Source organism: Mustela putorius, unplaced genomic scaffold (genome assembly GCF_011764305.1).
Source record: "Mustela putorius furo isolate JIRA1106 unplaced genomic scaffold, ASM1176430v1.1 tig00000224_pilon_pilon_pilon, whole genome shotgun sequence".
Lineage (NCBI taxonomy): Eukaryota > Metazoa > Chordata > Mammalia > Carnivora > Mustelidae > Mustela > Mustela putorius.
The window spans coordinates 35776002-35848090 of NW_025421321.1; the positions used below are offsets into that span (position 1 = coordinate 35776002).

At 36.4% G+C, this 72089-nt stretch overlaps 1 protein-coding gene and 1 long non-coding RNA gene across 3 annotated transcripts; both read left to right on the forward strand.

The window, feature by feature from the left end:
• The first annotated feature begins 2240 nt into the window (after window positions 1-2240).
• ETAA1 (ETAA1 activator of ATR kinase) lies at window positions 2241-20396 on the forward strand. 2 transcript variants are annotated; one of them, XM_004742085.3, is made up of 6 exons: window positions 2241-2607; window positions 3826-3954; window positions 4213-4289; window positions 7355-7467; window positions 7727-9747; window positions 14773-20396. In XM_004742085.3, the coding sequence occupies exons 1-6, from the start codon at window positions 2385-2387 to the stop codon at window positions 14889-14891; spliced, it is 2682 nt and encodes an 893-aa protein (XP_004742142.1). In that variant the 5' UTR covers window positions 2241-2384; the 3' UTR covers window positions 14892-20396. The 2 variants fall into 2 exon arrangements, with proteins under 2 accessions (XP_004742142.1, XP_004742143.1); XM_004742086.2 differs by lacking the exon at window positions 2241-2607 and having other exon boundaries at window positions 3826-3949.
• A 7205-nt stretch (window positions 20397-27601) lies between these two features.
• On the forward strand, window positions 27602-46808 carry LOC101686982. The gene is made up of 4 exons (XR_198686.3): window positions 27602-27884; window positions 38717-38869; window positions 40969-41252; window positions 46683-46808. It is a non-coding gene; the product is annotated as an uncharacterized LOC101686982 (long non-coding RNA).
• The last annotated feature ends 25281 nt before the right edge of the window (window positions 46809-72089 follow it).

Consider the following 72089-nt stretch of genomic DNA (forward strand, 5'->3'; position numbering starts at 1 on the left):
CCCGTTTTTCATATACTTTATATATGGGCCGTAACTTGGCATCTGGTAAATATCTTCTTCCAATCTGTGCCTTGCCTTTCATTCTCTAATGTTGTCTTTGGATAGACCTAAGTTCTTCAGTGATCAATTTAATGTACTCAAGTATGTAATTATTTTCTTCATAGATAGTGACATTTTTGTTCAATTTAATAATCTTTGCTATCATTAAAACAATTTATAGACATCTCCTAGACATTAAGAAATCTCCTAGAATGTTAATTATTTTATCTCTTACAGTTAAGTGTATAATCAACTTGCACATCATTTGATTTGGGTTATGGTTTGAAATAGAGGTTGTTTCTTCTTTTTCCCACAATGTGAATATCAGTTCGAACAAGTACTGTTTGTTATCTAAAAGTCCTTTTCCCACTTCTTAGGAGTATCATTTTTGTCTTAAATCAAGTGTCCATTTATGTAAAGGTCTGTTTCTGAACCATCTAACTTGTTCCTTTCATGTTTGTCTATCCCTTCACCATTGCCACAGTGTCTTAATTTCCTTGATTTTAAATGTGGTACCCATCCAACTTCACTGGACCTTTGAAAGAGATCTTTGAAAGTTTCTTGGTTATTTTTGATACTTTGCATTTCCATATACATTTAAAATAAGCTTGTCATATTACATACACCCCCCACACACAGAAATCTGCACAAATACACCTACTGCAATTTTGAATGGATTTCCTTTGAGTCAATTTGGGAAGAACTAAGGTAAAAATATTAAGTCTTGCAACCATGAACATGGTGTATGGTGTAATCCTTTTCTTTTTTTTTTCAAGATTTTATTTATTCACTTGAGACAGAGATACAGAGAGAGAGATAGAGAGCGCAGGAGCAGGGGGAGAGGCAGGGGGAGGGGGAGAAGCAGGCTCCCCGCTGAGCTTGGAGCCCAAAGGCAGGCTGGACCCCAGGACCTAGAGTATCTGAGCAGAAGGCAGATGCCCAACCATTTGAGCCACCCAGGTGCCCGGGCTTAATCCTTTATTTTTCTTATGATTTTCTTATTAACATTTTTTGTAGCTTACATTATTGTGAGAATACAGCATACAATACACACACAAAATATGTGTTAATTAACTTTATGTTATTGGAAGACTTCTAGTCAACAACAATAGGCTATTACTAGTTAAGTTCATTGGGAGTTAAAAGTTACAGTAAATTTTTAACAGCATATGGGTCAGCACCCCTAACACTTGCCATGTTCAAGGGTCAACTGTATTTAAGTCTTTAATTTCTTTAAAAAATATTTCATATTCTCTGTAGAAATGTTGCAATTTTGGTTAAATTTATTTCTAGTTATTTGGTATCTTGCATGCTACTATAAATCATATTTATTTTTTAAAGAGATTTTATGTATTTACTTGAGAGAAACAGAGAGAGAGAGAGAGAGAGACGGTGACAGAGATAGCAGGAGAGAGGAAGAGAGGAAAAAGCAGGCTCCGCTCTGGGCGAGGAGCCCAATTTGGGGATTCCTGGATCATGTCCTGAGCCAAAGGCAGTCGCCCCAGAAATCGTATTTCTTTAAAAGTCTATGTTTGGGGCCGCCTGGGTGGCTTAGTTGGTTAAGAAGCTGCCTTAGGCTCAGGTCATGATCCCTGCGTCCTGGGATGGAGCCCCACATCAGGCTCCTTGCTTGGCAGGGAGCCTGCTTCTCCCTCTGCCACTAGCCTGCCTCTGTGTCTGCCTGTGCTTGCGCTCTATCTCTCTCTCTAACAAATAAGTAAAATCTTAAAAAAAAAAAAAAAGTCTGTTTGTTCCTAATACAGTAAGATATAACTGGTCTTTGAATATTTACTTCGTATCTGCAACTCCGTTAAAATAGCTTATAGACTTAATAACTTCTACACTTTTTAGATTTCTCTCTGCACACATCATCTATGAAAAAATAAATTTTTCCTTCCTAGCCTATACCTTTTATTTCTTCTTCAAAATACTAAATCCCGCAATTATTTTAATCGAAGTAATGTGTAACTCCAGCCGTAAATTCAGTAAAAAGATGCCAGGGGATTCAAGTCGCTTTCCACCTCACATACTCTCACTCAACTCCTATGACAGCTCACTTCCCCTTCCCATCACTTCCACTCCCATAGAGTCTGAGCGGAGCCCAGCGAGCTTGGAGGCAGGCTGCGGAAGCGCGCGCCGCTGGCTTCGTAACCGCTGCGTCCCGGGCACGGCGACAGCCCCGCCCCTTATCCAGACGCAACCAACCAGCGGCTGTCTCTTTCGAGCGCCCATCGGCCAAAATGGCGGCGGCCGTTGGCGCCGAGTCCGGCTTGTAGTTCCATTGCCTTACTCTCCGGTTGCAAAATGTGAAAGGCGAAGGGGCTGGTAGAGGGGGGCTGTAGGCGATGAGTCGGCGAAGGAAACATGGGGACAGCCCTGGCCTGAAGAACACGCCGCGCAAAGCGGCGGCGGCTGAGGAATGCAGCTCGATGGTCGAGCCAGGGAAGAGGCGGCTGAGGTCGGCCCGCGGCTCGAGGCCCCGCAGGGCCGGAGAGACGTCTCCCCGGCCCGTGCCGCAACAAGAGCAGCCTCCAGCAGCCGCTTGGTGCAGTAAAAGTACCCCCGAGGGTGAGACGTCGGCAGCGCGGCCTCTCCGGGCTTAAGCGCTGCATCCCCACAGCCCCGCTTGCAATGGGGAATCCTAGGGTGCGGGTGCGGGTGCGGGTGGGGGTGGAGTCTGAAGTGTTTTCTTTCTCTGGGCTTCGCCCCTCGCCCCTCGTGAGTCCGAGAGGAACATGACGCCACTACCCCCATGGTTTTAGGCTCCGAATTTGAGTTGTGCCACGTTCTGTTTGACCGTCTACTTGCTGCTGCCGCTGTAGGAATAGGCCCTGTGATTGACCTGTTTGAGGGAAGGAGGGCGGCGATTTCTAGACTGCTCCAGTCCCGAGTGGCCGAGCGAGGAAAACTATGGGACAGACTGGCTGCCTTCGGCTTATTTCCAGGAGAATTGCCCCATCTCGACGTTCTGCCCTGGCTTGCTCCAGTGAAGGGGTCATATAAAAAGCTCTAGCTATCTCTAGCGTCCTCAGAGTTTGGGTGATGTCTCACTTCATGATTTATAAACCGGAAGTTCCTGTATGATGTCCCTCCAAGTCGGAAACTAAGGGCCCCTGCGTATTTCATTCTGGTCAATTTTGGGTGTTGTTTGTTTGTTTGTTTTTCCCCAGAGATTTCTAATAAATCCCGGTAGGAACTGAAGTTTACACAAAAGCTCTTTGTAAAAGTGTGTTCTTAAAATACGACTGTTGTTACCTTATTTGTCTTTAGTTTACTCCCGTGAAGCAATTCTGGAATGAACAAAAACAAATGTTTGTAGAAATTTAAAAGTGATGCTGGACAAAACTTCACAGGAAATGGGTAGCTAAAGTTTTTGGAAGTAATGAGTCTAAGTTGGATAGAGTTCATGAAAGGGGGCTAAACAGACTTTTACTGAAGTTTCTTCTGGGAGCTTTTTGGTTTTTGAAATGTATCTTTAAATTACAGGTGGTTCCCAAAACCTCCAAATGCCAGTGGTAATGAATGGAGTGAATAGATTGTACAGTATTATACGTTCATAGAGCTACTGGGTTATATTAAAATACTTGTTATTTACAGTGTCAAATTTGTGAAGTATTACAAGGATTATTATGTGAAAAATTTCAGTTATTAAAGTAATATCTCTGGGAGAAGATTTTACAATTGGACTATAAAAAGTAATCTAAAGGATATGTGACTTTGGGGTATTAGGAAGTAAAGTAATGCTTTACAATGCAATAATTGTTTTTTTAATCTTATTTTATGTAGAAAGATATGAAACACCAAAGAGAGTCCTGAAAATGGATATATTGTCATCTGCCTTCAGTTCTCCTAATGATCCAGATGGACAGAATGATATCTTCTGGGATCAGAATTCTCCAATGACAAAACAGTTAGGTAATTTATTAATATTTTTATCTGGGTAAATATTTGCCAAATGATTAGGATTTAATTATAGCATTTCAGTAGGGTAATAACAGAACATTTATACAACAGATGTTTTTTGAGAATCTTATGTGATTGTTATGGTACGTATATGATGTCAGTGCTTGGTGATCTAAGCCATACTAATTAAAACTGTTTTCTAAGGAATGACTGCTATTTTTAAAATTAAGTTTTTTGTTTACCATTTATAGAAGTGTCTTTGTTCTTTAGGTAAAGGAAGAAAAAAACAGAGTTACACCACAGATAGTGATGAAATCTCACATATTGTTAATCGTATTGCTCCTCAGGTAAATATCACTAGTTTTATATTTCATTTTAAACCTATGAAAACTATACCAATAGGCCCATATATGAAAAATGTTTGTTTTTTACAATTAGGTTTTCTGAAAATAAAGCACCAAAGGTTACTTTTACCTTTTACACTACTGAAATGTATATTTTGAAGAAGGAATATAATGTATAATTGGCAATATATATTTTCTTAAGCATATATCCTATATTTTAATTTTTTTAGAGTAATAATTTTTACTGTTTTTAATGTTTAACAGTATACAGCATTATTTTTAAAGTTATTAAAATAATAGACAATAAAAATTCAAACTTTTTAATGTTTTTTGTGATTGGTATTTGTTTATTGTCTATAGCACACTTCTTCCCCATTGAAATTGCTCTTCTTAATACTTGTGGACTAATACAATCATTGAGAAGCATTCATAAAAGTAGAAAACATTGAAGTTAGTTCTCAGCCTGCCTCCTATATTGGGTGACCATAATCTAAACTCTCAGAAATTTAGTTCATTCAGTCATCAACTAGAATTACTTGTCTTGCTCTCTCCATTGGACTATTATGAAGATTAAAGGAGATAAAAATTCCTTGTAAACATAGAGCACTTTAAATGTAAGGTTATTTTAAAGTTCATTATGATAGTTAAATTACATGCTGTCATAGAACCATCTTCAAAAGTTTCTTTTTTCAGGTCCTGTACCACTTGAATGAAATAGAAATACAAGTTTAAGGCAGCCTCTATTCTGAACCTATTTACTGTCCTCTCTCCTTTTTTTTATTTAACAATATTTGAATTCAGAAAACATCTAGTTTTTGCTCAGTGTCCTCTCTGTAGGAAGTATGGGATTTTTCCTTGACATACCCTTGGATAGTGACTATATGTTCACCATAAACAATAGATGGCATAGTCCCAAACTGTGGTTACAAGGAATTACCATCATCCAGGTGGAGGAGACTGGAAATAAAGTTTTTCTTAGTGGCTATAAAATATCCAAAATTACAATTAGCACAGTCAAAACAACTCTGTTGCTACTAGCTCTGCATTCCATGTTTGGCATGTCATAGAAATTCATTTTACATATGGTTCATTAGTTAATAGCTTTTATAACATAATACTATTTACTTCATAAGTTAACAATAGGCCTTCATTAATTGTGGGTTTCACATGAAAAAAGCAATAATAAAATGTGTTTGGACTGGCCAGCTTAAGTAGTGATAAAAAGATAGTTGAGTAAATTACTGGACCCTTTACCTAAGTGGGCTGGAAGTAATAGCTCACATAAAGAAATGGCAACAATATGCAAGTGGTAACTTGTATATAAGGAAAAATACAGTAAAATTAGTTGCTTTTAAAGGGTACTCTTTTCAACTAAAGCATGTAGATCTTTGGTAGTGTAAGATTATCATGTTCTCAGAATGACCTATTCATGTTTTTTATTTTTAGGTGAGTAACCCCCTCAAGTAGTTATTTAAGTCACCTTGGTATTTTCAGAGATGGCTTTTTCTTTTTTTTCAAATTATGCACTTCAGTTTTCCCTGGACAGTCATTTAACTTTCTTGAGGGATACTTTTCATATAGTGTTTGTTAGTCATCATTTTTGTACAACTCTACTCAGAATATTCTGTAGGATTAAATGAAGTAATTTGTTTACATACCTTATATAGCACCTGGATTGTAGTTGGAAAACAGTAAATTATGCAAGTATTATTAAAGAGATTTTAAAAATATAACACAAATAGTATAAAAACATACATAGGGCCCTTGTATATATAAAATTGGATATATAAAGTTGGCATACCTTTATTGTCTAAAAATTGAATGAATTTTAAAATACTTGGTAAATGGACAAAGGGTCCATCATTAAATCATTAAGAATATTTTCCCTAATTCAGAGTTGTTGAAACAAGAGTGAAAATATATATTGAGTCTGAAAGTAAAATTATTGATTACTGGAGCTATTGTGAAGCTAAAAATCTATTGTGATTTTAGCTATTGTGAAGCTAAAATCTAGGTTCAACTGGACATCTAAGAAAACTTTGTTGATTAAGAATTTTAAAGTACCAAGTTGTAGGGATATTTTCATCTAAACCTAGTGAATAAATATAAACTGATAGCTTCTTCATGCCTAGCATTTTGCTTAATGCTGATCATAAGATCAGTCCATGCTTTCAAGTATCCTAACCTACTGATAAGATTACTTTTAGCTTGTGTGATAGTTATTTATGTTCATTCTAAGTACTCTGTTCATCCTAAGTACAAAAAGAGTAGAAAATGGTTAAACCATTTGATTTGTTGGTCTGTAACTAATGAATAAATTCATTTTCTAATTTTTTTGCATGATCAACTAACTGACTGAAAGGAGTAGCAAAAAGATCCAGGATTAAAATGGCCCTTTGTTTTACATTTTAGTGGTTAAATTTCTTTTCCTGCTTTCTCTACTTATTTTTGTTCTTATCCCTGCCTTTCTTAGCATCATTTCTAACTTTGCACTTGACTCTGTCCTGAGTTTAATTTAGAGTGTTTTCAATTCAGGTCAACATAGATTGTCCAACCTTAGATAAAGATTATAATAGGATAGGGAAAATTTGGAGAATCAGGTGATACAGAAAGATTTCCATATGTTTCTCTCTATTCTTAATAAGTCAGTTTTCTGTTGGGGCAAAAAAAGACTGCTTTTACTGTTGAATATGTATTAGTTAATTAAATTATTAAAATTAATTTTTTAGAAAGTAAAAATTTACTAATTCTGAATGTTTTCATTTCCTGAAACATATAAGGATCACTTCTTACAGCTTTTTATTGCCATCCTCCACCTTCTCATTTTTCGCGAATTTACTTAGTAACTGTCACCTTACCAGAATTTATTGCTTTAGGAAAATAATTTAGTGTAGATAAAGTTTTCTTTTCTTTCTTTCTCTCTTTCTTTCTTTCTTTTTGGTATATAACTCTTTTTTCCCCCTAAAGTTTTCTTTTCTTTTTCTTTCTTCCTTCTTTCCTTTCCTTCCTTCCTTCCTTTCTTTCTCTCTTTCTGGTATATGACTCTTTTTTTCCCCCTTCTTCTAAAGGATGAAAAACCAACAACAAACTCCATGCTAGGCATGTGGATTGGTGCAACTGCTATTCCTTGTACTCCTAGTGTAGCAAAAGGAAAATCAAGAGCAAAAATCAGCTGCACAAAGTAAGTTCAAACTTTTCATCTTTCCTGAGATTCAGTGGAGTAGATATTTTTAATAATAATCTGTTTTGGTTTTGTAAATAAATACATCAAAATGGCTATAAATTAATTTTTTTAGGTTTGACATGTAGAATTTTAGGCTCACGATAATTGTGTTAAAATTTTGAGTTTTAATATATTAAAATATGCTTAATAACAGTTGAAAATCTATAATGACTCCTAGATGTTTTCTTATTTATAATTTCTAAAATTTTTTTAATAGGTTAAAAACACAAAATCGAGAGGAAGAACTTATGAAATTAGCTAAGCAATTTGATAAAAATATGGAAGAGCTAGATGTGATTCAAGAGCAAAACAAAAGAAATCATGGTTTTATCCAGGCAATTTCAGAAGCAGAGACTTTAAGCAATTATAAAGATAATATGCAGATGCAGTTATTATATGATACAGTTCCTGAAATAGATAATTCTATAATAAAGAAGCCACTGAAAGAAAATATCAAAACACCTATAGAAAATGATCAGAATAACAGTCCGAAGCCATTTGACCAAAATGCTGAAGCAGCCTTTAATGCCATTTTTGATGGCTCTACTCAGAAGTGTAGTGGACAGTTCAGCCAAGATTTGTCGGATGCTTTTTTGAATCTGAGTAACACCACCTTTGGAAAGAAAAGCACTTTAAAAGAGGAGAAAATCATTACGAATGAAAGTCTGCCAGATAAAACCCCAGGATCACTTTTTTGTCAAGTAGACACTCCTGGAATCACAAAATCATGTGTGACTTCTTATACTGAGAAGCAAGAAGCTTTCCATAAACCCCTTGACACATTTACTACCAGCGATTTTGAGGATGATTGGGAAAACTTACTAAGTAATGAACCTTTCGCTATGCAAAATGTCAAAATGTGTGAACTTTTCCCTGCTCCTAAAACAGCCCAGATTGCTGATCAAAAGGGAATTTATAATTTTAACAATAAAAATGATAAAAATAAGTCCAGAATGAATACAAGTCTAGATACCAGGTTAAAGGATTCAAAAATTTTACAGGATCTCCCGTCAAAGACACAAAACAAGGAATTAATAGATTTTGGAAAATATGGGTTTTCACTAAATCCAAACGATAAACCAAACAAATTACCACCCACTGGAAATAAAATGAAATTTGAGAAATCTTTCAGTAAAACTGTTGTTCAAGACAAAATTCAAGACTGTGCAGTTGCGTCTAACCGGACAGAAGATAGGCACACTAAATTTACTTCTAATGTAAATACTTCTGAAAAGTCAACTTTGAACATGGGACATTGTAATGAACAAAAAAATAAGTCCACTTATAGTCAGTCTTTTAAAGCACCTGCTAATATAGATAATTTTGGCTCTGCAACTTTGGGCATTGAAAACAGTGTTTATAATCCAAATCAGACTAATGCATCAAAGTTAGGTTTGTTCTTTGATGACTGGAATGATCCGTCATTTGCCAATGAAATTGTCAAAGCATGTCATCAATTAGAGAATACCTGGGAAGGAGATGATGTAGATGATGATTTATTATACCAAGCATGTGATGATATTGAAAGACTAACTCAGCAACAAGACATTAGAAAGGACAGCAAGATATTAGAAAGTAAACTTGAGATCAATAATAGTTCCAAACATGGAGCCAAAAACATGTTTACTACATCTAAACAAGAAAGTCAATCAGTGCAATCAAAGCATTTGAACCTGAGCAGCATTTCAGGCAATGTATCTTTGACAAACAGCTCACAATTAAATAAACAAGTGAAAATGGAAAAAGAAATTTGTGGAAATTCTCCAAGCTTTTTAGGTGCTACGACTAATTTAAAAATATACTCTAAGAATTCAGATGGTCAGATCAATAGTCTACATTATTCCTGGAATAACACTGATTTTCCAGTACAAGTGAGTAGTACTGAATCAGTTCGTATGGGAAATTCAAGTTTGAATGTGAATTCAGACCACGGGAATACAGAAACTGCTACTTACAAGAAGAAATTAAGTACTCCGCATTTATCCCATAGGTGCACAACAGATGGAGCGAAGAGTGACCTTAACAGACCAGTTAGATTTCCTAAGTACACATTTACGAAGATGAAAAATTCTCAAGTTCTTTCCCAGTTTAATCAAAATTGTCTGTCAACCAGTATTTCTGATACCAAAATTACACAGGGTTTACAGAGAAATAAAACTGCCAGCCCATTTTGTGGGAAGACTGTTCAACAGCAGTCTTTGGTGAAATGTTCTGAATCTTTGAAACAACCTTCAAAAGGTATGTATAAAAGAGTTTTCTTTGAAAATTATCACCTGGGAAAGTAGCTAAACTAGTTATTTGTTATATTTGTGTAATAAAATTTAAAAAATCACAATGTCTAGAATTCTTAAAGTGACTTTTACAAATAATTATGTTCTAATATACAAAGGGTGGGTAATTTATATTTTCGGATTGCATTAGATTCTTTCTTAGCTTTTAATATGGTGACTAGCATATGGTCAGTACTCAATATTTGTTGAATGTTTTCTGAATTATTTCTTAGAAAATTACACTTTTAGGTAGATATAATGCTGTGAGATTGTTTACTAAATATCTCCTTGTTTCAAAACTTGAATCTTACTCCTCTGTTTAGCAGACACTGAGGTGAACGGTGTTTGAAAATTCAGAGCATTCTAATTAAACACATTTTTACTATAATATCTGATATGAAATTGTTAGTTGTGATGGTTAGAACTGTAATTTGCTTAGTCCAACCTGTCATCTTTGGTTCTTCTGATTCCTCTCCCACAGTTCTATCAAGTTCCATTATTTCTACCTCAAAATAATACATCTCAAAATAGTCCATTTTTCTCACTCTTAACCGCTACCATCCTTATCCAAATCAACTTTTTTTTGACTAGATTGTAGTTCTTTTATCTGTCCCTTTTCAATTCTCTCCAAACAGTAGAATAATCTTTTCACAAACAGGCAAACCTGGCATTCCTGTGCTTAACCACAACCTTCAATGCTGGCCTGTCATTTTTCAAATAAAATTCCAGGGGCACCTGGGTGACTTAGTCTGTTAAGCTGCTGCCTTCGGGTCTGGTCATGATCCCTGGGGCCTGGGTTTGAGTCCTGCATCAGGCTCCCTGCTCGGCAGAGGGTGGCTTCTCTCTCTTCCTCTGCCTGCCATTCTGCGTACTTGTATTCTTTATCTCTCTATCAAATAAGTAAATAGAATCTTTAAAAAAAAAAAAAAGTAAACAAACAAAATTCCTACTCTGTGTTGATTTACAAGGTTCTGGATTATCACTCCTTAGCCTCTCTGTCTTCTTTTTTACCTCACCTACTAAGCTTCAACTACACTAGCTATCTTTGAATTCCTTGAACAGAATAGTTTCTTTCCTGGACCCCTGGGTGGCTCAGTCAGTTGAGCAGCTGCCTTCAGCTTGGGTCACGATCCCAGGATCCTGGGATCGAGTTCCCCATCGGGCTCTCTGCTTAGTGAGGAGCCTGCTTCTCCCTCTGCCTGCTCTTCCGCTGCTGTGCACATTCTCTCTCTCTCTCAGAAATAAATAAAGTCCTTAAAAAAAAAAAAAGAATAGTTTCTTTCCTAGTTCAGGAGCTCTGACTGTCATAGTCCCAACTAAAACTACTTCCCAGGATATATCCCCCCTATTCCTGTCTATTCATAGGTGCTTTTTTATCCTTAGGTCTCAACTTAAATATGACTTCCTCATAGAGACGTTCCTTGAACAATCTATAAATAGGTCAAAAGACCTATAATCTCTCTTATTTCCTTCATTTCTTTTACCACAATTTGAAAGCAAGTATTGATTATTGTCTGTCCTATTTGTGAATACCTAGGCCTGTCACCGCATCTGCCACTTAGATGTTTAGTAAGTATTTGAATGAATATCATGCCACATAATGTGAAAATCTGTTATTCACTGATATTGTAATGCTTTATAAAGGGACTGTGTCTGGCATAACTACTCGTACATCTTAATGCCCAGTTTTTTTCACTGCCTCATGTTTTTACAGATGCTCTTTCCTTTACCAGAAACTTAGTGCCCCCATGTGCATATACCAAATCTGCCTGACCATTTTCCACTTGTTTTTTAAAACACAGTATGTTTCTATCCACCCCAATAATTTAGCTTCAGTTTTTTTGGGTTTCTCCAATACCCAGTGTTACTTCTGTTACAGCATTTACTATGCTAGCTTGTAATTATTGATTTTCTTAATCAGTCTTCCTCACTTGGGGCTAACATTAGGATTCTTATCTATTATGTAGATCAATGCTAATAAGGTGAGGGAGTTTTTAGCTGCTTTTAACATTAGATCATTGTTTTCTGTTTAGATTCTAGATGATGATTTTGTTGGCATTACTGCTACAACTTTCCTATTTAAGTGCTTCCACCTATTTTTTTTTTTTAAGATTTATAACAGTAGTATGTTGGTTGTTTAAAAAGAAGGAAAGAAAACAGAATAGATTAATTTGAAGTCAAAAAATAAATTCTCTGTTTCTCTTTCCTCACAGCCATTCCTCAGGGAAAAACCACAGTTAACAGTTTGGAATACATCATGTAGAATATGAAATCATGTATGCATGTTTGTGTGTATGAATACATGTGTATACCTACACATTTATTTAATCAGATGGAATTAAATACTGTGTACCTAAGATTTGGCAACTTGGTTTTGCCTTCATTAAATATAGCTATTTTTCCCTGTCATTCATGTAGTTTTGCTTCAGTCCTTTTCATCACTACATAGTATGTCTTTATACAGATATACCATGATTTATTTAACTGTTTCTCTATTGATGGAAAGTTCAGTTTGGTTGCATTTTTGGCATTATAAACAGTCCTTCAGTGAATATACTTCTACATAAATTTCTCCATGCTCATATGATTGTATCTGTTAATTATTAAAAAATTGATGTAAGATAATGTTTTGAATTTGATGGCTAGCACCAGATCTTCCCAAAAAGTTATATCAGTTTATATTTTTTATCAACATTGACAACGAATACTTCCCTACATTATAACCTAGGTATTTTGAAACAATTGAAAATTTGTGGTCAAGCTATAATAATTTTAAATATTTGAATTTATATTTAAATATTTGAATTTATATTTAAATATATATTTATATTTAAGTGTAATTAATTGGACCATACTCAACATGAATTTAGTTCATATAGTTATAACTATATTAAAGACTACATCTCTGGAATATTTATTTGAGTTTTCCCAAACACTATCCTTCTGCATTTTTTGTGTGGATAATCTCTCTTTCAGTTTCTTTTATCAGTTTGTTTAAGTTTACTGATAGTACCTAATCTTCTAATTAACATTATTCTTCTTGATATTTTCTATTGTTTTACTTTGTTATGTTGCAAGAGGCTCTCCAGAGACTATCTCTGAAACAAAACCCATTTCACTACCTTATTGCTATAAGGCAGGGTTGGATAGACCATGGCCTATCTAAATCCAGCCCATAGCCTGTTTTTGTACAGCCAGCATGCTAAAATGGTTTTCACATTTTAAATAGTCGAAAAAATCAGAAGAGTAATAATATTTCATGACCTTTGAAACTTTCATGGACTTCAGATTTCACCATCACTAAACAAAATTTTATTTGAACACAGTCACATCATTTGTATTGTCCATTTCTGACTTTTCATGCTACAATGACAGATCTTAACACTTCCAATGAAAGTCCATATGACCTTCAAAGATTAACATATTTACTTTCTGGCCATTTTACAGAATTTTTTTTCCTCTTTTGCTGACCTCTGCTTTAGGATAAACATTAAGAAAAGCCACTCTTTCTGTGTAACTTGCAATAGTTTGAGACTTGGCCATGTATTTTTATTGAAGATTGAGTTAAAGGAAAGGCTGATGGGAGAGAAATGGATGTCTCTAAATCAAAATTCCATAGTGTGACTTTATCTACATCATTTGAAATTATTTTCCAAGAATATCACCAAGCCAGTTGTAGGGAACTATGTTCTTTTCTGCTATCATGGATTATTAACCTGTTTTCCTTCCAAACTTACGGTCAATACAGTGCAACTGTGTGTGTGTTTGTGTGTGTATGTATTCTGAGTTTATGTTTCTCAACTTTGAGACTAAAACAGTAGACAATTAGTCAAGCTAATTATAAAGTATCTTATAGCATCTTTCTATAAGGAAAAATACCTACAAATCTGTGAGATAATTAGTTTAGGAAATAAATAAGGCATCAGAGTAATCTGGGGAGTTTATCTGCAATATTTATCTCAACCCTGAACATGCTCTCCCATTTCCAATTATACCAAGAAAGGAAGGGGAGACAGATAATTTATTTTGGATATATAATCTCCCTTAGTTAACAAGGGAAATGTCTTTTAAAGTCTGAACCTTTGTCTAGATGTTAGTGTAAATAATACTTCTCTGCCAGCAGTACTACAGATTTGTATTCTATGAGAGGCAGATTTTACAAGATAAACAGTTTTACCAATACAAGGTCATATAAATATGATTCAAGGTGATGGTCTTAATTTTAAAACATCCTTTAAATGAGAAAATACGTTTGCTAATCTTAAAGTTCGATTCTTATTAGCATTATGTAGATAATCTTTTAGCCCAACGTGACTAAACTGTATACTTAAAAAGACATTCAAATTGAAGATTTTATTCAAATACTCTTTTTGAAATTTCTAATGTTTATATAAAATGTATTCTCTAAATAAAAATATTTGACAGTGAATTATGTGCTTATTGTCATGATAGATTTCACCAGATCACTCTAAAACATTTGTCCTCAATGGCTAAAATGGAAATCTTGGAGCTCTATAGAGGAAAAAAAGTTGATGTGAATATTAATATAGTTATTTTAGAGGGAAAAATAGACTATTTGAGGTATTCATATTTAATTCATTATATTTTGACTACTTTTCTGTTAAAGTTTATATAGCATTTAAATTCCCAGTTTTTAAAAAATACTCATTTTGTCGATTATATAAATTAGATGTCCTTCATCTAATTTGCAAGAATTATGTGCTAGGAAGTTAAAATGTACAGTTTTAATCAAATGAACTTTATCACACTGTGAAAAGGTATATAAAATAAGGACAGATTGATCGGTGCTTGATTTTCCTTTGGCCTAGGGTACTGTGTCTGTATGTGGAATGTTGTATTTAGTAGTTTAGCATGATTTAATAGTTATACCAATATGGCAAGTCTGGATAATAAAAAAGTAAAAATTAAAATTCATATTCAGGATACCTTTATAGTCTATAATAGTAATATCTATATTTTGTTTAATTTTTAGAGGAAGAAGAAAAAAATAAAAAGTATTCTCCTGAAGAAATTCAAAGAAAAAGACAAGAAGCACTGGTTCGAAGAATGGCCAAAGCACAGGCCTCATCTGTAAAGGCAGCTCCCACTTAACATGATTTCTTTTATGAAATATTAGTTGGAAGACAAAGACAGTTAATAGCTATCTATGATAGGAAATATTTTTTCTTGATTTCTCTGTGAGAAATTTAATGCTGACTTATTAAGCATGGACTTTTTTTTTTTAATGGACTTCTGTTTTATTTAATAAATCAATGTTTGCAATAGTCAATGAAATCTTTCCTTGGAGAGGTATGTGGAAATAATTACATATAAGTTTTGAAAATTCAGGAGAGTTAGCAATTATGTTATAGAATTATAAGAGTAAAGGAGTATATTTTTAAATATTGTGGGTCATCCAAAGATAGGTAATCTACTAATTTTTTATTATAATAACAAAGCTTCAACTCACTAAATAAGTATTTTTTTATAGTTTTACTTTCAATAACTTTTTAAGTTTTTTATATACTTCTGAATCTTAAAAATACTTTCATATTCTTAGGAACTTGGTTGGTGGGAAATAAAGGACTTTAATTTATTTGTAAGGAAATTACTATTTTCAGTTCCTAGTCTGAAATAGATCTTAATTTTAGTTTTCTAAAACATAATGTATTTTGGAAACCTTCCACTATTTTCAGGGAAAATGCTGATTTAAGAAGTTTGGGGGGGAAAAAAGACTAGCTATATAAATAATATAGTACTATTAACATTTAGAACTGTCAGAACCTTTAGATGTCATTGGGTCCAACTTCTTTATTGTATGGATGAGAAATGAATACTGTTATTCTGGAAGTCACAAGGCAAATTAAAGCTATGCTGGGATTAGAATGATTTCTTTTATTCTAATGAACACCTAAACAATTACACCATTATACTTTCAAGTATTAATTAGTATACAAAATAATTTTGTAGGAGCATTAATTATTTCATAATATAAAACTAAAAAAAAAAATAGTAACTCAAAGTACATTAAGGACTGTTTAATAATAATGCTCATTGTTTCTTGTATTAAAGAATTCATTCCAGAATATAAAAGTGAGAATCTTTCTCTTTTTAGTTTACCTATAACTATTTAATTTTCCCTTAACTATTTTTCTGACTTTACTAATTTGTTCATCTCTATTACCTTATTTTTTCCTTTATGTCTGTTTAGAATTCACTAAGCCAGAAAAATCAAAGCAGAGGTCAGAAGACAATAAGGATGCTTTATTTGTCTTAAATGGCTTTGGGAGACTTGATGAAAGGTATACATGTGAAACACCTATTAGTGCATTCACCACTATTCAGGTGTCTTAGAACTATTATAATATCAAAATAATTAAATGCATTTAGCTATGGCTATATAGAGACGTATCATTCTGAAAATTATATTTTCATATATACAGTAGAGTAATACATTCTTCCTTAAGGTATTATTGGAAACAGTAGAGATTAGTGGCCCTTCAGTGAACACACAGAGGGCTATGTAGATCATTTCTCAAGGCTGGCTTTTTCCAATTTTTAGGAAATCTGTTTCTACAGAGAAGAGCCAGTCGGTAGGCCTAACAGCTGTATTCCAGATCAAGCCCAACTGCTGTTTATGCATCTAAGGTTGGCCATGGAAAAACTGATATTAATAATGCCATGATCGCAGGAAAGTCCACTGCACAATAGAGCCCATCTATTACTACTCTTTCTTGCTGCAGACAGGCAACCCTGATCCCAGGAAAACTTGGGTTGCTTTATTACACAGTCGAGTGTATGCAGGCATATATCACACCTGGGGAAACAGTGCTTATATCATACTGTTGTCATTAACTTTTACATTCCTGAGAACAGTGGCACCTTACTTATCTCTGTCTACCCAATACTGATACACAATTGTTACTTATCAAATATTTTATGAATTTAGATATATTCTGATGGCAGAGTTCTGCCTCCCCATACTTAAAGCAATTTGACTCTGATTCCCTGAGCTATTCAGAATTAGGAAATGTTTCTAGGAACAATTTAAATTTAGCCCAATACTGATTAGTGTAAGTGACAATTTATCGAAAGTTTAACCATGATCTTCAATTCTTGCCACAATGAGATGATCAGAATCACTTGTGGGACTCAAAAATAAAACAACAAACATGTGTTGTTGTGCCGCCTTTAGACTTCATAAATGAGTACATCTAGGGATAGATTTCAGATATATGTGCTTTTAGGGCGCCTGGGTGGCTGGGTTAAGCCTCTGCCTTCAGCTCAGGTCATGGTCCCAGGATCCTGGGATCGAGTCCCACATCGGGCTCTCTGCTCGGCAGAGAGCCTGCTTCTCCCTCTCTCTCTTTCAGTCTGCCTCTCTGCCTACTTGTGATCTCTGTCTGTCAAATAAATAAATAAAATCTTAAAAAAAAAAAAAAAGATTTCAGATATATGTGCTTTTAAAGTTCATTAGCTAATAGCTACCAGGGTTGAAAAAAAACTGTAATTGCTAAACTTCTGTAAGTTGCTAAATGCTTTATTTACCATGAATGATTTTAAGAAATTACTATAACTAATTTGCTTCTTGAAACTATGTAAATAACACTTTTGCTGCCACTTTACAAAAAAACTGAAATAAGCATATTAAGTGACATTCTCAGGGTCACACATAAAGTAGTTGAAGCTAAGAGTTTGAACCCAAGCAGTCTAATTTCAAAACTGTGATCTTAACTGTTAAGAATACTATCATTCTTGGAAACTATTCATTAAAATCACTTGTCTGTGGAAGTTATATGTACAGGAAAGAATTGCTACATTTCAGGCAAGTGTGACAAAAAACCCCACTAGAATTCTATAGCTTAACTCTAGCTCAGGAAAATTTTTTTACAGTCCTAGTTGCTGTTACAGATGACTCCTATACTGTATGTATACATGAGCAGGTGGGTATGTACTGATTATATGAGTCCACACAGAGATCTTTTTCATTCAACCACTAAACAAAAGCATAGAGAAATACATAAAATGTATAGCTATTTAAAGTGTCTTCATTTTACTTCACTGTTTAGTAACTTCTGGGTGTTCTGGTTTTAAATCTATTATGGAAAGCTTAATTGCCTAGTCTAAGATGAAATGGCATACCTCAAGCTGCTAGTAAAACTCTGATCCAAGTAATAAAATCGAGGCTTCTGGTTAGATTCATACTATATAGAAGAGTGGTATTCTGCATTTAATTTGTTACAATATGTTATTGTTAAATCCAAGCTCACACAGATTGTAGTTGGGAAAAGGAAAAGTATTTTAATAGTATTTTCAGATAATTACAAATACTCTTTTCTGATATTACAAAAAACTCAAGAAGTGGTAGTTTCTTAAAAGATAGCTCAAACTTCTGTTTCCAGCCAAGATGGAATAATGACCGCATATACCCTTCTTGCTGAAAGAACCAAATTAACAAACTACATGGAAAAGTGGATTTCAGGATGACCTGAGAATGAAGAAACAAAGGGAGCCCTACGATTTTCCAGCTTACCGCCTTGAGGGAGTTTCCAGACCATGATGCAAGAAGGAATTGAGGAAGAGTCCAGTAGACATCATGAGTGAGAAAATGGAGCCGAGAGTCTAGAGAGACTAAGATAGCTAGAGTTCACAGGACAGAGTACCTGTGAGAAGAGGAGACTGAATGCCAGAGATCTGCAATGATCCCTCTTGATAATTAAATTCAGTACTGATTAGCACATTTATGTGAGGAAGTGGAGGCTGAAGAAAGACATCCAGAGGAATTGGAGCAAACATTGTCTGGTGCTCACAAGCATCTAGTAATAATGCCGGTTATCAACTAAGGTCACTGGGTAGTAACTCACCTGAGTAGTAGGGAATGATTTGCCCTAGGTTGCACTGCTCTGGGCCCACCCAACGAATCATAAAAGGAAGGTCAAAAAGGATCAAACCACTCCCAGATAACTGCATGCTAGAACAAAGCATAAAAATACTTACAGGAAAAAAACAAATGCCCAGCACCTATGAGAAAATTAACAATGACTGCACTCTAATTAAAAATAACTAGGCACGCAAAGAAGCAAAAGCACAATCTAAAATAAAAATAAATTGAAACAAACCTGTATCTGATGTAAATGTTAAAATTAACAGATGAGGCTATTAAAATAGCTGCAGCTATTACGTGTGTTCAAAACTCAAGTAGAAACATGGAGGATATTAAAGAGACAAAATTAAAACTTTTAGAGATGAAAGCTATAGTGTGTGAGGTGAAAATACACTATATGGGATTAATGGCAATTAATACATTGCAGAAGATTACTCATTAGTGAACTTGACCTATCAATAGGAATTATTAAAAAAAAAACTTAAAGGAAAAGAGCAGTGAGTTGTAGAATAACTTCAAGTAGCCTAATGTACAGTTAGAATCTGAAGGAGGAATTTGGGGGAGAGTATACAAGATATTTGAAATAAATAATGAACTAAGAATTTTCAGACTTTATGGAAACTATTAACTCACAAATCCAAAAATTCAATAAACCCCAAACACAAGAGATATTAAAACTATGAATCCACCTCATAGCCAGTATAAAACCATAAAAGCAATAAAAAAAGAACAAAGATGACTATAACAGAATTTTCATCAGAAACAATCAGAGAAGATAATGGAGAAACATCTGTAGAGAACTAAAAGGAAAAAAACCCTGCCTATGTAGAATTCTATACCCAGCAAAATGTCTTTCAAAGGCAAACATGAAATAAAGTTGCCTTCAGATATATAAAATTTAAAGAATTCATCACTGGCCCTATAAGAAATATTAAAGGACGTCTTTTAAGCAGACAGAAAATGATATTAAGTGAAAATGTGTGTTTACATGAGGGAATAATGAACACTGGAAATAAACATAATATATAAGATTTTTAAAATTTAAATCCTTTACAAGATAATTGACTATTCATCCAAAAATAACAATCTTGTGGGCTTTATAACATAAAAAAATGACAATAGCATAAAGGCCAGTAGGAAAAAAATATGAAAGAGTAGACAATGATAGTCTTGCACATTTTGACATGCATGGATTTCAGTTACATAACACCAGTTTCCTAACAACATAGTTCACATTTCTGTTAACACAGCATATTAGCTGTGAATACTTGGATAAAATACAAACTTTATAAAGCTAACTCAGTCCACTTATCACTACATAAATAACAGATGTGGATTAGGAGGCATGACCAATCATGTCATTTAATTGTGACAACTGCCCAGTTGACGTTATTTCCAGTTCAGAGCTAAGGAGACGGGGGTTCAGTTTTTCTGTGCATATCTTAGGATCTTTCCCACAATAATTATTTTCTATGTTATACATTCAATACTCATCATCATTCTCATGGAACCCAACATGGGGCTTGAACTCGCAACCCTGAAATTAAGAACTAAACCAAGATTAAGAGTCGGTTGTTTAACTGAGCCATGCAGGCAGCTCAGCATTCTTTGTAAATTCATCCATTCTTTTGCTGTGATTGGTTTATGGTGTTACACAGGGCTTCTCCTTTTGGTTGTGCTTTGTTTTTAATACAATTGGACTTAAATAAAAATTTTATATGTTTAATAGAAAACATTTCCTTGTTTGGTATGAAGAATTTAGTAGTATATTTAAATGCAAATATAGATAACGTTGTTTAAGTGCCGAATGGCCCCTGTTCCATTTTTTTTTTTTTTTAAGATTTTATTCATTTATTGAGAGCACAAGCAGGGGGGAGTTGGAGGAGAGAGAGGAAGCCAGAGAAGCAGGTTCCAGGGAGCCTGATGCAGTGCTCATCCCAGGATCCTGAGATCATAGCCTGAGCCAAAAGCAGACGCTTAACCGACTGAGCCATCCCAGCGCCACTACTGTTTCATTTATAACTTCTAGTCTAGGAGTACTCCTAGTCTAGGCAGAGTAAAACAGATGGAGAAAACTCCTTAACACTATTTAGTAACCTTAGATTTCTTTGTGGTTTAGTGCAGTTTCAGCTGTGTAATCTCCCAAAGTCATGCAAGAACTAAAAAATGCTAAGGGAGGAACAATGAAAATGAGCCTTAAAGTAAGGAATATTTTCACAAGACACTTAAAAATACTTCAAAATAAAATTTAGTCTTAGAAACACCAACTAATTACTTTTCTGACTGCCTAGCATTGTAAATTGTTCTTGATTATTTTTTCACATGGTATTTAAAATAAATGCCAAGGAAAGGAAATAAGGTATCTAGTAAAATAGGTGAAATATTTGGGTAAAGTGTATTACATTTAGAGGACAAAATATACATTTAAATGTGCATCCTTTAGCTTTAAGATATGAAACATGCTAATCATTATCTCTACATCCCAGTACACAGAAAGAAAAAATTAAACCATAGGGACAAGAGTGCTTTACTCTTGGGAATTAAAACCCCACATCACTCAATTATAATTGTTGCCAAAGCTCTTGAAATAGCATTTCCAGAACTTAGTAATGGTGTACTTAGAAAAAGAACCACAGTTCTGGGCTCTCTAAACATTTTCAGCCTTGTGGATATGGCTTTTACTAATGAGCTTGTTCAAGTAATTCATCAAGCTGTTAATCCTCTGCTTTAAACTTCAATTGACACTATTTTTCTATAGTCTGTGGTAGTACACTTACAGACTCAAAGATTTTAGTTAATAAATTACACCTTTTACTTGGTTCTACCAATGCAGTTTTGTGATGCTGAAAGGTGTTATTAGTGCTTCAAAAGGGAAAAAAACACCCATATTTCTGAGGGGTAGGGAGTTGAAGTATAACTTTCATTTATAACAAAATATTTGTAGAGAAAAAAAATTACCAGGTAGAGATCCTTGACTAGTTATTTGAATACTTCCAAGTTTCTTTGAAGGAAAAAATAAACATAAAATATTAACTGATTTTTTTAATGTCTTAAGATTTACTTTGGTGAATTATCACCTATACATGAAACAATACCTAATTTGTTACTGTTTCTGTTTCTGCTACAGAGTTACTCCGTTGTCTTAGGCATACCCTTAGTATGTTCCTGCCTCGAAATTCTAATATGCAAAAAGAAATTTTGTTTATTATTCACTTAATTAGTACTTTCATTTATACCTCACATTTCAGGGTCTTTTGAAAAAACAACTAATTGCTAACCCTTAATGGACACTGACATAAGAATTTAATATGCATTATTTTATTTAATTCAATTCTCCTATGAAGAGGACATTGCTTCATTTTGTAGATAAGGAAATATATAAACATAAGGAAATATTAAGAGGTTAACTTGTTCAATACCACATAGCTAATAAGTGGGAGAGCCAGAATTCAAACCAGTCTGGCACAAGTGTTCACTTCTTAATCATTACTCTATTGCTTAGCATAAAAAATATGAAATCCACATTGTATTTATGAGGAAATTGAACACAAATGAGATTAAGTGACTCAATCAATGCTATATTCATGGCTAGAACCAGTGCTAGAACCCAGATCTTCCCAACCTTGTCCTACTTAATTTTGCATTATATAATGCCTATAAAGCTGAATCTATTTCTGTTTAGAATAAGAAAATATAGAAAATTGCTTATAAATCCAAAGGTTGTTGAATTTCACTGCTAAAGGGTCTATTTTTAAATACACTTGACTGAGGGACACCTGGGTGGCTCAGTCAGTTAAATGTTTTGCCTTCAGCTCAGGTCATGATCCCACAGGATCCTGTGATTGAATCCCACATCTGGTTCCTTGCTCAGGAGGGAGCCTGCCTCTACATCTGCCTGCCATTCCCCCTGCTTGTTCTCTCTCTCTCTCTCTGACAAATAAATAAATAAAACATTTAAATAACTAAATAAACTAGATTAAAATATGCAATAAAATAATGTAAATAATTAGGCTATGTTCAAAAGCCTGAAAAATAAATCCTATGTTTCAAAACACTAAAATAAAAATAACTTTGATGAGTTTCTTTTGATACTCTTGTATATTTTAATAAATTGTTACTTTAATTAAGCCCATGACTAAAACTTTTTCTAAGTTTTCTGTAACAATTTGATTGACACAATTTATTGAATGAAACTTCCTAAACTTAAGGTTGTACATAAATATGTAATAGAAACTCATGGGGTAGGGGGGAAATCTCAGGACAAAAAAAGTTTTCTGTTCAATTATACTTTCAGAATTATTTATATTTTTTAAATTGATAACATTTATTAAGAAATTTGTATGGTCAAACCTCTGGGGTGTTTTGGTTTAGTCTTAAGCAGTTTGATTATGGTATCTCTAGGCTTTGTTTTCTTCAAACTTGTTTTAGAATCACTGAGATACTTGGATTATAAATTTTTCTCTTTCACTAAATTTGCAGTTTTTGGTCATTATTTCAGATTTGGTCATTATAGATCAGATTATTTTCTGCTCTATTCTCTTCCTCTCCTTTCCTTCTGGAACTCTAATTATCCTTTTGATATTATACTACAAGTACCTGAGTTTTTTCTTTACATTTTATTTCTACCCCTTTTCCTTCTCCTTTCTTCAGACTGAATAATTTTTATTGATTTCTCTTCAAATTAACTGAGTTTTTCCACTGTTGACTTCATGTGGCTCTTTTACCCATATGAATTTCTAAAATTTCAGACACTGCATTTTTTTAGTTCTACAATTCCCATTTGGCTCTTTTTAAAATAGATTCTCTGCTAATTTTCCTAGAATTTTATTCATTACAAATGTATTTTCATTTGTATTATAGAGTATAGTTTTAACAGGTGCTTTAAAATCTTTGTCTGATTATTCTAACATAGTAATCATCTTAAAATTGGCCTCTGCTGATTATCCCTAGAGATTGGATCACATTTTCTGCATCTTCATACATCAAATGGTTTTGGGTTGTATATTGCACATTGTAACAGATATGTTGTAGAGACTCTGAATTTGGTTATAGTTTGGAAGGAGTGAAGATGGTGGCGAGGTAGCAGGCTGAGATGACATCAGGTCACAGGAGTTCAGTTATATAGTTATCAAAACATCTTGAACACCTACAGATCCAACAGGAGATTGAAGAGAAGAAGAGCAGCAATTCTAAAAACAGAAAATCGACCACGTTCTAAGAGGTGGGACATGTGGAAAACTGAATCCGAAGTGACAGGAAGTTACACCGTCGGGGGAGGGCCTGGCTCCTGGCAAGTGCTGGAGCAACAGAGCAGAAAATCAGAAATTTAAAAGTCTGCTCTACTGAGGGACACTGCTCTAGAGGCGAAATGGGGGTGGAGCCTTTGCGGGGACAGCATAGTCTCAGGTTCCCACAGGATTGGGAATCCCCTGATCCTGATCCAGAAGGATTGGGGGTGTCTGAGTGTAGCAGACCTCGCAGGTATTAGAGCGGGGAAGCTGGCTACAGAGATGGAGCTGAGGAGTGAGCTCTCAGCTCAGGATTACCTTAAACTGTGATCCGTGGCACAGTCAGACCACTGCTCTTTGAGAAGGGACCCCACAAGTGGCAGATCTGGGGAGACTCACCTTCCTTCTCTGGAGGCAGGAAACTTCTGGGTTTGGAGACTCCAAATGGGGCTGTGTGCCAGAGATAGAAATGCTCAGTCACAGGCTGGGTGAGCTTGGAGCACAGCCAGAGACCAGGGAAATGGGAGTGATTGAGTACTTTTCTCTGAGGGTGCACAGAGGAGTGGGGCCCCGAGCTCTCAGCTCCTCTGGTCCAGAGATTGGGAGGTCGCCATTTTCATTCCCATCCTCCAGAGCTCTATAGAAAGCACTCAGGGAACAAAAGCTGCTGAGACTGAACCTGAGCAGATTACTTAGCCCAGCCCCTGGCAAGGGCGGGGCAATTCTGCCTCAGGCAAAGACATTTGAGAATCACTACAACAGGCCCCTCCCCCAGAAGATCAGCAAGAACATCCAACCAAGATCATGCTCACTGATCAAGGAGAACAGTGAAATTCCAGAGGAGAGGAAAACAAAGCATGAAATTCATGGCTTTCTCCCCATGATTCTTTAGTCTTGCAAAGTTAATTAAATTTTTTAATTTTCTTTTTTTCTTATTCTAATTTTTTTTAATTTTTACTCTTTCCTCTTTTAATTTTTTTAACTAGTTTAAGATAAATATAAGGTAAGAATACCTTTTATAAAAAATCTTTTTGAAATTTCATTATTATAGTCAGAGTTTATCCTTCATTGTATCTAACTTTATTTTTTGTATATATACAGGGTTTTTTCTTCTAAAAAGTTTTGGGATACAACTACTTCTAATAGATCAAAATATACCCTAAATCTAACACAGGGCTTTGTTCTAGTCTCCAGCCTGAGCAAATTCTCTCACTTTCTTTTTCTTTCTTTTCCCAACCAATTTATCTTATCAACTCCTTTTTTAGAATTTTTTTTGAATTTTCATCTTTACAGTCATATTCCATCACTTCATTGTATTTACCCTTATTTTTGTATACATATATAAGTTTTTCTTTCTTTAAAATTTTGGAAGTAGTTTCTTCTAAGAGACCAAATACACCCAAAATCAAGTGGGTGGCTCCGTTCTATTCACCAGTCTAATATATATGTATATTTTGAATTTTTAAAAAAAATTTTTGAGCTTTTTTTTACTTCGTTTCTTTTCCCCATGATTTGGGGTCTCTTCTGATTTAGTTAGCGCACATTTTTCTGGGGTCTTTGCCACCCTTTTAGTATTTTATTCTCTCCTTCGTATATTCTTATCTGGATAAAATGACAAGGTGGAAAAAGTCACCACAAAAAAAAAAAGAACAAGAGACAGTACTGAAGGCTAGGGACCTAATCAATATGGACATTGGTAACATGTCAGATCTAGAGTTCAGAATAACAGGTCTCAAGGTGCTAGCTGGGCTCGAAAAAGGCATGGAAGATATTAGAGAAATGCTGTCTGGAGAAATAAAAGCCCTTTCTGGAGAAATAAAAGAACTAAAATCTAACCAAGCAGAAATCAAAAACACTATTATGTGCAATAAAAAATGGAGGTTCTTACTGCTAGGACGAATGAGGCAGAAGAGAGAATTAGTGATATAGAAGACCAAATGATGGAGAATAAAGAAGCTGAACAGAAGAGATACAAACTACTGGACCACGAGGGGAGAATTTGAGAGATAACTGATAACATAAGATGAAACAATATTAGAATAATTGGGATTCCAGAAGAAGAAGAAAGAGAGAGGGGGGAAGAAGTATATTGGAGTGAATTATTATAATTTCCCTAATATTGCAATGGGAAAGAACTTCAAAATCCAGGAGGCACAGAGAACCCCCCTCAAAATCAATAAGAATAGGTCTACACCCTATCATCTAATAGTAAAACTTACAAGTCTTAGTGACAAAGAGAAAATCCTCAAAGCAGCCCAAGATAAGAAGTTTGTGATATACAATGGTAAATATATAATACTGGCAGCAGACTTATCCACAGAGACCTGGCAGGCCAGCAAAGACTGGCATGACATATTCATAGCACTAAACAAGAAAAATATGCAGCCAAAAATACTATATCCAGGCAGGCTATCATTGAAAATAGAAGGAGAGATAAAAAGCTTCCAGGACAAACAAAAACTAAAAGAATTTGTAAACACCAAACCAGCTCTACAAGAAATATTGAGAGGGGTCCCCTAAGCAAAGAGAGAACCTAAAAGTAGTAGGCCAGAAAAGAACAGAGACAATATACAGTAACAGTCACCTTACAGGCAATATAATGGCACTAAATTCATATCTCTCTATTACCCTGAATGTAAATGGGCTAAATGCCCCAATCAAAAGACACAGGGTATCAGAATGGATAAAAAAACAAAACCCATCAATATGCTGTCTACAAGAAACTCATTTTAGGCCCAAAGACACCTCCAGATTTAAAGTGAGGGGGTGGAAAAGAATTTACCATGTTAATGGACATCAAAAGAAAGCTGGAGTGGCAATCCTTATATCAGATAAAGTAGATTTTAAGCCATTATAAGACTATATAAGACTATAATAAGAGATGAGGAAGGTCACTATCATACTTAAAGGGTCTGTCCAACAAGAAGATCTAACAATTTTAAATATCTATGCCCCTAACATGGCAGCAGCCAACTATATAAACCAGTTAATAACAAAATCAAAGAAACAAATGAACAATAATACAATAATAGTAGGGGACTTTAACACTCCCTTACTGAAATGGGCAGATCATCGAAGCAAAAGATCAACAAGGAAATAAAGGCCTTAAAGGATACACTGGACCAGATGGACATCACATTAGAACATTAGAACATTCCATCCCAAAGCAACAGAATACACATTCTTCTCTAGGACACATGGAACATTCTCCAGAATAGATCAGATCCTGGGTCACAAATCAGGTGTCCACCAGTACCAAAATATTGGGATCATTCCCTGCATATTTTCAGATCACAATGCTCTGAAGCTAGAACTCAATCGCAAGAGGAAAGTTGGAAAGAACTCAAATACATGGAGGCTAAAGAGAATCCTACTAAAGAATGAATGGGTCAACCAGGAAATTAAAGAAAAACTGAAAAAATTCATGGAAACAGATGATAATGAAAACACAACTGTTCAAAATGTGTGGGACACAGCAAAGGCAGTCCTGAGAGGAAAATATATAGCGATACAAGCCTTTCTCTAGAAACAAGAAAAGTCTCAAATACACAACCTAACCCTACACCAAAAGGAGCTGGAGAAAGAACACCAAGGAAAGCCTAAACCCAGTAGAAGATTAATAATAAAGATCAGAGCAGAAATCAAAGAAATAGAAACCAAAAAGCAATAGAACAAATCAACGAAACTAGGAGCTGTTTCTTTGAAATAATTAATAAGATTGATAAACCCTGACCAGAATTATCAAAAAGAAAAGAGAAAGGATCCCCAAAAAATAAAATCATGAACTAAAGAGGAGAGATACAACCAATACCAAATAAATACAAACAATTATAAGAACATATTATGAGCAACTGTATGCCAGCAAGTTTGATAATCTGGAAGAAATGGATGCATTCTGAATTTGGTTATATTCCTTTGATGAACCTTCAGTTTTTTGTTTTAGCAAGTGGTTAGTTTGGTTATATTCAAACAGAAACCTCTGCTTTGCCTATGGTGAGTAGAAACTCAGATCTCAATTCATACTCCCTTCAATCAGCTCAGCACATGTGTGGTTCTAGGGTCAACCAGAGATTTGGGCAGAGTTTGCTTCTGCCCAAATATTTGGATTTGCCTTATCTAGCTCTCTTTTTTCTGTTTTGTTGTTGTTGTTGTTGTTGTTTTGTTTTGTTTTCTCTCTCTCACAACTCTGCTTGTCATAGCTCCTTCCCTTCGTTTCTCTGGACAAAAAGATAGCAGCATTTTAGCTTTTATGCATTTATGCATTTTCTCTCAGCATTTTAGCCACTTTGTACTGTGGTACAAATGTTCTTGACCTCAGAGAAAAATCTCAAATAGAGAAAACTCACCTTCTGAAGATTATTACTTCCAACTTTTAGTTTTCTTCTAAAATATGCCCACTTTTATCAATTCTTTAGAGCCCCTAGGTTGCTAAACTTTTATTTCTGTCTAGACTTTTTAGTTATTATCTATAAGGAGAAGGGAGATAGTTAGGGGCTTTTTTAAAAATTATTATTTTTTTTAATTGAAAGAAAAGCTGTCAATTTCAGATATTTGAAATAGAAAAGCAATAGTATACAGATTTCGTTCAGGAGAAGGTCCCAATCTAAGCATAAATATGTCATATTTCACAAGGCCCAAAATAACACAAAATATTTACATTTTTGGAACATAAATGTGGAACATGAATGTGGACATAGCACAGAGGACCATAGGGGAAGGGAGGGTAAACTGAAGGGGGAGAAATCAGATAGGGAGATGAACCATGAGAGACTATGGACTCCAGAAACATACTGAGGATTTCAGAGGGGACCTGGGGTGAAGGGATTAGGTGTAGCCAGGTGAAGCATAGTGAGGAGGGTGTATGTTGTGTTAAGCACTGGATATTATATGCAACTAATGAATCATTGAACACTACATCAAAGACTAATGATACATACAGTGGCTAGCTGAGCATAACTTAAAAAAAAGCAAAACTAGAAGAATTAAACTTGGGAATTTTTTTTTTTAATTTTTTATTTATTTGTCAAAGAGAGAGAGAGAGAACACAAGCAGGAGGAGTGGCATGCAGAGGGAAAAGCAAGCTACTCATTGAATAAGAAGCCTGATGTGGGACTTGATCCCAGGTATGTGGGATCATGACCTGAGCTAAAGACAGATGCTCAACCTACTGAGCAACATAGGTGTCCCAGGAATTTTTTATTTTTTATTTTGCTCATTTGACCTAGATATTTTAGTACTGTCAGTCTTAAGAAACTGACCATACGAGTTGAAAGTTTTCAACATTTGATTGAAACAAAGTAATAAAAAGGCAAATGATGGAAGTTCCTGGATATTTACTCTTGTTTTATATTTTGCTAGCAATTTTAATTGTATGTTCACATACATATGAATAACTTGCATTTTCAAGTTATAGAAAATAATAAACCATAATTTCATTTCAAAAATTTACTTTTTTAGAAGATTTTATTTATTTATTTGAGAGAGAGAGAAAGGATAAGCAGTGGGGAAGGACTAAGGGAGAGGGAGAGAGAGAAGCAGACTACCTGCTGAGCAGGAAGTCTGATGTGGGGCTCTATCCCAGGACCTGGATATCATGACCTGAACCAAAGGCAGATGCTTAACTGACTGAGCCACCCAGGCACCCCTAACACAAAACAATTAGATACAGAAATCTATATTTTAACTTCTGAACTAGCTAGTAAAACATGGTTCTACTCCTGGTTTTGTCATTATTTGTTAACTAAATTTCTCTAGACATCTGTGTACTCAGTATGAAAATGAAGGGATTAAATTAGATATCTAAGATCTTTTCAAGGTTCTTTGTTTCTAAAGACTATAGGTTTATTTGAGTAGGTTTTATATTTGTGTGCTATTATTGTTAATATACTTTGGAAAATCATAATGCTTCAATTTAATACCAAAATTTAATCAGGAGGTTTTTAATTATATAATTTCATATAATAGATGGTTCCTGGAAAGATTACATATAAATTAGTATTTTATTATATTTATAGTACATAATGGATGACTTTCATTTATAGGAGTTGCATGGATTATTCTTTAGTTAAGATCCTTTTTGTTAAAATAATCACTTCCTAATTTAACTTTTGTTTAAATGTGTATTCATGCACACACATAAAAACTGAATACAGATATATGCCTTGTGTTAGAAATATTAGAAATAACCACATAACATATTGCCATGATTTGAGATAGCATAACCTATAAGCTTTATTTTATAGGATTATATAAAGGCAAAAATTGAAGTCCTGGAAATCTAAACCAACTTAAAAAGAGGTTTGTTTCCAAACTTTAAGATTATCTAAACCCATTAATATTAGCACTTTTGTTATGCAGTTTTCCACTCAATTTTGTAAAATATGGGCAAAATATTCAAATATTCAAATACCTGAACAAACACCACACCATTTCATAAGAATGATAATACTAGGGGCACCTACGTGCCTCAGTCAGTGAACCATCTGACTCTTGATTTCAGCTCACGTCATGATCTCAGGGTTGTGAGGTAGAGCCCCATGATGGGCTCCATGCTAGGTGTGGAGCATGCTGAAGATTCTCTCTCTCTCTCTCTCTTCTTCTTCATTCTCCCCTCCTTCTATTAAAAAAAGAAAGAAGGGGCACCTGGTGGCTCAGTGGGTTAAAGCCTCTGCCTTCAGCTCAGGTCATGATCTCAGGGTCTTGGGCGCGAGCCCCACATCGGGCTCTCTGCTCAGTGGGAAGCCTGCTTTCCCCTCTCTCTCTGCCTGCCTCTCTGCCTACTTGTGATCTCTCTCTCTCTGTCAAATAAATAAATAAAATCTTAAAAAAGAAAATAAAGAAAAAAGAAAAAGAATGGTAATGCTAACAGGAGGTGCATACATGTAATTTTAATAAGCCTAGTATAGAAAAAGGGGTATAAAGACTGTTGATGTGTGGTATTTAGCATTTTAGGTTTAAAGCTGGATCCTGCAAAAAATTTGTTTCCAAAATAGTTGAAAATAGTTTGATGAAATTAAACAGTGTACACCACTATTTAAATTATTTTGCTATGATCCATTGTTTAGGTAAAAGTTGTCTTGGGGTCAGTCTATCTGTCACTCTACATTTGCCTCTGCGTCCCTCTCTATGTCCCTGTGTGTCCCTCTCTGTTGACTTTATCTTTAGCCAAGCTCTCCACATAGTGAGAAAAATGAATTTTATTCCTTTTACATGCTTTTTCTCAACCTATACAAGCAGATAGGTACCTCTCGTCCCCCAGTTTCCCTCTCAATCACTGAACAAGAGCTCTGATTATCCCTGCTTGGATACATGCAACTTTTGGGGCAGGAAAGTGGCCCCGTAACTGACAATCATACCAGAATAATGTGACATACAAGATGGGAAGTTTCCGAAAGTTACTTTTTTTAAAAGACAAAAAAGTAACATATTTTTATTTTCGTGAGTTGGCCCTTCCACCCCTCAAAAAATGTTTATTATTTTTCTAAACTTACTGTCCTTTGCTTTCTGAGACAGCAAGAAACAATACCAGACTACTATATCATGTCACAAACACAGTTGCCTCTTTTTAAAATGTTGGATGTAGTCTTTATATTTGAGAGAAGAGAAAAGACTGCTGACAAAAGACGTGGATTACCTTAGGAAAGTATTACTGAAATCTCACATAACTCATAGTTTAGTTTCCAAGTTGGATATAGTCCACATCAAAGAGGACTAAATACTTTAAGGAAGTTATGGGATAAAACATAGAAACGGTTCTATGTGTCTGGAAAATGTTCTAAAATTGATGAATTAAGCTTAAACAACAACAAACAGTCAATTCAAATGGTGTCATGTGACAGCCAGAAAATATTTTAATGTGCCCAGAAACTTCCCAATGAAGGTTCACATATAGAATCTCTACATTTCTCCTGTCATGTCAATGGCATTGGTTATTCATCTATATCATTTGGTTATCAATCTTGGTTATTCATCTGTATTACTTCCACTTTTCTGATGCCGGGCTCTTGATCAGGCTTCTGCTTCTGCACTGTTTCTGGAACTCTATATGCATGAGTCATAATACTACTTTGTGAACCAAGTTGAGAAAGTCAGTCTAAAAACTTAACCACAGAAATCTTAGATTTGAAACATATCCATCATTCAATTAAAAGAGGACAAACTAAATATTGTCCCCCCCTTTTTTTTTGGTCCTACTTTTCTTTCTTAAGTCAGAGAGAACCATGTCAGAGGGAACATGTGAGCCAAAACTTTCAAAGACCTACAGATAAGATTTACCCAGTATTGAAAATGTTTCTCCAAATATTTGAACATTATCTAATATTAGAATCTTATATTAGATTATTTACTAATTAAGTGATTTAAATATAAAGTTTGAATTACTGTAGAGAGTAAAGAACTGCCTAATTAATCCACATAATCATGACAGACAGTAAATGTTATTATTTTAAGCTCATAATTTTCAGGTGTGGGTTCTATGCATCAACAGATAAACAAAACAACTAATAATTTCTTTTCATCCTTTACAAATTTTATTTCTCTCATTCCTGTACTTATATTTTTAATAATATCTGCAAGAAAATGGTTGAATAATTGTGATTATTATGGGAATCCTACCTTACTCCTTATTTTAATAAGGATGCTTCTAGTATTTTTAAAAAATATTTATTTATTTGAAAGAGAGAGACCATGAGAGGGAAGAGATCAGAGGGAGAAGTAGACTCCCCGCTGAGCAGGGAGCCTGATACGGGACTCCATCCTGGGACTCCAGGATCATGACATGAGCTGAAGGCAGTTGCTTAACCAACTGAGCAAGCCAGGTGCCCCACTTCCAGTATTTTTTATATCTACATTTCAGGCTTTTAGAATGAGATACATTTATTGCTAATAGTTTTTATTATTTATATCCTATTATTTACCTATTTATTTAAAATCATGGACTGATGCTTTTAAAAAAAGTCTCATTATCATTATTAATGGGGATGACTATGGTGGATACTGTTTGATATTGCCCAACATCTATTCCCCCTTTTTTTCATTTATTAATTCTCTAATGTTAGTTGAGACCATAACTCCCCAATACTAGGATGCCACTATATCATTTTGAAACTGCTTATGTGCAATTTATTCCTGAAAAGAGAAGTAAATTTCCATTTTCTTTAAGCCACTATTGTTTGAAGTATTTATTGTAGCCAGTGAATGTGTTACCTAATTAATAAAGTGAACCTGTGAGTTTTTGCTCTTGTTTTTGTTTTCAATTTTATATTAAATTATTAGGTTTCCTAATCTTAAATCGTTCTTGTAGTACTAAAATAATCCAACCCCAACCCAGCTATATTCTTGTATAATTCTTGAAATTTGCTAATGGATTCTCTTTGTTAATATTTTGTTTAAGATTTTTTTCAGTTTAGTTGACTACTAGTTTTCCTTTGAGTGTGTGAAATCTATTTTATACATTGTTATCAATGCCATGGCCACCTTATAAAAAGCATTTAGCAAATTGTCTTTTTTACTAAATACTCTAGAATAATTTAAGTAATATAGGTTTATCTTTTTCTTTTAGAATTAATTTCTGAAGCCCTCACAGTCTGGTACTATGGAGAAATATCTACTGTACAATTGTATCTATTTTATGGTATTTTGTCATTTAGATTTTCTTTCTTCTCAGGTAATTTTAGAAAAATTTATAAAAGATAATCGAATGTCTCAAGCAAAATAGTAATAAGGTGTTGTAAGGATTATGAAATATGTAGAATTAAAATATAATTCAATAATTAAGTATAGTATGAAAGGGAAGAAATCTAAGTATACTGTTATAAATTTCTTAAAATATACATAAGTGATACAAAGTTGAATAGGTAAAATGTGGTGTTAAACATATACATTGCAAAACCTAAAAGAACAATTAAAAGTAAAAAAAAAGTAAAACTAAGAAGCCAATAGTGAAGGTAAATGAACATTAATAAAATATCCAGTTAATCCAAAAGAAGGCAGGTAAAGAAGAAAAAGAACAACAAAGAACAGATGACAGAGCACAATTAGCAAGATGTTCTCTTACCTGCTTCTATGGAAACCACATCTTGCTCTCATTCTCTGCCAAAGGTGAAGCAGTTTGTGTGTACTATCTCTCCTTATAAGAACTTGAGACTTTTCAAAATTCAGTTCAATAGATTACCTTGTAACTCAGCTCTCTGAAAGGTTCAAGAAAAGCATTGTTGTTGTTTTTAGGTTATCCAGCTGTATCTCATTTTTACTTTTGACTTCCCCTACCCTAAAGAAAAGTGGAACTCTTTTTCAATAGTTTCTGTCCTTTATTTTATTTTTTTAGATTTTATTTCTCTATTTGACAGAGAGAGAGACAGCAAGACAGGGAATATGAGCAGGGGGAGTGGGAGAGGGAGAAGAAGGCTTCCCACTGAACAGGGAGCTTGGTGCAGGGCCTGATCCCAGGACGTGGGATTATGACCTGAGCTGAAGGCAGACCCTTAAACTGACTGAGCCACCCAGATGCCCTAGTCTCTGTCCCTTAAATAGTGTATCCAAGTTAAATATTTGATATACAATACAGATTCATAACTAGTATATTTTAATTTTCAATTTTACCCTCTTGTTTTATAATGTAAATTTTTGGTCTCATTAGTGATTTGGGGGCAAATTCAATCTTATCTGGTATTAAAAGTTTATCACCTCCATCCCCAAATTGTGCCCTTCCCTTTTGTTTACTTGTATTTGCTTGGTAACATTTTGCCCATGCTTCTATTCTCCCCTCTGAATCACTTTGTTGCAAGTCTGTCTTTTGCATAGAGTTAGGTTTCAATTTCTCTTAATAGTTGAGGTAATTTATTTGTATTTATTATGATGATAAATATATTTGGTGTCAGCTGTCACATTATTTTATGTTTTGCTTTTTTTTTTTTTTTTTTAAGATTTTATTTATTTATTTGACACAGAGAGAGATCACAGTAGACAGAGAGGCAGGCAGAGAGAAGGAAGCAGAGAGCCCGATCATGACCCGAGCTGAAGACAACAGCTTAACCCACTGAGCCTTCCAGGCGCCCTTGCTTTTTGTATTTATACTTGTTTAAAAACCTTTCAAAAGTAGCACTTCCCCCTCCCATGCACCTATTTTTCATTTTTTTCCCCTGATAATCAGGAGATTTACACTTTTGTCCTAATGAATTCCTTTTTAATAAGAACATTACATCACAGGGTGCCTGGTTGCTAAGTCACTTAAACATCTGCCTTTGACTCAGGTCATGATCCCAGCATCCTCAGATATAGCAGTGGGTCAGGTTCCCTGTTCCATGGGGAGTCTGCTTCTCCCTCTCCCCCTGTTCCTGCTCTCTCTCTCACTCTCTTGCTTGCTCACTCTCTCTCAAATAAATGAAATATTAAAAAAAATTACATTACAGCGGCACCTGGGTGGCTTAGTGGGTTAAAGCCTCTGCCTTGGGCTCAGGTCATGATCCCAGGGTCCTGGGATGGAGCCCCACATCGAGCTCTCTGCTTAGCAGGGAGCCTGCTTCCCTTCCTCTCTGCCTGCCTCTCCACCTACTTGTGATCTCTGTCAAATAAATAAAATCTTTTTAAAAAATTATATTACATAGGACTCATTTCTTAATCTCTTATTTCTCCATTTCTTTAAATATGCCTAAGTTGTTAGTATAAGCAATAATAGTTACTGTATTTCCCTTTTCTTTCCCATTCCTTCTCCTCTATCATTTGCTTTCCCTTGGTTATATTATTTTCATGTTATTAACATCTACATATATAATTATATCTCTATTAATGATTGCTGAGTGTTTAGTGATGTCCTTTGATCTGAAGCAATTAAAGATAAAGAAACTGGAAATTCTCACCTTCCTTGTCCCTGCTCTTTCCATCTTTAGTGAGTTGTATTATTTTTATACTGACAGGGCTTGTGACATTTCTACTCTTACAACTCTAATCCTACATTTTTTTCACTCTTCAATGTTAAGGGAATAAATGCTCAACATTAACAGTTTTTTCCATAGATTTTCTTATTTCAGTAGATTACTTAAGCTGGACCCATGAGAATATTTTCTGAGTTCTTATAGTTTTAGTATTTCCTGAGTTCCTGCATATCGCTTTAATTTGTAAATCATAGTTTGGCTAGGTATAAAATTCTCAGTGTTACCCACCCCTCCTTTTTTCTTGAGGATGTTATATAATTTCTCTGGAATATTTAGCTTTGAATTTTTCTACAGAAAGTTCTGAGACCATCTTGATCCCCCACCCATACCCCATACCTTAAAAGTAACTTGAGCTTATTGCCCATTTACCCAAGTACTTTTTTATTTTTCATTGAAATCCTATACATTTGCTAGGAAATATTTTATTGTTTATTCTTTTAAATATATCTTTCTTTCATTATGTAAATCCAAATCTTTTATTTCCATGAAATAAACTATATTGAAAATTATTTGTTCTTTTTCATTTTTTCTCTTTTTGGACTCTGCGGCTTCCAGTCGGTGACGAGAGAAGAATTAGGCACAAAGAAGTCAGATGCAAGAGATTGGGAGCAGGGTACAACAGTCGAAAAGGACTGCTGCCATGAGCAACTCCACAGTCTCACTTTTATTGGATAGAAAACAATAGCCAATAGAAGGATTGATGAAGGTCAAACATTAATCCCGTCTTGCAGACAAGCAAGGAGAAGGATAAAGTTTATAGTTAAACAAGCACATGCAAAGGACTAACTAACAACGGGCGCTTCTGGGATGAGAAAGGAGCGATAACGGATAAGAGAGGCAGGCGGCTTTCATTCCACCCTGAGCTGACCGGGCATTCCAGGGTGCTCGGCTTCCCTGAAGCAGAAGCAGGCGGCGTTCCGCCCTGGGCGGGCCGGGAGTTCCCAGCTGCCTGGCTTCTGTAAAGGGGTGGCCCTCCGCCCTGAGTGAGCCAGGTATCCCCAGCTGCCCAGCTTCTGTGAAGGGGCGGCGTTCTGCCCTGAGCGAGCCGGGCATCCCCAGCTGCCCAGCTTCATGGCCATACATTGTCCTTCTCCCCAAAGACCTGTTGCCAGTATATGTAATTCTTAAGGTCATATCTAAATGTGCTTGGTAACTAGTGAAATCCTCCAGGGGTTACAGTGCAAGTAACAAATTGTTCTGAGGAGCAGCAGCAGGACTCTGTGCAAATCCTGAGTCAATTTGCCTCTTCCATTTTACCTCCTTCATTTTCCTTTTCTTACATCTATCTTATATTTATTTTATTGTTTTCTGTAATTTCTTTCTCCATTGTACTTGTTTATATTTTGCCTTTATTTGAGGGATGGTTTTGTTATTTTTTCTTTCACTTTGTAGTTGCATTATGATTTTTTTTCCTATCGTCTTATGATCTCTTAACTGAACTTTAGAATATCTTTTTCATGTTCTTTCTTCATAGGAGATACTGCTTAATTGAGATTTTAAAATTTCTGTTGCTACAATAGATCATTTTTCTGCCTAATATTCTTTGTAAGAAACTTTTTTGTTTCTTTTTCTTAAGTATATTTGTGTGGCTCTAGTGATAATTCCTTTTTTCCATTACTCTTTTTTTTTTTTTAAGATTTTATTTATTTATTTGAGAGAGAGAGAATGAGGGACAGAGCATGAGAGGAGAGAGGTCAGCGGGAGAAGCAGAATCCCTATAGAGCAGGGAGCCCAATGTGGGACTCAATCCCAGGACTCCAGGATCATGACCTGATCCGGAGGCAGTTGCTTAACCAGCTGAGCCACCCAGGTGCCCCGTTACTCATCTTTAAAACCAATAAATTTCTCCAGGATAAGTTATTTTCAGGAATCTAGTGTATGAAAGAGTTGATGGCTATATTCCAGGTTAGCTGGAATTATCTTGAGGACCTAGAATTGTGTATGCCAGTGTGTCTCTCTAATTTTTCCATCAGTGAGGATAGGGAGTATGGAGGTTTATCACAATGCCAAATCTCTGCACTCCCTTTCTGCAAATAACAATCTTCATGATGCCTTATTTGTTGCCATCCTTTTGATTCCCAGAAGTAAGCTGTATCCTGAGTAGTTCCTGCCTCCAGCCTATGTATTCTATTTCCATTATTGTAAACAAGGCATTGGATTTCACATCTCAGAGAGTGCCCCTTATTGTTAAGAAGTGTGTTTTGCTGGATCCTTCTTAAATTTGAAGATACAATATTCTTCCCCTTTGTTCTTTATGCATACATCCCTGTATTCTTATGGGAAACTCTACACATAGTTTTTAGTTTATTGTTGAATACATGTTTTGCAAAAAAAAAGGGGCTTGTGTTACTTTGTTTCCTCTACGCTGCCTGGGTGATATCCAGGAAGAAAATGGGGGTAATGTTGACTTTATAACATCATCTTCATCTTTGATGCCAGCTCATTTGAGATATTATATTCAACACTATAGAGGTTATCTCCCTTGGCTGTTCCAATTTACAGAGATTATTAAAGTATATTTCAGGAAATACAGTTTTCAAACACAACTCCATTTGAGTTGTTTGTGTCTGCCTGCTTATAAAACTCTGCTATATCTCTGACTTCTAACTGTTTAAGTCACAACTGTTTCAAATTTTCTTACCCAGTCAAATGTTTAGACCTAAAATACATAATAAATGAATTTAAGAAACATGGTAGCTATATTTTATGGAAACAAGTTATACTTCAACTATCTGCAAGGTACAGATTTAAAGTATGTACTTTTCTATATTTTTATATCACTACTCCTAGAACTCTACTAACTCTATTTTTATTTTTACTTCATTGCCAACTTTTGCAACAATGTTTGGACAATTACATAAATAACTTATTGTATATTCTATTTTATAATTTCAGTGGGAAGAAAAAGAATGAAATTGCTAAAATGTGATTTTAGAGGAAGCATATAAAGTTCTTTTAAAAGAAAATTAAGCTCTCTATAACTTTCAATCAATGTGGCCTAATACGAGAGGAAATTCCAACACAACTTGACATGAGACCAGCAGTAAGGTTAGGATACAAAGTATATGTTAAGTCCTATTCATTTTCACTTATGGGGTAAAATTTGGCTTTTAAGCTTTTTAGCATGGGGATCTGATTTCTTTTTTTATGTGATGGTAGGGTAAAAGATTCTGGGTCAGTTCTGTGTTGGTCTATTGTTATAAACCTTCTATAATTCTGCACTGTTTCATCTATTAATTGGGAACAGCAGAAATAACCATAATTTCTATTTTGTCTTCAAACATTGCAATTTTACCTTCCCTTCTTTTACTTTCAACAGCCATGTACTTTTTGTTAGTCTAATATATTTATGCTGGATAGGGTGATGGATTTCAGAAATATCCCTGTGTGCCAAGATGTTGAGCAAAGCTTAACTCTGTCTTTCAGTGCTCATCAGTGCAAATTTTATATTGTAAGATGCTGATTATGTCTGGTATAGGTCCCAGATAAGTGCTTTACAAAAAAAATGTAAAGGATGTGCACCACACTTGAGAATCATTGTCCTAAACTTCAGCCTCTGGATTTGAATTAGTTAACCTTTTCAAAAGAGCTTCTGCTACCACAGAAGCATCTCATTCTTAAGAGGTAAATGAGCTCACTACTTATTTCTTCAAATTAGAGGATGGGAATTAGAGTGGCAAAAGAACTAAGGCTAATACTATTATATAAGCAATTGAAAACAGTTGATATTTCTAACCAGGCTGTGAAGAATCTTTTCCTTGTGGCATCTCAAGTCACAGAAGTCATGTCTTTGAAAAACTCCTTTGTATCAGAAAGGCTTTTTTGTTTTTTTTTCTCCACCCTTTTTGGGATTGTGGATTGTGTTTGGGGTTTGGGGTGGTATTGGTGGGGGGGTAGTTGGAAACCTTTAGAAATAGAACTAGTAGAAAATTCAAAAGCCTCAGGGACAATGTAAAAGAAGGGAAAAGACTTAAGGACTCAAGCGAAACAGACACTTCCTTTTCTGACGGATTTTTAATGGCTAGATTGAAAACAATCTCTACACTATAAATTTTATCTATTGGAAATACTTTTATGACCTGAATTTGTAACCATTTCAGTTGATTGTCATGACTCTTGGGCAATTTTTTATTATATTTCATAATTTAATTTTTCTATTAGATGACATGATACTTGCACATTTTGGAAAAGCAATTATGTATATTCCTATTTTGGACAGAGTATGAAGTAAAAACTATATATGTGAAAAAAATTAGATTCATTAATGGAGTTATGGCTACTTTATCTTCTCCCAATATTTTTAAGCAAGAGAACTGTGTCAAAAATAGCAAATGTTGGGCGCCTGGGTGGCTCAGTGGATTAAGCCGCTGCCTTCGGCTCAGGTCATGATCTCAGGGTCCTGGGATCGAGTCCCGCATCAGAGAGCCTGCTTCCTCCTCTCTCTCTCTCTCTCTCTCTCTCTGCCTGCCTCTCTGCCTACTTGTGATTTCTCTCTGTCAAATAAATAAATAAAATCTTTAAAAAAAATAGCAAATGTTAAAAAAATGGCAAATGTTTCATTTGGTGGAATTATATGATAATTAACAACAACAAAAAACACAATTCAAATTAGGTTCCTCTTCATTTTACAACTAAGGCAGGAAATATTCTAAGCTACTGGCTGCTCATTGGAATCTCCTGAGGAGCATTTAAATGAATACCAGTGTCTACCTGGGGATATCATCTAAGCATCAGTATTTTTTAAAAGCTCCTCAGGCCCTCAAACAGACTCATCCCAATACTTACTAAACCCAGTATCACTAAAATTGAAATAGGAATTATCAAACACATCGAGTCTTACTTACCATACTTCAGGAGTTTACATTGCACTGAGAAGAAATACTTAAAATGTAACACAAAAAATTTCAAAAATGACATTGTAAGAGCCAAGTATGGCAGAGAACTTCTTCTAAAGGTGTTTTGTGAAGAAGGAAATCATAGAAGAGTAGTGATTAAAGAAAGCTTCTAGGAGAAGCTGGGACTTTTTCTGGGTTTCTAAGTGTGGTGGTTCTGAGGGTAGCCAGACTCCGAGATGCCTCCCAATAATCCCCACTCCTGGTTCACATCCTGTGGCTTTTATCTTGTTTTCCTTTTCTCTCATTAATAAGTCTGGAGGAAGCCAGTAGTGACAGCTTATGGAGAAGCACATGTGGGGAGAAACGGAGGCCTTGGCTAACAGACAACAACCATGTGAGTGAGCTTAGAAGATTCTTTAATACCAGTCAAGTCTTGAGATGACAGCAGCAGCAGCTGACAGTTCGCCACTTTTTGAGTACCTGAACCAGAAAAATTCAGGCCAAGAATAGAAGACAAGGCAATGGGAAGAACATAATGAGCAAAGAAATGAAGTGAACTGAAGTGGTGTGCTGTGGTATTCTGGCCAGAGACACAGGTATGTTGCCTAGGAAATAGGTATTTTGGGGGGAACATAGATTATTGAGGTTATTGAGGTCACTGAGGTTATTATTGAGGTTATTGAAAGATATACTAAATAGTTAATGTGAGAGGGAATAAGAAGCCATTGAGCTTTTGCTTTATTTCTCTTCTTAAAATTTTAGAAACATTTTTAAAAAACATAAAAATTGAAAAGCAGGGGAGAAAATATTTTGTTTTTTGAAAATTAGCAAAAGAAAAATTAGCGCACTGTCTTGTAAAGAGATGAGCACCACTCTTGTAAAGAATGTGTAAGTTGGGGGTGGCTGGGTGGCTCAGTGGGTTAAAGCCTCTGCCTTCAGCTCAGGTCATGATCTCAGGGTCCTGGGATCCAGTCCTGCATTGGGCTCTCTGCTCAGCAAGGAGCCTGCTTCCCACCATCCCCCACTGCCTCTCTGCCTACTTGTGATTTCTGTCTGTCAAATAAATAAAATCTTAAAAAAAAAAAAAAAAGAATAAGTGGGCAAAGGGTTTGAGTAGAATAGGAGATTTGGTATGTGAAGTAACATTTATCAATTACTAGTAAACACTGAAACTGACAACAAATTTATATACCATAGACCGATAGCTTGGTCTTTAAAAACACCTAAATAGCTGCTAGAGAGACAACAAAATCCCTTACTTTACTAAGTCTGGATTTCTGATAATGATTTCAATTGACTTCATATAGCTTGACTAAACATCACCATTAACGAGCAACAACTGAGTGTTTTAGACATTTTTCACACAGTCACTTATTTCCTACAAAGTATATACTAAATTTAAAGTCCAAGGGCAGCAGTTTCTAACTTTTTTTACAATGCCATAATAGGAACAGGAAGTAATTTTATGAATGAAAATTCACCTGGTTTAAGTACAAGTTTACAACCTTTTAGCTGTTGCAATGTTTTCCTAAAGAATTTTGCCTTAGGCAAGTCTCTGCTTTTAGAATAAATCAGATCAAGTTCAATTGTATCAGTGTTTTCTTTTGGCTCACTGTTTATTTTGCAAGTAAAACTCAAAATCAACAGTAGTGTTTAAGGTGAACATTAAGGAAATTGTGTCCACACTGCAGGGTCTGCATGAATCACCTTTGGGGAGTAATTTATTTGCTATTATCCACATTTCTTCAGAAAAGCAGATAAAATATCTTACTTCCTATATTAAAACAAACTTTTTCATTTTAAAACAATGCACATTTATTATATAAATTTCTGAAACTCAGAAAAATAGAAGAAATTGTTTTTTATTTTATATTATAATACCATCCAAGCAGAAGATACCACTACTATATTTTTCTTTCTTCTCACATTACTTTCTCTCTCTCTGGATATATCTATATATTTGTGGGTTGTATTATATAATTATGATATTCAGTATCCACAATTTTTATGCTATCTCTTCCCATTTGGGATTCATCATTTCATTCATTCAAAAAATATTTATTAAGCAATATACTACATTTTCTCATTTACTTTTAATTTTATACATGCAATTTTTAATGGCTGCCTTAAACCCCATAAAGTACATTTACCGTAGTTTATTTAAAAAATTTTCTATAGGGGCACCTGGGTGGCTCAGTGGGTTAAAGCCTCTGCCTTCGGCTCAGGTCATGATCCAAGGGTCCTGGGATCGAGCCCCGCATCGGGCTCTCTGCTCAGCGGGGAGCCTGCTTCCTCCTCTCTCTACCTGCCTTTCTGCCTACTTGTGATCTCTGTTAAATAAATAAAATCTAAAAAAAAATTTTTTTTTCTATAATTGGATGCTTAGTTTCCTGTTATTTTTTGATTTATGAAGTTTTCTTCTTTTTTTTTTTAATAAGATTTTACTTATTTATTTAACAGAGGGAGACACAGTGAGAAAGGGAACACAAGCAGAGGGAGTGGGAGAGGGATAATCAGCCTTCCCGCTGAGCCAGGGAGCCTACTGTGGAGCTCGATTCCAGGACCCTGAGATCATAACCTGAGCAGAAGGCAGACACTTAAGGAATGAGCCACCCAGGTGCCCCTATGAAGTTTTTTTTTGTTTTAATTAGAAAAGTAATACTTACAAATCAAAAATCCAAATAGAAAAAAAGGATTTATATGAAAATTTCCTTCCCATCCCAGACTTCCAGATTCTTACTCCTCTCCTTACTATTGTTTCAAATCTTCTCTTTTTCTATACAGTCTGTGTATATACAAACTTGCTTTTTCCCTTATACAAATAGAAGCATTCTACATACAATGTTTTACAAGCTCTATACCTTTTCACTTTTATTTTAACAATATATTAGTATTTTATTTGCAGATGGTCCCTGGTTTTCTACTGTGTGTTCTATCATTTACTTAATTAGTTCTTTACTGACATATACCTAGGTTATATATATTTGCTATTTTTCCAGCCTATTGTACTGACTAGTTAGTACAGTTGGAATAGTATTAAATTGTTCCCAGACTTTAACGGGAATGTATCTAATTATCCAACATTTAAGCAAAATCCTGGCTTTGGCCTTAGGTAGAAAATCATGTTAAACATCTATTATTATGTTAATGAATTATAAAAATAATGGATGTTGTATTTTTAGTATCTATGGAAATAAATGCATTTTCCATTAATAAGTTTCTTAGAATCAAGTCATCTCTGTATTCCTAGGATGAATTCGGGTAATTCAGAATTCCAATCATACCACATACACAATTAATATCATTTATTTTCATCTTAAACAACATACCAAAACCTTTTATCATTTTATTTTAAATCCTTTGTAAATATTATTTAATTGACTACATAATTTTTCATCTAGTGGATGCATTATCATTTTTTCCTAATCATCTATTGTTGGGTATTTAACTTTTTTCCCTTTCAAGCTATTCTAAACAATGGGACAGATTAAACAAATTTTTGATGTTTGCAATATTAACTCAGATGTAAGCCTCAGTCTTCTAGCCTTACAAGTTTTTTGTTGTTTTGTTTTGTTTCGTTTTGCTTTTTTAAGAGAGGGAGGGAGGGAGTGGGGAGAGTCTGAGGGAAAGGAAGAGAAAGAATCCCAAGCAGTGCTGAGCACAACGTGGGACCCAAAATCAGGGTCCTGAGATAAGGACCTGAGCTGAAATCAAGAGTCAGAGACTTAACTGACTGAGCCACCCAGGCATCCCTAGCTTTACGAGTTTAAATGTTAAATTCCATCTCCCCATCATGGGAAATTCAGTGTGTACCGCAAGACGTCTCTTTGAGAATCCTCTGAAATATATTTCTTACGGTCACATCTAGTTTTTGGCTTCTGCTGAATTTTTAACTCATTTATCTCTGACTTCTTGCGGAAGCTCTCTGTCTTTAGTTGGCTCAACGGAGATCAGAACTCCCTTCTAAATTCTCCAAAACACAGTCCAAACAAAGAAGTTACCAAAGATAGTTATGTGCAATAGACTTTTATTGTTGGTCTGGTGAGTAGTTTCCCTGAGTTATAGCACAACAGATAGAAGATTAATATTAGACACTGACGTGCTTGAAAGTCCTTTGGCTATTTGTACTATTGAGAATTAGTCATTTTGTGACTTTTCCTTGAACATTATCTTCCTCCTTCTCCTTTCATCTCTGGAATGGCCAAGAGATGAGCTGTCCCTCTCTCCTGTCCCTGAAAATTAAAAATTGTTCCCATTTCATTATGAGGAACAATGTAATCCTTTATTTATCCTTATCTCACAACTGGCCATGTCCTGAGGCCTGTCTTTCCACAATTGAAATGATCCTTCAAATTTTTGTTTTTGTTTTTCTAATCAAAAGAGATTTCTCTCCTAAGAAGAGATTTTTAACCTACTCTGCTATCCTCTCTCCAGGAGTGCTGATCAGTCTAGAACAGGGCGCTAAGTCTTTAACAGGATGAGTCAGATAATGCAGCACTAGTACTTGCGTGGCATTCCCTCCTGTATTTGTTAAGCCTTTTGATAATGTGGTAATTACCTGCCTTTTCTGTTGATGGAAGAATTAGATTGTTGAGATCCTAACATGATGTATCTGTCAGCAGCATTGATTCATCATCACTGAATGCCAAGGTTTTCTCTGATTTAAAAAAATGGGAGGATTAATTGATCTGTGTCTTTCACCTCCTCTCTCTCTCTCCTGTTTCTACCTCCCTCTGTATTTTCACCTCCTGTTTCTGGTGCTTTTTTTATTCGCTAAGCGAGACATCCTGGTACAGAGGTGGGAGTTGGGAGGGTCAGAAATAGTGTAAAGAATACATTTGTCCCTGTAGGTGAGATTAGCACCTAAGCTTATTTTGTCTAGAAATCTGAACATACTTATATCCTATATACCTTCCTGTATATATCCTATACACCATCCAGCCAAGCAACCTCCGTGACTTCTCTGGCCTCCTAGGACTGTCCCTGGTTGGATTATGCTTATCATCCTTATATACAAGGGATGGGACTTATATTTAGAGTAACGGATATAGGGATTACGGTCCCTATGTAGTGTTTGTGTAATTACATATATTCACTTGAGCACAGAACAGTGGATGCCCTCTATACACAATAACAGTTCAGTGTTCAGAATCTGAGTGTAGATTTGTCTCCAAGCTCACCGGGCCCCCATGGATAGTGCAAATAAGATTTTCCTTAAATGTCTTAACTAGGACCTTGAATCAGGCTTGTCTCCCCTTACACCTAGAAATCATCATTGTCATTATCACCATCATCTTCACCACCTTTCACCACTCTGCTCTCTGGAGTTCATTCTTCCTTTTCTCTCCCTCCTGCCTGGAGCCAGTAGACAAGAAATGCTACACAGAGATCTGAAAGAGGTCAATGGCACTGAGGGTCAGGAATGGCCAAATGGTGAGAATTGAAGTCACAACAGCCGGTGATATCAGGAGTATGTGTGAAGAAAGGAGGATCATGAATCAAGGATGTACACATCGCTGAATGGGGAAGGAGATAGTCTTGAAGTACCAGAAAAAGAGCAATCCAATGAAGCAGGAGTAATGTCAGATTTTTTTTAAAAGATTTTATTTATTTATCTGACCGAGAGAGAGAGAGAGATCGTAAGTAGGCAGAGAGGCGGTAGGGGAGGGGGAGAAGCAGGCTCTGTGCTGAGCTGGGAACCCGATGCAGGGCTTGATCCTAGGCCCCTGAGATCATGACCTGAGCTGAAGGCAGCAGCTTAACCCACTGAGCCACCCAGGCGCCCCAGTAATGTCATATTTAACAATAGGTTCGGTTTCATGACAACAGTGTGCCCCCAACCCTAATTAATAATGGGGGGAAAATTATATGCAAAGCACTCATCTCTGAAATTATTTATTTGATACGGTTATAATTTTGTATGACTAAATCTCTTGCTTATATTAGAGACAAAATATAATCCAAATATAACCCTCAAACTTTATTTCCATTTATAATTCTAATCCACCTGTATTATCTTTTTACAGCACAAATAGAAAAATGAATGGTCAGCACTTCACTTGTTCTTCCAAGTCTACGGTGAGGGTACAAATTGTAGTGAACTGATCACCATTTGAGTCAACTTGAGGACAGAAGAGAAACTAGTAATAAAGATCTTGGTAATTCAAATGTGAAGTGATGGGCTTCTGAAATAATGGTTACTCAATGTCTCACTGAGGTGACTCTGGGTTCAGAGTTTTTGCATTTAAATTCTGGTTCACTTACATATGAATCCTTGGAACTGAAGAAGCAAACCTCATTGAGCCTTAATTTCTTCATTTCTAAGCAGAGATAATAATAGGGCCTACTTTACAGAGATGTAAAGAATAAATAAGATAATACATATAAAGCACATACTTGGCACACAGTAAGCCCTGGATAAATAGAAGCCACTACTATGACACAGACAGTGATTACAAAAAGGCCAGCTACCACAGTGTCCTCAGATGCTCAAGCAGAACATCCTTAACCCTACCCGATCTCATCACCTCGTCAAAGCTGTGACAAAATCCTGTCTTTCTTACTTCCAATGTACATCCTAAATCCATGACCTTCTCCTCAGTTCCACTGTGACCAATCATACCCATACCACTATCATCACTCCCTCCCGGCCAACTGCATCCACTTCCCCATGGGTCCCTAGCTTCTACCCGTGTCCTGTCTAGTCCATTCCTCAAACGGTAGCCAGAAAGGACTTATAAAACTACAAATCCTTTCAAGTGGGGGCATATACATATATATATACTATCTGTTATTTCTGTCTGTTCTTAGAATAAATCCCAATTCAGCTCCAGGGTTTATAGGGGCTTAATTTAACTTCTGTGTCCCTTCCTGGATCTTTTTTCACCATCACTTTGCTCATAGAAGTTCAGCCATACAACCACATTTTGGTTCCTTGTCTACACCAACCCCTTTCTCCAGGCACTTGCTCTTCTCTGTCTGCACTGTTCTTTCTCCCTTTCTCTGAATGATTGGCTCATTCTTGTCATTAGGCCTCCGTTCAAACGTCCTCTTCCAGGGAAGCCTTCTTCATCTGCCCTAAATCATCTACCTTCCAGCAACACTTCTCTCATCACCTGACTTATTTTCTCAATGCTGCTCATCACAAGCTGGAATTATAATCTGCATTTTCTGCTGTCTTGTTGAGTCTCTGTACCTCCCATTAGGAGCAGAGGTACAGCCCCATGAGGGCAGAGATGAATCTTGGGTTGTTTTTTTTTTTCATCTCTAGGCACTTGGCAGATGATCAATAAGTATTTGTTAAAATATTGAATAAATGAGTTGAGCACCCTCCCTTAGAATGTGTGGGTTTATGTAGAGATGAGTATGTGAGCATGTGTGTGTTTGTATGATTGTCTGTGTGTGCTCTACTGCATATGAATATGCATGAGAGTATGAGTGTGTATGGGAGAATGCCTGTGAGCATGTGTGTAAGGGTGTGTTACTATGTATGTATGGGTGTGAGAATGTATCACTGTGAATATGTGAATGTGTGTGTGTATTGTAAGAATATTAGGGAAATCTGATTTCTCTGATTTGATTTGAATCAAAGACTTTAAATACTTAAAAATTAAGGTTTATTCAAGTACTTTAATTAAAATAATCTCATGATGACAAACTATAGTGTTGTAACAAAGGAATATTTTGTAGTCCTCTATCTTAAGAGATTGACCTCATGAAGCTAATCATTAAAATGGGATATGATGAGTAAGAACTTGTGGGATTTTTGTTAAGTCCTTCTGGGAACTCAATGCTTTCTCTATTTCCTCTTCAGGGAGACCACCTTGTGATCTACAGGGATTTGCTGGATAAATGCATACCTTTCCTGCCCAAGGCCCATGCTATTCCTACTTTCTGGAATGTTTTTACTCCATCCCTTTGCTTGGCTGAGGTCATTTAGAGACTCACTGTCTATCTCCTCCTCTAAGTTCCAGAGATACAGAGACCTCCCTTTCTTGTTCATTGCTACATTCCAGCATCTAACATAACATCTGGCATAAGTAAGTTAAAAAAAAAAAAAAGCTATATAGTAATTAAAAAGGAAAGCTCTTTCCTTTTTTTTTAATATATGTTAATATATATAATACATCCAAGAAATGATTATCTTTCCCAAGGGTAGGGCTTGCTTGTTATATGACACATACATAGATAGATGCTCAATAAAGAGAAGATAGTCAGTTGAAGCTTGAACTTATACTATCCTATGCCCATGAACAAGGACATTCTGAAGTCAGATCGCCTGGTTGGAATCCAAGTTCTGTCAGTTATTAGACAATACAAGACCTTGGGAAGTTTACATGGCCTCTCTGAGGCTCAGTTTGCTTCTCTATAGAATTACAAGACAATCCTATCCTGGCTGTGTCTTTCTAATCCTTGCCTTTATGGTCACATTGCCTGAATCTCCTTTGTTGGGGGCATTATTCAATCTGTAACAAACATTTATAGATATATGATCTTTTCATACATTAGTATGAAAGTTTTATTATTCAGTCTGCTAGTGTCCAACCATGCTTGCATTCAGTGAAAACTCCACATAATAGTCACTTTATCCTTTTGAAGGCTTTGCCATATTCCATTTTATAATTCTACCATTCTTTATTCAAACTTGACCAATAAAAATTAAGGTTATTTTCAATCTATCTGTATTATTTACTTATTATAAAATTTCCATGTATATAGACATAAATTTTGTGTACTTGTCTGGTTATTTCATTGGAATATATTCCTAAGAGTAGAATTGCTGAGGCAAAATTTATACATTTAAATTTTTTATTTGTCTTATTAAATCACCCTCTAAAAATGTTCCAATTTAAAATCTCATTTCTCATCTAAGAGTTTGTCATTCCCCCCACACCCTGCTCAGTTCAGATTATTAACAATTCATTTTATGAGAGGCAAAACATATTATTTTGTAATTTCATTTTACATTGCTTTGATTAGTAGTTGAGCATCTGTTTTATATCTATTACTTGTCCATTTTCTCCCACAATTATCAATCTTTTTTGATTTGCAAGAGCTTCTATATATTAAGATATTAGCCTTTTTTATTAAGATAGCAATTATGTAGCCTTAAACCTATTTTTGGAATTTTCTCCTCTCAACTCAGTGAACATCACCTTCAGTTATACAGAAGTTTAAAATTTTTAGAAAAACAGAATATGCATTCCTCTCATTAAGGTTTCTGGATGTAATATTGTTCTAAGAAAAGCCATTCAAACTGCAAGGATATTGGCCATTATTGTTAATATGACCTTACTTGCAATTATAGAATGGTGAAGCTTAAGGGCATTTCATGTTTTGCTCGTTTTTTCCTAGGTAAATTCTGGGCTTTCTCGAGGATTCTTTTTAATAGAATCCAAATATGCGTCTTGAATGCCAAGGGTAGTGCAGAAATATTCCGAAGAGACATCCTGATCAACATTTTATGTCAAGTGAACATTTACTTAGCTATTAATCTGTATTCTGTGTTTATAAAGTTTGAGGACTTTTTCCTTCCGTTCTCTCCCATCAAGAGCTCAAATCACTGCGATCAGATACAAACAAGTTCAGTAGGAGATGGAGCAGACACCAGAGGATCTCACATGGGTCTAATCTCAAAGGTTTCTGAGAGTCATAAAGTATGGCATATAATAACTGAAATGTGGCATCTGAACAGTAGTTATAACACACTACTAGGTTTCATTTCATGTAATATTTTAATCACAAGAATAAACAAAGAAAAAAGCTTTGCCTTATACTAAAACATAGAGCTTGAATTCACATCCCAGTTCCAGACAAGCTAGGGGTATATTTTTTTCTCCTTAAGTATTCACTGGGGGTCAGCAAAATTCCAGACAAAGTAAAATTATAAAAGATGTACCTTCATAAGAGTTGATTTCCCTCCCTCTGAATTCTTAATCAGGTCCATATTTGGCCTGTTTGTATTCATCTTAATCACTTCTCAGAACTCTTTCTTTTCAATACTAACTAATATTAAGGGGTAGATGAGAGATATCAATGAAATTCTGCTCATGCTTGCCCCTCTTGGGGATTTTATACTTCCCTTTTTCGTTGTTATAATTGTAGATCCCTTCGGGGTATCCACCCTTGCAACACCTGTCATCCTTGCTTCCCTCAATGAGGTCATCACAGACGCACCTAGTTTTTGAGCTTTTCCTCCGTAATTAATTTCCTTGAGTCACTGAATAACTTTATCTACCTTCTGCCATAAACCTCTCATTTTCTCTGATATCCTTATTTGCAATAAGTCAACCAGAATTGAGCACAATATGGCTTTTCCCTTCAATGATGCTGAAATAATTTCTTCTGACTCATGCTCTGTGCACAGAGTGGTGATCAAGGCAGTCTATGATTGTTTGCTTGTTTAAGCACTTGTATATGAGATTATTTAACTGTTTGTTTAATTGTACCCCACTGAAAGTCTGCTTTCTGTTAAACCTTGTTATCGTTTGAGTACCATTCACTAAATAAATCTTTTTCTTAACTTAAGTGGTTCAAATCAAATATTTCCTTGATTTTAAGATGTTCAACCACCCCCACAACACACATCCATTTGCACATTTCTGCAACCAGACTGTGTCCTAGATTCATTGTGTGCATTTAATATGGTGTTTTCCTCCAAAAAAAACCCATTACTAAATTGTTCCTTTGGCTTACAATGAATAGCTTTGGAATCCTAGAGGTATGGTGAGACGAAAGTACATTAACTTGGTCATGGGTTTGAGACATTAAGGAATTGCTGTAAGTCTTTTTTTTTAACTTTACTCCTCAGATATCAAGGTTCTTTTGGAGGAAAAAAAATAGTATCTTTGCCTTTTGTGAGTTTAGGCCTGAGCTCTTATGGTTTGGTATCATTGACTTTCTTTCCTCTTTGCCCTGTCCTTCCACTGGATCCGTATTAGAAAGCAGCTAATCTGGGAGACCCACTCCGCCTCATCCACACCCAGCAGCTCCTTTCTACTTAACGCCCACATGCCTTCTGGTAAATGTCCGCCCAGTTGGTTTTTTTCTTAAGTTTTTTGCCCTTGAATCTATGGATGAGTCTTCTACGTTGAACTTTTAGCAAAAGCTTTGTCAGATCAAGGCTGGTTTATTTATAAACACTCTTTTCTCTGTCTTGGCTCCTCCTCATAAATTTTCATGGAATTTTAACTGCTGAATCCCTTTAGCTCTGAAAACAAAGTGAGTAAAATGCCAGGTTTGAACACTAAGGTTCTATGTTTGTTTGGCTTTCAAAAATCTAAAGGTATTTTTATTACCTGTAATCTTTTAAATACCTCCTTATCCCAATGTGTATCAGATGCAAACATATTTTCAGATATCAACCAGAAGTTTGATGGGTAGATGGAAAAATGTACGAGTAAGTATATATTTGTATCTTTAAAAATATGAGTGATTTGCTTAAAATCTAAATAACCACTAATATATTCATTTCTATGGACATACACAAAATAAGATATGTGATTATGAATAACATAAAATTGACATATTACTGACACATGTATATAAATATGTATAAATTTAGGTATGTCATTATACATACACACAATCCATTTAGTGAGATGCAACAGAAACAGGGTTCAAATTATAGCTCTGCCATTTTCTTACTTTGAGAAAGCCATTTAAATATTCTGATCCTTGGGGTGCCTGGGTGGCTCAGTGGGTTAAAGGCTCTGCCTTTAGCTCGGGTCATGGTCCTGGGGTTCTGGGATCGAGCCCCGCATGGGCTCTCTGCTCAGCGGGGAGTCTGCTTCCTCCTCTCTCTCTCTGCCTGCCTCTCTGCCTACTTGTGATCTCTGTCAAATAAATAAACAAAATCTTTAAAAAAAAATATTCTGATCCTGTTTCCATATCTCTAAAATGAATAAAAAACAATAATGCCTGCCTTATATATAACAGAAGGCTATACATACAATAATTCAAAAAAACTTAAGCCACAAAATGCTTTATAAATATTGATAATATTTGATGATATTTATTCAAATACTCCTCTCCCTACTCATGAAAAAAAATCTCATCTTCTTCAAATAGTATATTATGTCAATTATTTAGCATCTATTTTTTTATTACATCCAATATGTAACACTAAAGAATGAATTGAAACTTTCTCTTTTATAAATCAAATTGTTTTTAGATATATTGTATATCAATACATAATATATATACAGTAGTACCCCCATCTATAGTTTTGCTTCTCATGGTTTCAGTTACTTGCAGGAAACCACAATCTGAAAGCTGACGATTCTCTTCCTGATGTCTAGTCAGAAGGTCAATAGCAGCCTAACACTACGTCACCATGCCTCCGTCATGGGCCTCACTTCATCTCATCACACAGGATTTTATTTTCTCACATCATCACAAAAGGAGGGTGAGCACAGTACAGTAAGACATTGTAAGAGAGACACCAGAGTCACATAAATTCTTTACAGTATATTATTATAATTGTTCTATTTTTTTTTTTAAGGTTTCATTTATTTATTTGACAGAGATCACAAGTAGTCAGAGAGGCAGGCAGAGAGAGAGGAGGAAGTAGGCTCTCCCCTGAGCAGAGAGCCCGATGCAGGGCTGGATCCCAGGACCCTGAGATCATGACCTGAGCCAAAGGCAGAGGCTCAACACACTGAGCCATGTAGGCGCCCTAATTGTTCTATTATTAGTTGTTGTTACTCTCTTACTGTGCCTAATTTATAAATTCAATATTGTCAGAGGTGTGTATGTATAGGAAAAATCATGAGTATATATGGTGTTTTGTGTAATCTGTGGTTTCAGGCATCCACTGGGGGTCTTGGAATGTATCCCCTACAATAAGCAGGGGCTGGGGGGGAACAACAGTATTATATAATTCATTTTTGTGTTTATTGAATTGTATAAAGTTGTATATGTGTTAGAGACCATAAATATATAACATAAATTTACAACAGATGTCAGCTTATTTTCAAAGATTTAGCCCAGAAAGCCCACAAGGAAAAGCAAAATCTACTTTTAAAAGTTTCATCTATTTCCCAAATGCTTAGGTTTAGCATATTCAAAATGTGATTTGTTGAAATAATGGCATATTATAACTAAATATAAGAAATGAAATAATAAGAGAACTCCTATATAAACATGTGTGGCTAAAATTAATTTGAATAATCAAATAACTCAAAGACCTGAAATACCTTACAGGCTTTTGCAAACTTAACCTGCAATCAGCATGGTCTGTAAGGTATTGCTATACTGAAATTTCTGAACACCAAAGCCACCCTAGAAATGTCTCAGGAGAAGACCTGGGAGTCGTTCAGTCCAACATTGAGAACCGACCCCTTATAGTACAAGTTGCTGAGACTTGCATTTATACTTTTTGTTGTGGCTTTTAAATGTAAAGCAGCTTTCTCAGAAGCTATGCCCAAGACTCTTCAGGGACTTAATCTCAAAATCACGTGGATGGAGTCAATTTGAAAAAATTCTTTATCGCGGAGGCTCCAGTCTTATGTTAAAAAAAAAAAATTTTGGGGCGCCTGGGTGGCTCAGTGGGTTGGGCCACTGCCTTCGGCTCAGGTCGATCTCAGGGTGCTGGGATCGAGTCCCGCATCGGGCTCTCTGCTCAGCAGGGAGCCTGCTTCCTCCTCTCTCTCTCTGCCTGCCTCTCTGCCTACTTGTGATCTCTCTCTGTCAAATAAATAAATAAAATCTTTAAAAAAAAAAAAAAATTTTTTTTTTTTTCTTATGGGGTGAAGAGCCTTCCAGCCTGTGTTGGCTGCTCTCAGATAGAATGAGTAGACAGGGTCAAGTAACACCAAATGAAGTACAACTGATATTAGGATGTAAACTACCGCATCTTTCTTCTTCTCCCTCCCACACTCATGTGCCTGTATCCATCTCCTAAATTTACCACTTCCCAAAAAGTGGTGGACTATAAGTTCCCCCTTCTTGAATCTGGAGAAGGCTTGAGAATTGGTTTGTGGCCAATAGAATGTGTCAGAAGTGACACTGTATGACTTCTGAGACTAGGTAATAAAAGAAGACATGCTTTATGCCTTGTACACTGGGACATCAGCCTTCAGAGCTCTAAGCTGCCATGTGAGAATCAAATTTTCTGTTAAGCTGTGAGAAAGCCTAGCCCACATGGAGAAGCCACATGCTAGTGCCAGCCAACAGCTCCAGCTATAGTCCTAATTGATAAGCAACATCACTACCAAACATTAAGTAAAGATGCCTCCAGATGATTCTAGTCCCTAGTCTTTGTATCTTACCGACTGAGGCTCCAGACATCATGGAGCAGAGGTAAGCCAACCCCTCCCCCCCACTCTGCCTTGTCTGAATTCCTGACCCAGAGAATTTGTAAGGACAATAAAATGGTTATTTTACACTGCTAAGTTTAGAACAGTTTGTTTCTAGTAATTGGAATATCTCCCCCTTGAATCTAGCTGCCCTCTTGACTTGCTTTGGTCAACAGAATGAAGAAAAAGTGACAGAGTGTGCCACTTCTGAATCCAGGGCTCAAGAGGACTTGCCTATTTCCATGTATGTGTTGTGCCTCAGCTGCCATTTTGAGAACATATCGAAACTAGGCTGGTAATCAATAGGAGGACATCTGCTTTCAGACTGTGGTTTCTAAGGACGAGAGACATGTGGAACACACTTGAGTAATCCTAGCTGAAGATCAGACAACAACCAGCTAAAAGCCAGACATAAAGCAAAACCACCTAGCTGAGCACTCCAGCGAAGTAAAAAATGTGTGTTGTCGAATGCCAGTAAGGTTTTATGGTTGTTTGTTAACCAGCAATACCGTAGCAGGAGTAATCCATACACCAGTAAAAATCCAGAGCAAAAATTAATAATGCACCCTTCTTACATCTCATATTCCTCTGTATTAACTTGCACCAATACTTTCTTTCACAGCAAAACTCAGATTTGTTACCTACTGATTCTATTTCCACTTCCTTATCTCCTTATACCTCCTCAGCCATCATTCTGACTCCTGACCCCACCACTATACTGAAACTGCTCTTTCCAACATCGGTTACTCTCATGATGCCAAGTGTGAGGCGTTTGTTGCTGTGTCGTCTTCCTGGACCCTTCTGCAGCATTTAACCTATCTGACCATATTCCATTTCCAAACACTTTTTATTTTTTTAAGCTTCTAAGATACCTCCAGGTTTTCCTGATACCCCTTTGACTGTTCCCTTTGATCTCTTTGGTTGGTTTGTTCTTTCATTCATTCATTTAAAATACATATGTTGAGAACCTACGATGTGTCAAGTATTAGGGAGTGGGGCATTGTGTCACAACAGTGCAATAAAACAAAATTCTTGACCTTGTAGGGCTTATGTTCTAGTGAGAAGAGACAGAAAACAAGCAAATAAACAAGTATATACCAGATGGTGAGAAGTTCTATGGGATAAAATAAGAGAAAGGAAAGAGGATAGACAGTGATAGGGATAGGATGGGTGTTGCTATTTTAAATAAGTCAATGAAGTCCTCATCAAATGGATAACATTTACATAGACACCAGGAAAACATGAGGGAGTGAGGCATATAGATTTCTGAAGGTGAAGTGTCCCAGAAAAACAAGGAATAGCAACTGCAAAGGTTTTGATTCAGGAATAGAGTTAGCATGACCCTCAGCCTCTTTTTTTCCCCCATCCTCTTACTATACTTATTTTCAGATAAGTTGCTTAGCTTTTTATATTGAAATTTTAATTTAAAAACAAACAAGAATAGGGGCACCTGGGTGGCTCAGTTGGTTAAGCCTCTGCTCAGGTCATGATCTCAGGGTCCTGGGATCCAGCTCTGCATCGGGCTCTCTGCTTATTGGGGAGCCTGCTTCCCCTTCTCTCTCTGCCTGCCTCTATGCCTACTTGTGATCTCTCTCTCTCTCTCTGTCAAATGAGTAAATAAAATCTTAAAAAAAAAAAAACAAGAATAATGAAGTGATCCTTTATAAGCAAATATCTCAACTTGGTACAGTTTATTAGGGTATGAGGAAAGGAACACTTCTCACATCTCATTCTGAATCATTTGATCAAGTCTTCTGGAACATGGTCTTTGACCCCTACACAGAGGCTACTTACTGCCTATCTTTTAAATGTTGATTTTTCAGAGTTCAGCCCCTCTTTTCTCTCTATACTCATCCCTTGAGTTAGCCCATCCATTTTTTAAAAAGATTTATTTATTTTAGAGAGAGAGAGAATGCAGGTGCACATGACCAAAGTGGGGGGCAGAGGGAGACAGTGATAATCTCCAGCAGACTCTCCACTTGAGCATGGAGCCTAACGCAGGGCTCAATCCCAGAACCCTGAGATCATGACCTGAGCAAAGATCAAGAGTCGGACGCTTAACCAACTGAGCCACCCAGGGGCCCCTAGCCGATCCATTCTCCTAGCTTTAAATGCCATCTATATGCTGACAATGCTTTAGTTCACTTGTTTAGTTAAGACCTTACTTCTTTTAAAAAAAAGAAAAAAAGACCTTACTTCTGAGCCTCAGATTTAAATATCCATCAGCACCCTTGAATCTCCACTTGGGCATCTCTAACTTACCATATCCAAAGAGAATTCTTTATTTCACCAATAGCCCCCAAACTCAAGTTCATCTCCCTGGCATTTTCCATCTTTAGAAATAGATATCCACTCAGTTTCTCAAGCCATAAGTCTAGTATCCTTGATTCCTCTATTTTCCTTATATCCCCAGGTCAACTATTAATCTTTCAGACTTTACCCCTAAATCACATCCATCCATCTTTTTCTCTCTCCACTCCTCTCAAGCTGTGCCAGAGCACCAGCACTGAGTGCCACGTTCAGGATATTCATGGCCAATAGCAGCTACATAATGTAAGAAAGCAGAGGTGGATCTACACTATATCATCACACAAATTTATTTAATCAAAGTTAATTAAGATAAAGTTAACATCATAAAGTGTTAACGAAATGATGACAAGTTTGACGTTTTCAACTAGCAGTTGGTTGTTAGCTTACAGAACTATAGTTTATCTACGGTACTGAATAGATTCCTAAATGAGTTTCAAAAAAAGAAGCAAATTTTAGATTGAGATGGTATTTAGAAGACTGGAAACATCTCGGTATCTTTTCCAAAGTCACTTTCATGTCTATGATTTCATGATTTTTATGTGTTCTAAGATGAGATTGACAATTCTGGCCCATTCTTACTCTAGACTAGTTTATTAAATTATTGGATTCTTGGTTTTTACAGTGTGAAGAGAGATTTTTTATGAACATGGATAAGTATTATTTTAATAGTAACTCACTGTGCTGAAATTTGGCATTTAAATTTATAAATAAGATCACAGCTGCTGACCTCTTTCAGTGAAGAAAAGAACAAAAGGAGTTAGAAACTCATTCTGAGAGTCCACCTAAATCAATTAGGATGTTAAATCCATGCATAAAATAATGTTTAATAAAAGTGCTTTAAAGGGAAAATTGTCTCATTTTAAACTGAATGAATACAAAAGACACAAAGTTCCCGGATTACTGCTATGAGGTTCTAAGACACCACACTCAGGCATTGTTAATAGTTCAACAGTAATTGGAATATTAATAGGATGTGTCATTCTGATTATATAGAATATGCATCAGAGTATTTTACCTACCTCTTCTGGATTGATTGGAGGGTGGCAGAGAATAATCTGATTGTCGCTTCTCTCATTTTAAGAGCCCCATTTCAGAGTGCTTACTCACAGACTCTATTTGAGGACATATTAAAAATAAAATCAATGCATTTATAACCTAATTAGCTGGTCTCTATTGATTCATGTTCCAGATATTCAGTTTGCATAGCATTACTGTGTTCACTAACTACCTGTAAATATATGCTGGGTGGCATATTGGGTTAATGCACTAGTCTCTGCCCAAGGGAATGGAACTAGCAGCTACTGTAAGTCATCACTGCAGTACTACGTTTTCCAGTTTTCTCCTAGTCAATACACGTTAATAAGACTTCAAAGTTTTATTTATCACTTAATCTCAGCCAAGTCCTGGGCTCTGTATGTAACATTAGATTAGAAATGGGTTTACTGCCTAAAAGTAAAGGAGCCTTGACCTTTGAACAATTGGCTGTCTCTGTTCATGGGTATAAGCGAGAGGTCAGGGGTTCACTGGAACCGTGTCATTTGAGTGTAGCCCCTTCAGTGATGTGGGCCCAGTTCTCATCGCATGTTCTCATTAAGCCAGGCTTGAAAAAGGGCAAGTGCCCTTTCAACTTCATTTGCTGCAAATTTAGCCACAAGTTTTCAAATAAAAAGAAAGAAGAAGTCAGACAATATATTATTTCAGCACTGTCCTGACTTAAATAAATATTGGAGTCCATGTTACATGCTCAGGAATGGGTATACCTCTTTAATTACGTCAAGCGAATCGGTGAACTTTGCTCTCAAAACATACAAATATTCCTTAAACCGTGGAGAAATGGCAAAGCTCAACTCTAGGGCACTGATGCAAACAGAGGCTTCAAGATGTTAGTGGCTTTCAGACTTGAAGCTCTGGCTCCCTGGGCTTGCGTAGGATGTCATTGATTTACTCTTTCCACAGAGGTGAAGAGAGAGGACCAAGGGAGATAGGTTTAATTAATCTTAAATATCTCTGCAATTTAAGAATTGTAGGCCTGGAACAGTTCCTGTACTAACATGATTAGCAAATATTGACTTTTGAATACAATAATAATGTGTCATCTGAAACCCTTGATAAGTAACTTAAGTACTTCCTTAGCTTGCATCTTATTAAATTAGATGAGGTATGGTTGAGGCACATTACACAAAGACATTGAAATGAAAAATCAGACCTAAGGGTTTTAACATTGATTTTAAGAGAGCTAAAAGTCACAAAGAAAACATATATGGTTCAGTTCTGCAACCTATGAATGTAAGCTGTCTATTTTCTCTAGATGGATTTTTTAAAAGTATGTAATAATTTTCATGGTGCAACTGTAGTAAACATTTACAATTTGTGACCTTTTTGACAGCTGTAATCAATCATCAGATTATGTATGATGACCATATAATTTTAGTTTTATGGAAGGTTAACTTACACAGATTATGAGCTTTTGATGTTAAAATATGGAAGAAAGAGCCATGGCACACTAGTGTGCCTGTGAGTATAGTAAGGATAATCTACCCAACCCCCTTCATAAGGTTTAGCTTAAAAATGTGTACAACAAGTCAGCTAAGAAAAGAGTTTTAAAGACGTAATACTAGTCAGCCGCAACCTGACAAACCTTACTGTATTGATTAGTTTTCAAAGGCTGTATGGCATATGTACTCTACTTACAATAGAATGGGAATGAGGGAGAAAAGCCTCCAAATGTCATCAAAGCAAATGGTCTGTGAATGTTGCTTCAAAGCTCATCATTAGTTGCCAGGGTATTTGGCCACAGTGCTAGTAAAAGAGGTTTCTCTGGAGGGGTAGGTATGACAAAGTACATTTCTTGGCAAGAAGACTTATGCTCAAGTAGCAGGACACATAAATTCTTGCTTGATTAATTAGAGGATTAACATTCTTTATGAAATTCTGCCTGCTTTTTATTTTTTATTTTTTTTAAACCAGGAATAGACCCCAGGCCTTTTCTGTTCTCTAATGAAATTGCAAATTGACTTGTGTTCAAATGGTGCTTGAGTAAAATGAACAATTAAAAATGTATTGCTAACAATGAGATGTATCAGCCAATCTCTTTAAGGATTAATTAGTTGTAGGAACAATCTTTCTTATACAACATACAAAAAAGAAGAGAGCAGTGGTGGGTGAACAAGAATGTATGAAAGAATAGGGTTTTACCATGTGCATACGAATACATGGATGCACACATTCATACACACAGATGAAGTACAAGAATATAGACATGCATATGTAAAGTTTAGACTGAAAAATTCGCTGCAGCTTCCGTGAAGATATTTATTCCACCTTAGTTAGGATGATTCGACTGTTGCTGATTAGTGATCCATTAGTTAGCTTGAAGGCAGCCAACAGATTTTACTGATCGTAATTTATCATTAAAGCAGAGAAATGCTTTAGGTATTTAAATAATGTATGCAGATAAATTCACTCTTATTTTTTTAATTACCCACCTGTACCAACCTTGTAAGAATCTTTGCCCCCTATCAAAGTTTGCTCTCTGAGGAGATTTTCAAAGTTAACCAAAAAAGGAAAAGCCCTTCTCCCTGGTTGCATTTATCAAGTCTGCATTTCAAACCCCTCCCCCTTCACAAAATATCTGGTGTGTTTCAGGTTATGTTTGCAGTTCTTAAAAAACTTGAAATTATCTCCACATTTGCCATCGCAGACTGAAGGCTAATCTTACAAAATGTGATACCTCTGTCATTTCTTTAGCAGAGATTTCAGATACAGTAGGGATAAATTGTTGTCTCCAGAGCCCACTGCAGAACTTCAGGGAAAAATGGACATCGTTTACTTCTTCAAGACCTGTTTAGATAAATGATGTTCTAGAAAATGTCATTTTTGTCAGGCTGCCCTAAAGTCAGATCTTCTCGATGCCACCGATGTGCCGAGTCAGCCTAAAAGAGCCTAAAAGAGCATTTAGCACGATGGCATTTGGTAAATACTGCTTTATTGTGCTTCACCCTCCCTACAGGGCATTCTGAAGAGATGAATAGTAAGTGTGAACAGGAAGAACAAGTTTCCAGTCCTGTCAAATTAATTAGACTAGTGAAGAATGAAGTGAGGTTTGCCGTTAGGTAAGTTGAAAACATGTAAAGAAAATCATCTAAGCAATCTGAAAGGATTTTAAGAGAGCAAACATCCTTATGCACTTTTGTGTATTTGCATGAGAGATGTGTGGGTAATTGTGCTGCATGCAAAGGATATCATATCTGAACAGAGAACAGTCAATGTGTTCATGTAATACATACAACATATCCAAGACATATCCAACATATCCAAAAACATACACGGCAGGCCACAATTCAAAAGGAAAGCCACAGTTTAAATATCTATTTGACTGGGGGCGGGGAGAGTAGGGGGGAAGCAACTAACAAACCATGAATAGATGTGACCCTTTTATTTATAGGAGCAAACCCTGATTCTATACTAAGAACTGTATCAGGTGAGCTTATTAAGAGATTCGTGAGAGCAGCGGGAGCAATGCAATTTGGTTGTTGTTTTACCAGGTTCCAGTTGGGTGCTTTGAGCCTCAGACCTTATGTAGGCAAAGATACAAGAGAGGGAGAGTTACATGTGCTCTTCTGAATGCAGGGCCTTGAGTTGGCCATTTGGACTAATTTTAAATGACCTTTTGAGATACATTTCCATATATTCCACTCTATTCTGGAAAATTGATTTTGGTAATTGAAGTAATCAATTTGTATATCTATAGAGCATTGACTGCTTTGTATCACCTCCCCAAAGCAGGCTGGCCACGGTTCCATGATGCAAATTGATGTTTTCATATGGAGTTCCAAAGGGGCTGGCTGCAGCCACCTTGTTGGTCAGCAGAGATAGCTTCCCCCCAAAATCATGGAACTGAAGTCCATTAGATTAGTTTAAACCTTCCTAAACCATGGTATTTCCTCAATCACATAAAGGTTGGTAAATGATTTTCTTTTTTTTTTTTTTAAAGATTTTATTTATTTATTTGACAGACAGAGATCACAAGTAGGCAGAGAGGCAGGCAGAGAGAGAGGGGGAAGCAGGCTCCCTGCTGAGCAGAGAGCCCGATGTGGGACTCGACCCCAGGACCCTGAGACCATGACCCGAGCCGAAGGCAGCGGCTTAACCCACTGAGCCACCCAGGCGCCCCGGTAAATGATTTTCTTTTGGCAAAGGACATGAGGTCCTGAAACTTCATATACCTAGCCTTTCCACCTACCCTTCCCCCTACATCTTTACCTTTCCAGTCTCCATGCACCTCACCCTCCACTTTTTCTGACTTTTACCAGCTCCCTTTCTCTACTACCTAGCATCAGTCAGTGTTGATGGGCCACATTCCAGACTCTCTTCTGTCAAACTGAAAAGAATCTACAATTGTCAGTGACTTCTGTGCTGCTTAATCTCCCTCCTGCTGCATCTTGGGTAGAATTCTAGACCAATTTCAACTCCAGAACTCTTCACTATCATTAAGTGATTTTTCCAATTTATGCTCCCATTACATTTGATTTTTTTCATAAACAGGGTAGAAGAAGACAGAAATACATTGCATCTGAGTCCGACTGCTGCATTTAATTTCACATGTAACTGATGAAAATGTCTCCTGCAAAATGACAACTGGAAAGAGACATCAGAATACTAGTTTTGGCAGGTGACACCAGGATAACTTAAAGGCATCTCTACCTTTTGGATGTCGAATGGTGTGTTTCAGCTACCCACTTTTCTTTTTCAGGGAGACTCAACTGTCCTTCAGCCATAGAAGCAGGACATGTCATCTCCCAAATGAAAGGAATTCATGCCCATGATGAGTAACATTCCAATTAAAATTCATCACTAACAGCAGGCTTTTTATCTTTCTTGGACAACGTGAATCATTTTTGGTGCTGGGAAATGTGTTTCATAAACCTCCATTGTCGTAGAATGTCTACTTCCACGAGAACTTGTTTTATATTAGTAAATAAAACATCATCTGACATTTTTGTCACTTCTTATGTCTGGGTGCTGACGAAAATAATGGGAATGCTCAGAGGTTATGGGACATTGTTTATCAAGGAATGTAGGTGACGCCACAAAGTATAAGTAACGCTATACAGCTGGATGATTGATCCCTGCTGCATATTTTAAAGCTCCTTTCATTGCTTATCGAAACCTTTTAGGTAATGCACTCCTCTCAGATATCATTTTATGTTTGAAAAGCTTTATAATTCATAATGAAAAGTTGCTTAGTTACCCCAAGTGAATCCATAGCTTCAATTATTCTCTGTGCAAATGGTCGGACTCCATTTTGACCAATGTTTATGGTGTTTGGCAATTTTTCAGTAGCTACTTTGCTCTGATATGATTAATTTCTTGCATAATACTCTGCTTTGCATGTGTGGAGCTGAAATAATCTTAGTAGGCAGAAAGGAAATGAAAGACCTTGTGTGTTTCAGTTTTGGAAACATTTGAAACATAACATCATAATGTGAAGAGTGCCAAAAACAATACCAGTTAGGCCGGATAAAGACAACCACAAGAGACACGAATGTGCTGATGAGACCCAGCCCTGGGACAGCCAGCCATTGCTTGTCCTGTGGCCAGCTTGCTCTACCTCGAGACACTGAAGCAGAGGAGAGGAGAGAGCCCCAGAATTTATCAAATTGGATTCAATTGCCAGAAAAACACTGGCATCATCTCATTAATATCTTTTCCTAAGGTTATCGTGGGTCTCTTTCTTTGACAACACTACATAAAACACATCCTCTTACTTCTTAAGTAGCCACGCATGAGGCTGCTTTCCCTTGTGCAGAAAGATAAGGGACATACTTATCTGTTGAATGAATGAATGAGTTCACTCTTTCAGGAGGAGTATGTGTGGTGACTACCTGACCCTCCGACTTTGGGAAAGTGTTTACCTTCCCCTGTCCTTAGATGATTTCTGCTACCCTGACACTCTGGAGTTCTTGCATTTTTTAAGTTTCCGACACTGTCTCTCTTTTCTTTAACCCCTTCCTCCTCTCTGCTGATCAGTGGTGTATAGTTGTGAAATGACACCTACCATAGGAAGCCTGGAAGATAGAAGGAAAGAACATTGGTCCTGAAATCACACCAACCCAACTTAAAACCTGGTTAAATGCTGGCTGATCGCTTCACATAGCCTCAGTTTGCGCTCCTGAAAAATGGGGAAAACGGCATTGTCTATGCTCTAAGATGACTTATTAATGCTCTAGTGGTACTTCCTGTAGTACACACAGGTACTGCTCTAAGCATTCCATGTACCAATGCGGGGGTTTCTATTACTACCGTCATTTTACAGAAAACAGCTGAAGCACAAAGGGTTTAAGTAATTGGACCAAGGGTCACAGGGCTAGAGCCAAGATGAAAACCCAGTCAGACGAGCTATAGAATCCGTGCTCTCAACTACCATATGAAGCTGTCTCCTGTAATGGGAGCTGCCACGACTGTAATTACTAGCATTATCACAGCCATCAACACTACTATTATTATAACTACCACCAGAGGCACCAGGAAGACCTGGTATCAGTGGAGATACCAACTGGTGCCAGTTAGAGACTGCGCAACCAAGGCAAGTCCAGCCCTTTCTTTCCACTCCTATCTCAAGTTTGTGGGTGGACATATTCCCAATCGAGCAGCCCAAAGCTGATGCCCCGGCACAGTCTCCTCAGCTCTGATTGGGGATAAGTGTTCACATGGCTGAAGGGCTCAAGCATGCTATAAACCATCAAATTTTCTTTTCTTCATTTCAAACACATATGTACTCATTTTTTTAAATATTTTATTTATTTATTTGAGAGAGAGGAGGTGAGAGAGAGCATGAGCGAGGAGAAGGTCAGAGGGAGAAGCAGACTCCCTGTGGAGCTGGGAGCCCGATGCGGGACTCGATCCCTGGTCTCCGGGATCATGACCTGAGTCGAAAGCAGTTGTCCAACCAACTGAGCCACCCAGGCATCCCTCAAACACATATGTATTCTTGATATATTGTTAACATATCCACTTGTTAAGATTTTTACCATCAGTATGTTCATAGGGCAGCTCTTATTATAGAATTAATTTACAGAGTAAAAGTATCTTTTTATTAGAAGATAGCTCTTTTAGTAGCCCTTCATTACATAGATGGCAGTAACAAATTTTCTCTCCTTTTTAAAATGGAAATTGGCTGAGCTTCTGTCAAAGAGGATGGCAAATTTTCCCTTCTGAGAAGTAAGAAAATAATGTAAAATTCCCACCAGGAAAAAACAAAACAAGACAGAGAGATCCTGGGGTGCCTGGGTGGCTCAGTGTGTTAAGCCGCTGCCTTCGGCTCGGGTCATGATCTCAGGGCCCTGGGATCGAGTCCCGCATCGGGCTCTCTGCTCAGCAGGGAGCCTGCTTCCCCCTCTCTCTCTGCCTGCCTCTCTGCCTGCTTGTGATCTCTCTCTGTCAAATAAATAAAAAATAAAATCTTTAAAGAAAAAAAAAAAGACAGAGAGACCCTGGCTTTGTCAAATTTGCTTTCCCCAACAGATGTCTCTGAAATCAGTGGGAATCAGGGATTCCAAAGAATGTGGAAGTAAGTATTTAGCTCTGCCAGATGAATGGGAGATGGAAGAAAGGGGGAGAGACAGTCTCATATCAAAAATTCTGTTCCTGAACCTAGAAAAACAAAGACAGTTTCAATCACAGATTACATTGAGTTAGTTCTTCATTGAAATGACATAAAACCATACAGAACATATCTTCATTTTCTAAAGACCAATCAGAATAATTTAGTTAAAATTTCTATGATTGTCATCATAATTCATTTTTTACCAAAAACTAGAAAAATAGGTAAATCAGTTAAAAATGGTGAAATATTCACAAAAGGTATATGTGGATCCCCCTCTCTTTTTTCCTATTTACGGTATTTATAGATGAACAGATCTACAATATCTATAATCCCCCAAGAATGCTGGGATGCTTTTATCCTTCCTATTTCATATACTAGAAATATGCATCATGTACACTCTGTGTAGAAGTATATCCTTTCAAGGACTTACATTCTAGACTAAATTAAGAAAGTCTCTAGTGGGGTGCCTGGGTGGCTCAGTCGATGAAGCATCTGACTCTTGGTTTCAGCTGAGGTCATGATCTCAGGGTCGTGAGATGGAGCTGCACAGCAGGCTCCAAGCTCAGCACTGGGTCTGCTTGAGATTCTCTCTCTCTCCCTTTGCCCCTCCTCATTCTCTCTCTCTCTTTCTAATTAAAATAATAATAATAATAAATATTTTTTAAAAGTCTCTGGCTAATTTCATGAAGTTCTTCCAACACAAGGCCCACTTATGTTTGAATCCCGATGAAAAGAATGGAATGTAGTCCGTGATCAAAATTTTAACATCTAGTTCTAACAGTGGTGAATTACATGAGATGAGACAGTAGTATCTAGTTATCCAAAAGAAAGAAAAATTTTCAGAAAGAAAGGTAGGGAAAAGATGATCAAAAGTTAAAATCTCGAAAGGATACGCTGCCTTGTAGTTTTGGGCATCAGGGAAAATGTTCCACATCTAAAATGCCGGCCACTTCCCAGTTACAAGAAAATGCTATGCATACATCTTAATACTTCAATTTGTAAGAGTTTTTCTGTTTCTCCTTCCTCTACTTCTAAGATGAGCTACTGTTAAAAGCCCAATGTTGCAAGCATGGGAAAAGAATAAAATACATGTATTGATAATCTGAGATGGATCATTTTGTTTTAAAGAATTGGTATGTCAGAAGCATATGCTATGCCTCATGGCCAATATGGAAATGTCAGGGGTTTAATTGGCAGCTGTGAATAGCAGCACCTGCAAACAGCTCAGGGCTTGTTCCTGTGGTCTGGCAACATTCTTACTTTATGCTTTAAATAAAGGCTTACTCACTGGGACAGAAATAACTGACAATAGATGATTGATGATTGCCCATCACGCAATGGTTGACATCTACCATTCAGCAGGTCCGTTTACGAGGGCACGTCCAGATTTCATTAACGGGGGGCATGACATCCAGGAGCAGGCCTGGTACAGAGGGCTACTCAGTAACCTAGTTCAGAACACCTTGAATAGCTTGGCTTTTTTTAACCTGGAAAAATAGTTCACCGGGGATTCAGAATGCTTCAGGAAGATAATTTTCAAAATTCTTTTGTTTTCCTGCTTATTATAGTGCTTTTTTGAGAGAGTTTGTTAGGTTTCATGTTGATTACAGGGTGCCTTTCCGATCTCTCTGATTCTTATTGCAAATTGGCTTTGCATTTGAAATATTTGCTATGAGGAAGAGGCATATTAAAGAAGTTATATTTCTAATTATTAATTCATAACACTCTCATGTCCAGGGGACTATTTAAGCTTTGAGTACAATAATGTTTACTATTTTAATTAGGAGGGGCAAAGAAAGTGCAAAGAAATAAATCCACAGTGCAAACAAATGGCGAACATCTTTTTCCACACCTGGACATCCGTCAGCCCACAGTGGGCCGCTAGGTACAGCCAAAAACACACAAGCAATGTTGGAAAGAGCACTGGTGTAGAAAACCTTTCAAAATAAATAGTGCTCAATTAAAGCAGCCTTGCGCTGCTCAATAAAACCCAGAGCATCTCCAGGCTGGTATGTTCTAGCATGAAGCTAACATTTAGCTTTAATTTTCTTCCCGTTTCTTCTCCCCAGGTCTGCTTTTGCCCAGCTACAATCTTGAGCTACATCTCTGCCTTGACTCACGTTTTTTTATTTTTTTTCCTCAAATTAAGTTTTGATCTTCTCTGAGGCACTCAGATTTTAGTGACCGGGCCATGGGTTATTTCGTGGTCTACCTTTTGGTCAATGGCAGTTCCTCTAGTCCAGTTTTAGGAAAGCGACGAGTCATTGCACTAATTAGGTCTTTCCCTAGAATTTTGCTCAGGGATTAGTATTTCTTCAGCAGCTGCTTATGAACTCATTTCTACAAAGACTTGTACTATCGGCTTTTCATTAGCTAAACCTGAATAAAACAGACAACTGTCTGTAGCCCTTTCTGAATCTCACCATCCTGCCCTGAGGGGAGCAAGGCAGGCATCAGCATTGTCCTTCCACAGCTGGAGGAACTGACCGAGAGAAAGGAAGCAACTGGTCCCACACTGCACACCTTTAGTGAACACAGGAGCCTCTACAAGCCTCTACGACGCATACCTGGCCTCCATCGGACACTTCGGCTTGTAAGGATCATGGACCGTATGGCACATACTCTCCTGCTTATTGTTGTCCTTGACTCACATAACACCATGACCAGAGAATGGCTGCTCTGTAAAAGTCCTAATTCAACCAGAACCATTTTGTGAGCACCAGTGGACAAGGCTAGGGTCCCAAACATGCCAAAAGGCTGTGCTAGCTGCCATTTGGTACACAGTACGTTACTGCAAAATCAGGGAGGTCTGCCTTGCCTCTGAAATTGCTACCTTTGAATATGCATCCATCTAGTTGGCTTTCCAAATTACTTTTTTTTTTTTTTTTGCTATAAAATCTGCTGTCTCTCTTTTTGTTTAATTGCATTCAGTTTTATAGTCTCTCCCAGGAAGAGCAGCTAATTATAATATATTTCAACAGAGAGAGAGGCAGGTGTTAGGCTAAGATAGAAGTCCTAGTTTTAGCCTTGACAGTTCACGCAGTTTAGCTGGATCTTAGTGTAAAGTCACCAGACCTGGCAAGTTCAGTATCATTGCTTTATGGTTTTTCTGGGTTCTAGAACCCAGAATCACATGACTATGGATTTAAACCTTGAGGTTATAAAATGACAAACGTGACTGATAATAATGACCAAAATGGTTGCATTTTGGTTTTGTATACGGGAAAACCTGGTTATCAGTAAACCCAAATAAACCAGACATGGAAAGCAGCTAAGGCCACTCAGATAAGCTGTCAGTTCTTGGGATTGAAGTACGTCTACACATTTACTAGCTATGTAATCTTGGGCAAGTCACTTAACCTCTCTGCTTCTGTTTCTTTATATGAAAATTGGAGTATTAGGGATTTCAAACTATAGGTGGTTATGAGGAATGAATGATGTAATCATGCAAAATACAACATAATGCATAGCTAGATATACACATTATTTTCCAAGAATAATTGTATTGCCATTTCCCTATATCTGGAATGAAATAGAACAGGCAAGCAGAATCTGAATATTAGCCAAATAAATTCTCATTTCTAGCGAAGAGTAATTGAAAACAATTTTAAGACCACCTTTAGTACCTGCATTGTGCATACCGCCCTTCCTTAAATGCTGCATTGGGCTTCTTCGCTAAGGATCAGAAGACATCATAGATCATTTCCCTCTCTGACTCTCCAAATTCAATCTATCAAGCCCCACCTCCTTCTAATAGTTGTCATATCTATTTTCTCCTCTCTGTCTCCATTGCTGTAGTTAAGCCCCACATCTTCTTTTGTTTGGACTCTAGAATGGCCTCCCAAATAGCCTTATTGATCCTTGTCTCTCTCCCTTCAAATTCATAATCCAACCTCCAAAATGCCACTGGAGTAATCTTTCCTAGAGCCTAAACCTCACCTATGGTTCACTAAAGCCTTCAGAATAGAAGCCAAGTTTCTAGGCGCCGCATAAAAGGCTTTCCATGATGTGGCCCTGACAGCACAGTCAGCCTCATCCCCCACACCTTTGCACTTGTGTTCTGGTAACACTGAACTGCTTACTGTACTCTCTCTCTCTTTCTGTCTCTCTGGTTTCACTCTCCCATGTTCTTGTAAATATTACTCCCAGTATACAAATCATTTTCCTCTTGTGTCCTTAACATGCTACTATTTACATTTTAAGATCAGTTTATCTTTTCATTGACTTCTCTAGGAAAATAACAAAAACAAAAAGAAAAACAAAACAAAACAAAAACCCCAGTTACCCCCTCCTCTGGACTATTTATTCTTATAAAGACAAAAATGAGATTTTTCCATTTATATTGTATGGCATTTTTTTGTTCACCATTTCCCCTACTAGACAGTAAGTCTTTGAAAATGAGATCAGTACATTCATCTTTGAATCTCTCTATTCATTACCATGGACTTTAGGTATAAGATGTGTCGTGAACAGAGTTCTTCATGGTTTTACAGTTACTCAAGGACTCATCTAAACAACTGTATGTGATAAATAAAATGACATGAAAATGAAAATAAAATGCAGCTTGGGCAAATGAAGTACTTATCAAGATGCATGCCTTTGACAATACAACCTAAGCAGCACTTATTTGCCATCCCCACAAATTCTATAACTTATCAAGCTTTAATTAAATAGCTACAATCTTGGCCAATTAATTGGTGTTCATCCTTGCAAATTTTAAAAATACTGATAATGGCAAAGAATTATAAGGTTGGAGATTTTCAGCCTTTTAAAAATGATTTATTTATTTATTTGACATCGAGAGCCACAGCGAGAGAGGGAATTCAAGCGGGGTGAGAGGCAGAGGGAAAAGCAGGCTCCCCACTGAGCAGGGAACCCAATGCAGGGCTCGATCCCAGGACATTGGGATCATGACCTAAGGCTGAAGCTGAAGGCAGATGCTTAATGACTGAGCCACCCAGGTGCCCCGGAGCTTTTCGGTCCTAAGCGGCTTAGCCCCGGTTTGGTCCTGTCCTTCAGCAACATTGTGTATTTTGTGTGGAAGTGACTTTTTCTCTTATTTTAAGGGAAGGGAGAGCATCCAAAGCAATTAATAAAGAGAGAATATCTAAAATAATTAAGGAAGAAATTTTGAGGACTGGAGAACAGGTACATGTTGTTGGCTTTTGGGATGGGTGTTCTTATTGCTGCCCTGAGCCCTCTCCACCCAATTATCTTGAGGCTTTCCAAGAAGAAAATTCCTCACAATTTTCATTAAGAACCATTATATTGAGGGGCGAATCATTCAGCTACAACAGATTGTCCTGAGGTGTAGTGTTTTTCAACTTGAGAGCAAATGCTTCTTCAATCTTTTTTTTTTTTTTTTTTTAAAGGAGAAAGGGGTTATTTTGAATGCATGTAAAATGCAAATAGAATGAGGATGGATGTTTGGGAAGCTCACACCTACTAAGCCTAAAGCAGCTTTGATTTAAAAATTGAAAATTGGCAAGTGATCAATCAACACTGGCTTCCAATTGCTTTTAGTGTCTTGACAAAATACAAATGCTATTTTAATGACAGAGATGTTTTACTTTGAAAAGTGGCTATGGAACAGGCACAATATAGAGATGTTTTGCACTGAATACATAATCCACATGATCAGCTACATACACACTCTGGTACTGCATGCCTGTGATTGACATAAAGCACTTTAATTTTAAAAATGTTTTCCAAAGTGCCGGGACACATGTTTATGCACTATAGTTATTGCATGGCATTAGATGGAAAACACACAAACTTAAAAAATTAAAAAATGTTGACTCTGTGCATGGCCACACAATGGAATATAATGGAAACCAGGAAAGGAAAAGACTTGTGTCACTTCACAGGCAAGGCCAAAAAAAAACAAAAACCAACAAAACAAAAAAAAACCCCAACCCCCCCCAAAACACCAAAAAAACCTTTGACAATTCAGTCATGCTAAAACTAGGAGACAATACTGACATAAGAAAACACACTCGACATTAAGGCAGCAGAGAGTCCTTCTTAATCACAGCAGGTCTAGACAGCTCCCACAGCTGTGTCTGCTCTCTCACAGAGTGATGTGTGGCCCTAGCTGGAGGGTGGCGTGAGCTCAGAAGGGAATGTCAGCACAGGGTCTTAATTAATTTCCTTCTGCCAGGGTGTGCGTGTCACAGTGTGGTTTTGCATTTGCTGGGAGGCAGCTTAGTGGGAGAGCCTTA

What these genes read in the sequence shown, in the direction of transcription:
- ETAA1 (XM_004742085.3), top strand. Translation starts at nt 2,385, where the DNA reads ATGAGTCGGCGAAGGAAACATGGGGACAGCCCTGGCCTGAAGAACACG. An exon ending in GCAAAAATCAGCTGCACAAA is followed by an intron (nt 7,468 to 7,726) that starts GTAAGTTCAAAC and finishes TTTTTTTAATAG; the next exon opens with GTTAAAAACACAAAATCGAG. An exon ending in TTTGAAACAACCTTCAAAAG is followed by an intron (nt 9,748 to 14,772) that starts GTATGTATAAAA and finishes TTTAATTTTTAG; the next exon opens with AGGAAGAAGAAAAAAATAAA.